Genomic DNA, 72,089 nt, shown 5'->3' on the forward strand with positions numbered 1-72,089 from the left:
CTAACACCAAAATGGGTTCCCGTTCAGAATGGGCTAAGGATACTATGAGCATCAAAGCAATATATATATATATATATATTTTAAATAGCCTACTAGCTCACAACGTGTTGCGGAGGCGACACGATGTGAGCTTGCAGATCAGCTATTTGTTTAACATACGACACGTCGTACGGCGAAGCATACGTCAGGCTTCCCTCTTGTTTTTAGCCGAGGCGATGTACACAGTCAACACCGAGTCAGACAGTCAGACACACATGGCTCCTCTGTGCAAAATAAACAGTGTACACTACCCGACTTTGCGATAATAATTCATGTTGTGCAGCAGCAGTCCCACTCCGCAATGCTTTGCTCCCAAAACCTGTACTCGTAAAAAGTCGGTGTGCAAAGCATCCAAAGCATGCCCTTTTACAACTTTAACTTTTTTGTTTGCTCCACATCCGTACGGAGAAGCCGAACCATTTGTGTCAGGTTTTCTCAGTAGTAAACTGACTCCTCTCCTCCTGTCAACCTCCCTCCCTCCCAGAAGCGAGCAGCATGGAATCCTCCCTCGTTTGAGTACTAAGGACGCGCTGTGATTAGCCACAATGGCCAGTGCACTTGTGCAAGACGTGCTGTGATTGGCCAGTATAGTAGCTACTTTGAGTGGCAGTCAGTGGGAAATGCTCTCGCCACAGAATGTACTAGTATTCTGCCATAATAATCATTCCGGGCGGCCCCAGCTGTTGGTACCTTAGAGTATAGGTTGGTACGCAAGAAGCGCTTCCCGGCGCTTGATTGACAGCGCATAATGCATTTCGATGACGCATGCGCACTGGCGCACCGCTTATGTGCAGCCCTGCATAATACTGGATCTCTTGTCCACGAGTCCCTTCCCTAACATTTTAGTCCAGTTTTCATTTGTTAACAAAATTGGCAATATGTTTAGTCTTAGTTTTAGTCACCGTGGCTTACCTTTCATTTAGTTTCCATGTACCTGTAGTTTTCGTCGGTGAAAAAGGCGAACATCTTTCGTCTTAGTTTTAGTAGTCGACGAAATCAACGCTGGTCTAACCCATTCTGAACGGGAACCCATTTTGGTGTCGGCATCATGTCGTGCTTTAGCTATTGAAAAACAGCAGATCTACAAGCTCGTAGCGCGCCACCGAGTGGCGCGCTACGAGCTTGTAGGTCTGCTATTTTTTGAAAAATCGAAGAACGACTGTGACATTTTTTAGAATCTGATCTCAGGTCAGAATGGGTTAATCTAGACCAGTGTGTGTCCCAGTGGAAACCTCGTATGAATCTGATCTCAGGTCAGAATGGTCTAAGGAACCTTTTTAATTCCCTTCATTCATCTCTTCCAGGTGTTTATGCCAAAAAGGAAAAGCAAGAGCAAACATAAAAACTCCTCCTCCTCCTCTTCCGCGTTGCTTCCGACGCCGCCGGAGGCGTCGGCGGCGGCAGTCGAGGAAGGCGCGCTGCTGAGCCACAAGATGGCCGCCGGCGGCGCCAACAACGGCCACGCCTACTACAACGCCCCCCCGCCCGGCCCGGAGGAGGAGGGGGGGGGAGGGGGAGGAGGAGGAGGAGGGGTGGGCGGGGGGGCAGGAGGCGGCGGAGTTGGAGCGCCGCGGCGTGGGCCTGGACTTCGCCATCCTGGACAGCACCTTCCTCCTCTCCCAGGTGTTCCCCACGCTCTTCATGGGCATGATCGTCCAGCTGGCCCAGTCCGTCACCGCCTACATCGCCTGCTCCGCCTTCTTCGGCGCCGTCGCCATCCTCCTGGCCAATCGGATCGTCTTCGACCAGAAGGACCTGCGGACCTGAAGAGAGAGAGAGAGAGGCTGCTGCTGGGCGAGTTTGGAAGTGGAGTGTATAGCCTCACAGACCCAGCCTTCATCTGCCTTTTGCAATGCAACATCGCCCCCTATGGGCAGATTGAGTCTGCCCCCCCCCCCTCTCAATTGTGGGAGGCCTTCACGGCCGATGTGGTGAGGTATAAGCCAACCAGATTCGTCTTGGAACCAGGCTGTAACCAACCAGGTCCCCAGTATGCAAATAGGGGGCGGGACATTTGCGGGGGGGGGGGGAGAAAATCTAATACTGAGAGGGACGAGACCATAGAAATATCTAAGAAAGCTAGATGGCTCACTCCGCGCTGCTGGCCAATGGAGAGCGACGTTGCTACGTGGCGGCCATCTTACCTCGGGGCAGCATAACATTGTGTCTATGGGGGCATGATGTACTTTTAAATAACCATAACTTACTCCATTTTCAACCGATTTTCGGTTTGGTTTGTTATAATCGTCAGAGACGTCCGCATACTTATATGCTTTTATACGACGTTAAGATGAACTAAATTAAGCCCCGTTGATGACGTTTGTAATACACCAACCCGTTTGTAAATCGGTCAAGCTTTGAGGGAGTTATGACTGTTTTTGTTTGAGCTGCCATAGAACATACTGTACTGTAGCCCCGAAGCAAGATGGCCGCCGGGTGAACTACGTCAGAGACTCCGCCTTGAGACACCTAGCCTTTATACTGTACATGTCTATGGACGAGACTAATATCCATGCTGTGATATTAGTATCGCTTTATATGCGAGTTCACGGACTCGCCAGTCGCGGAAATTATTGGATTTATTTTTTGGTGGTTTTCCGGTTCAGGTTGTCATTTGGACCGCGACTCAGCCCACAATGCAATGCACTACGATTCCCCACAATGCCTTCAATTGTTGTTGTTGTTGTTGTTACCGGTGCGCTGGTGTTGCTTTCTGTTGCTGTCGGGTAGAAAGTTGTCCTATCTGCCTATTTAAAACCTTTATTGTTTATTCGTATTTCGTAAATGAATGCTCTACTTTGTCATAAAATGTGCCAAAAAATAGCTGATCCACAATCTCAGAAAATGTGGCACGTGTTGAGCTTGTAGATCTACAAGCTCAACACAGTCTTGCTAATTTGGAATTTGAGCCGTGAAAAGTAACAGTTTTTTGGTCATAATTACTTTGGACGCTTTCGGGTTTCCCCCATGCTGCCTCTCTTTGTGTGTGTGTGTGTGTGTGTGTGTGTGTGTGTGTGTGTGTGTGTGTGTGTGTGTGTGTGTGTGTGTGTGTGTGTGTGTGTGTGTGTGTGTGTGTGTGTGTGTGTGTGTGTGTCTGTCTGTGTGTGTGTGTGTGTCTGTGTGACTGTCTGTGCACGTGCGTTCGTGTGACCACTTGAACCCCCATCATTCACATTCTGGGCAGAACATTAGCCAAAAATAGCAGATCTGCAATTTTGCCGAAAATATTTGTTCTATATCTAGACGTAAAGACGTGGCCCGCAGTTCCAGAGCCAACTCATGTACAGTCCAGTTTACAAACAAGACGTAGGCGTGCCTGCACTGCCCCCTAGTGCTCTAACTAGTGCACAGCATGGGAGGAACTGAATGGTGTAGAATTGAGTGCAAATCTACTCTAAAGCTTTCTACGGTGTCCGACCTCTTACACTCTCGGCTGTGCCCACCTTCCTCCTCCTCCTCATGCAAATTTTGGTTATGGGTGGTATGGCCGACTTGGTACCATAGCCTAGGGGATATTTCTCATGTTATTTTAACAGACATAATAATAGCATGTCTTGCAGGAAAGAGGCAAGAGAGCCAACTATTGGGGGACTAACTATTAAGGCATTTCAGCAGTGAGGCCTGCCAGTCACAATGTGGGACATGGTCTCAATTTGTGGGACGCCTGAACAGTCCTGGCAATGAGGGACTGTCCCACGCAAAGGGGGACATCATGGTCACCCCTGTGTACAACACAAAGAAATTAGAGAAAGGGCTGGATGACACTTAACCCATTTAGAACCGAGGACGACTCTACAAGTGTCGTCTAAATCGTGACAGTTTTCTGAAAAACTTTCTATGTTTCTATGTCAGTCGTTCTCAAACATTTTCATCTCAAGGACCCCCAAATATATTATATATGTAATTGGCCGCCGACCCCCATCTGAATATCTGTTGTTCCAGGCAACCCCACCAGAAGCAAAGATTTGATTTAAAAAACATTCGTTCGGAGAGAATATATATATTCAAAGATTATCGCCACATTTTCACGGTTTTTTCAAAAATAGCAGATCTACAAGCTTGTGGCGCGGTACTCAGTGCCGCGCTATGAGCTTGTAGATCTGCTATTTTTCAATGGCTAAAGTATAACGATGCTTAAAACACCAAAAAAAGGGGTTCCCGCCCCCAAAATGGGTTAAAGTACACCCGCCTTCTAATGAGAGCACAGAATCTCTCTTGGAAGAGCCACCCATCGACTCGAACACTGTTTGCCGGCCACTGCTTACAGAGCCGACAATGAGGTTATATCCTCCCTTCCTTCTCTGGAGTCCTGCCTCAGTCAAAACAGACCGGAGGTAGAAAACTGCCGTTTCCTGATGTCCTCGCTATAGGGACACACCATGCATCAGTAAAGCAGGAACTGGGGAATGGCAATGAAGGACCGGGAAGTCTGGCGTGGCGTTGTGAAATCCATGATCCATGATCGACCGGGGTTCGAAGAATGATGACGACAACGCGTTTACTGTACAACTGAACGGATTTACCGTACAATTCCATTCTCCAACTCCCTGACGTTAAGGTTATAGGTCTAAATTTGTAGTCGTGATCCCGTCGCTTGCGGAGGATCTGTTATTTCCGGCGCTGCATGGTCGCGCGACGGAATCGCTTCCAATGTTACTTTGTTGGTCCATCCTGTATGAGTTATGTCTCTCTCTCCTGATTGGATAGAATTGGTATCCCCACCTGAAAATGTATTTTAATGTTTACTAAAGAGCGGGAAAGACTCCCTGTTACTGAACAAACACACCACAGTCCATTAAGTCCAGTCCAGTATACAGTAGTTTATGTCCAGCTTTCCACTTTAGCCCATTTAGGCCTGACAAAAAAACAAAAAAATACATTTAGGTTCCATGTGTACACTCTCCGAGTTACCCACCCGTAAGGGTCCATTTGCTTCCATGTGTTACGCTCTCAGAGTTACAGACCCCTAAGGGTCCATTTGGTTCCATGTGTACACTCTCAGAGTTACAGACCCATAAGGGTCCATTTGGTTCCATGTGTACGCTCTCAGAGTTACAGACCCCTAAGGGTCCATTTGGTTCCATGTGTACGCTCTCAGAGTTACCCACCCGTAAGGGTCCATTTGGTTCCATGTGTTACGCTCTCCGAGTTACCCACCCGTAAGGGTCCATTTGGTTCCATGTGTTACGCTCTCAGAGTTACAGACCCGTAAGGGTCCATTTGGTTCCATGTGTACACTCTCAGAGTTACAGACCCCTAAGGGTCCATTTGGTTCCATGTGTACACTCTCAGAGTTACAGACCCCTAAGGGTCCATTTGGTTCCATGTGTTACGCTCTCAGAGTTACAGACCCGTAAGGGTCCATTTGGTTCCATGTGTTACACTCTCCGAGTTACAGACCCGTAAGGGTCCATTTGGTTCCATGTGTTACACTCTCCGAGTTACAGACCCGTAAGGGTCCATTTGGTTCCATGTGTTACGCTCTCCGAGTTACCCACCCGTAAGGGTCCATTTGGTTCCATGTGTACACTCTCAGAGTTACAGACCCGTAAGGGTCCATTTGGTTCCATGTGTACACTCTCCGAGTTACAGACCCCTAAGGGTCCATTTGGTTCCATGTGTACGCTCTCAGAGTTACAGACCCCTAAGGGTCCATTTGGTTCCATGTGTTACGCTCTCAGAGTTACAGACCCCTAAGGGTCCATTTGGTTCCATGTGTTACGCTCTCAGAGTTACAGACCCCTAAGGGTCCATTTGGTTCCATGTGTACGCTCTCAGAGTTACAGACCCGTAAGGGTCCATTTGGTTCCATGTGTACACTCTCAGAGTTACAGACCCGTAAGGGTCCATTTGGTTCCATGTGTACACTCTCCGAGTTACAGACCCATAAGGGTCCATTTGGTTTCATGTGTTACGCTCTCAGAGTTACAGACCCCTAAGGGTCCATTTGGTTCCATGTGTTACACTCTCAGAGTTACAGACCCCTAAGGGTCCATTTGGTTCCATGTGTACACTCTCCGAGTTACAGACCCCTAAGGGTCCATTTGGTTCCATGTGTACACTCTCAGAGTTACAGACCCCTAAGGGTCCATTTGGTTCCATGTGTTACGCTCTCAGAGTTACAGACCCCTAAGGGTCCATTTGGTTCCATGGTTGACGATACGATGGATGGACCATATTGGTTCATTATGGCGATATGATACGATCCAATGATTTGAAATCGATACAGTAACTATTTAAAATACATTTACATAATTTTAAACTAAGCAATTAAAACCCTCTTTCTTTTTTCTTCTAAAAATTGCTAAATAGCACGCACAAAAATGTAGTATTGATCGATTGATTGATTGATTGATTGATTGATGTTTGCCATTTAGGACATGTGGTTTTGAGTGGGGCTTGTTTTTGTATGTTTTGTATCTCGGCGTGCGTGCATTAGTAGTATTTTAGTGTTTGTTTGTTTTTGTCTTTTTTTCATCTGGCACAAATAAGCCACCTATAGTATAGGGACACGATTGATCGATCGTTTGATTATCGTTCAGATAAACGGCTCGCCCATCTGACCGCTTAACCCATACAGGCCTGATGTCGAAATTTAAAAAAAAATCAAAATCCTGACAGTTTTCTGAAAAAACCTTATGTTTCTGTATCAGTGGTGCTCAATATGTCATGTCAAGGACCCCAAAAATGATATGTTATATGCCTCCCCCCCCCCCCCCCCATCTGCAAGTATGTTGTTCCAGGGAAAGCAAAGATTTGAGTTCACTCTGTAATAATATATATTCAAAGATTTGAGGCACATTTTCACGATTAGCAGACCTACAAGTTCGAGTGCCGCGCGATGAGCGTGTAGATCTGCTATTTTTCAATAGCTAAAGTATAAAACACCAAAAGGGGTTCCCGCCAAAAATGGGCTCCGTCGACCAAAACTATGACGAAAAATATCTGTCGACTACCTTTTTTTTCCAGCCCTGATCGAGATCCAGTGGAGCTAAAAGACGACTCCTTTTATGCTTGGGTGGCACTCTGGAAATAGTGTAAAAATCTGCCATTAGGCCTACTACCAAGGACAGAATTAAAGAAATCGAAGGCAAAACTGCAGATTCAGTCGACTAAAATCTCATGATGTTTAGTCGACTGAGACTAGACTAAAACTAAAAACATTACAGATGACTAAATTAATATCTAAAAACCAAGCGACATTCATATTCATAAAGAATATGACTAAATCAAAAACACTTCACTTCAGGTTAAAGGTTTATAATATAACCCCTCGTCAAAGTGCCTCTACACACAATAAACACAACTTTGTACATAATATACATTTATTTATTCTGTTTATTTTGTTTTGTTTTTACTACGGATTATAAGCACATAAAACATTGGCCTTTTTTTGGCATGGGTCACGGGGGTGCGACGAGGACGAGGCTATGTCTGTGAAGAATATAAATTATTTGTACGAACGTGTCATATGACTGACTCGTTATTACTCAAGAAGGCTGTAATTTATTAATATTTTACACACCTGTTTACTGTATAGCTTTGATAACGTCCTGTTGGGGCTGTTGAAATGGACCTATGCTGCATGGCCTATTCCAAATACTTAATCATAATAATATTAAAAGAAAATAGCCCACTGAGCATTTTTGTAGTCTAATAGACGTCTAAATGGCAAAAGAAAATCTAAAAACTGGGGTGAATATAGTCTAAAAATGAAAGTTTTTTTAGACGTTGAAACGACGTCGTTTCAACGTCTATATATAGACTGTCTACATTTAGACCTTGATTAGCCAGGCTAGCTAGACTGATAAACAACTTAACATTTTAGACTATTTTTACCCCATTTTTTTAGACAGTCATTTAGAGTAGACGTCTAAAAGTCGACAATTGCTCAGTGGGAGGGTCTTAAAACTCTGTTAACAAAAAACGTATCCCTGTTGAGCTGTTCGAACAGGAGTTCGAAATCTAGCTGGTTTTATAAGCTCACGGCATGTCGCAGCCGCGCGACTAAAGCCTCAGTGGGGTTTTGACGATCTTTGTATTGTATGTGTTGGTTGAGATGCAGGCAACAAGCTGTAATTTTTGTCTCTTCTGCTTTTAACTGGATCATAACCACTTATTATTTCTTACTATTTTACAGTTGATGTTCAGTACATGCAGCACTAGAGCCTGTTAGGCCGCCTTAAGCCTTATAACCACACCAAAGGGTCACCATGCGACTTTCTGGCCTCTGATGCAAGAAAGCTGAGGGCAGCGCCGAAATATGGCTGCAGCTGTGTAGCTCTGATTGTTGTAACTGCAATGAGTGCCTACACAATGACAAATTCCTATCAACTTGTTGACATGGCAAATAAAATCTTGAATCTTGGTTCCAAACGGTTGCAAGGATCTAAAACCATCTTCTTGACCCTTTTGGTGTGGTTTGGGGCCATTGAATTCCATGCGTTGAATCACTAGGGGTCAACATGGGTCAACGTGCAAACCGTCTTGACCCTTTGGTGTGGTTAGGGCTTTACATTTAGTTTGACTCTACGTTCTACATGTAAACATTGTCAAAATGCCCGCCGAACTACAAGCTCAAACCGAACTTTTGAGCTTGTACTGTAGGTCGGCTATTTCCACAATGTGTGGCCTCTTCCTTAATACGTATAGGATACTTGGGTATTCGGTTAAATTGTAACTTTAAGAAATGTGCAAGATACACACTTCTACTGCATGTTGGTTTGTTAACTGTTGAGTGAGGAAAACAATGTTGCACATTAAGCTATTCATCTGGGGACACCCCCCAAAATAATTTGGGGACTGCAGTATATAGTTCAGTACATCCACCAGGCCTTTTGTTTTTGCCTAAATATTGCTGTCTAATTTACAGACGGTAAAAGTGCCTGTACACAACACACACACGCACACGTACACACGCACACACGCACACAAAGATGTTCAGGGATATTATTTTCACATAATTTGTACCATCTTCTCAGAGGACATAAATGTCACTTTTCTAACTATACCATACCAGTGCCATTATTATTATTATTATTGCATCATCCATCCCTTACAGAAAGATGTATTTTATTTTCCTTGTGTAAGATTGTCTATAATTGTGCAGTTACAAAATAGATTTTATACAAAATAAACTGCATTATGAATATGAATACATTATGGTTCTGTTGTCTAATTTCATAACATCAAATTCTGTCCCCAAAATGACTTTTGTGTTAGCATTTGTCTAGGAATATTGGGCCTTTGTATGCAACGCAAGCAATATGGTTGCGTTGGCTCGGGATCTCAACCCGACAGAACAAGACATATCACGTAACTGACGCAATACAAGGGAGAAATTTATCTCACCCTCCGTTGCGTATGTATTCTTGCGTCTGTTACGTTCGACTCTGCAAGGCACTTTAGATGTAATACAAACAATGTTTGTGTGTGTGTGTGTGTGTGTGCGGGGGTAGTTGAAAATGCTTCAATTTGGTGCGCTTTGAGATCAAAATGAAAAGGCTAGATCTATAAAGAACTACACACAACATATTTGATTATTATCATCTTTACTGTGCTAGCCTATTGCCAACAATTCAATCAACCAACTGCAATCAATGGCAAACCACTTCACCTGTGGACAGTGGGTCACAGGTGTATTGCATAATGCAATGTGCAACTTGCATTCAACTGCGTGTGGCATATTATCAAATTATTCTGTTGTGAGATCTAAATGTTTTTGCATATCATGTTTATGTTCATTCAACTTTCAGCATGATCACAGGTTTGAAAAGACAGGTGCCATTAAAAAACATCCAAAGACGTCCAGAGATCTTTCCTGAGAGGAGGTAGCCAGTTCCTGAAGTTAGATTTGAACAGCTTCCTGGCGAAGTCAAGGCATAGGTGGGCGCGCCTCTCTGCTATAGGGTGCACAATGTGAGGGTGCACAAGGAGAGCTCCTGTGAATCCCGAGTACCTCCGGCCGAGAATGATTCTGCAAGCCCGTTTTTTGGACTCTTTCCAGACTTTTAGTCTGGCTGGCAGTCAAGGAACTGTGCCAGACTGTAGATTGAAACCAATTCAGTGTTTTGGACCCCAAATTTCTTCAGGCATATTAAAATAATAAACTAGTTTTTGGATAGGGCAGGGGTGGGAAACTTTGATGATGGAGAGGGTCACTATATTTCTCACTCCAGAGGGCCACAATGCATAAATTATAGTAAAAAAATCACACCCGTGTGAACCGAGTGGTGCAACCCCCCCCCCCCCCCCCCCCTCCTCTCTCTCTCTCTCTCTCTCTCTCTCTCTCTCATATTAGCAGCCGCAGGCAACAGCGCCCCTACTGGTACTCATTATATGATACTCACACATACATAGGTGAACGTCACATACAGTCATGAACACGGACAAAGCTGTTCCTTGGAGTAGTTGCACCACTCAAAAATAGCTGATCTACAAGCTCAAACTTCGACACATTTTGAGCTCGTAGATCTGCTATTTTTGCTATTAAAAAAAAAATTGGAATCCTGATTTTTTTTTGTTTTGCTATTTCTGATTGGAATCCTGAATATTTACATTTTTATTTAATTTCAAATACATGTTCCTACATTACCTTTATGAACTTAACCCATTCTGTACGGGAACCCATTTTGGTGTCGGCATCATGCTATGCTTTAGCTATTGAAAAATAGCAGACCTACAAGCTCGTAGCGCGCCACTCGGTGGCGCGCTATGAGCTTGTTGATCTGCTATTTTTGAAAAAAATCGAAGAACGACTGACATTTTTAGAATCTGATCTCAGGTCAGAATGGGTTAAATGCAAATACATGTGGCCGCCAGTAGCCCATGTATGGGATAGATAGGGGCCTGTGATGTGGCCCCCTTAGTGGTTGTGGCCCTAAGCGACCGCTTATAATGCTTATGCCTAGAACCGGCCCTCACACCACTGACGTATGCATGCGACGCATGAGCCAATGCTGCTGCCTGCTGCTAGAGGCATTATCTGTTACATGGAAAAGATGAGAGAGCTTATCATGTCGCTGCTGGGAATGGCATGCTAGCAATGCAGTGCCACAGGCCTATCCTGTTTGCTTCCCACCACAAGTCTCCTAGGAGGAAGGAATACACACCGTATAATATGCAAGGCTATGGGCCATAGGCTATATATTCCCCCAGGCATGGTGTTAATTGTAACAAGAATGAAATATGATTTAGACTAGAGTCCAGGCTAACCAAAGGAGACATTTTCCGGGAGGGTGTGGGGGAGAAATAAAGAAAGTTTGTAATAGCAGCAGTATGGCTGAAGTGTCACTCGCCGCAAAGGAAAAGCCACCACCACCACTCTCCGGTGATAAGCAACGTGTTTTTACACGGTCCCACCTTCTAAATAAGGAAAGACATATGAACACCGACCCAATTCAGGAGCCCCACTGCCAAAGGGTTCCATCATCACGAGCCAGAGACGCACACCATGCTGAAAGTGCACTGTCAAATCCAGCTGCCAAACACTCGAGCTAAATTCCAATACCCAAAATCTCAGCCACTCGCTCACTCGCACTCGGTCACTCCACATTGGCAATAGTGAAATTGGTGACCTGCCGAAATATGTGACCAGCTTGTGGACTTCACACAACGTGTCCGAATGTAAATTGTTGCAGTTGTTTGTTTAAAGAGCGTAGCAATCGCGCCCGCTACGGCGACCCAGGAAATAATTCCCTGTTAATTTCCCCCATAGACATTTCAAAACCAAAAAAAGTTATTTATTTAAAGACCCTTTAAGCCTCGTACAAAGCCAACTGGAGTTGTGACAAATCATGACAACAAATTTGACACCATTTTTTTTGGGCAGAACAATTTGAAAGAAGAAGAAAACGGCAGGTTACAACACTTTGGTTGTTTATCTTTGTAATTATTTGTTCGGCGCAAAATATTGTAAGTTGTGTGAAGTCCACAAGATGGTCACACATTTCGTCAGGTCACCAATGTCACCGTAACACCACCATGCTGGAGTGATCGAGTGTGGGTGAGCGAGTGGCTGAGATTTGGGGTGTTGGATTTTGACTTCAGGGTTATTGTGTCTCCACACACTTGGCATTGCAGAACTAGCCTGGAAACCAGACGAATTAGTCTGAAGTTCCAGACTAATATCTATGCAGTGACGTTAGTCTGAAGTACCAGACTAATATCTGTGATACTAGTCTGAAGTTCCAGACTAATATATGCAGTGATGTTAGTCTGAAGTTCCATACTAATACATACACAGTGATGTTGGTCTGAAGTTCCAGACTAATATATACACAGTGATGTTGGTCTGGCGTTCCAGACTAATATCTATGCAGTGATATACGGTAGTTTGAAGTTCCAATATATATGCAGTGATTTTAGTCTTAAATTCCAAACTAATATGATATCTACTGCTACACGCGCAAGGCGCAACACGCCACACACGCACGCACGCATACCGCGGGCCGCGGGCGCGCGCGCGCACACACACACACACACACACACACACACACACACACACACACACACACGAGCTCTCTTTCTCTCTCTCTCTCTCTCTCTCTCTCTCTCTCTCTTCGGCTCTTTGCATCGCTTCATGGCCCAAAGCCCCCCTTAATTCGCTCCTCCGACTCCACGCTGCTCCCGAAATACCCCCCCCCCCCGCCATGCATTGCAGCGGCATGCTGAAACCAGCAAAACAAGACGTCGACTCCTGCTGGCTGCGACGGGGTCGGTACGGTGCATGGGCGCTGCTGCTGCGCTGGGTATTTTTAGGGGTCATTAATCCCCCCCCCCACACACACACACACCTCGCACGCCACGCACCGCGGCGCGGCGTGGGGTGGGGGTATATGATATGGCCACATTGCGCACATAAGGCTCCTCGATTCCTCATCAGTAGTATATAGGACTATGTCCTGCGAGGCAGGGGGCACCGGCACCACGCACTGGACCCGCACGCCGAGGACTCTGACCCCGCTGCTGCTGCTGGCCCTCCTCCTGGCGGCGGGCGGCGCCACGGTGTCCTGCTACCCCGCCGCGGCCACGGTGCAGCGCCACCACCCGGCCGTGTCCGTGTCCTCCTCCTCCCCTAACCCCAGCACGGTTCTCCTACACCACCACCACCACCACCACCACCCGGCGAGGATCCCAGCAGCCTCCGCCTGGGACTGGGAGTCGCTTCTGGGGCTCTCCTCGTCCTTCTCCGCCGCCGGGGGGTCGCAGCTGCAGGGGCGCTACCTGCTGGGGGGCACCAAGAGGCTGCGGAGGCTCTACTGCAACGCGGGCATCGGCTTCCACCTGGAGGTGCTGCCCGACGGGAGGATCAGCGGCGCGCACCAAGAGAACCAATACAGTGAGTTGTTTAACCCATTCTGACCTGAGATCAGATTCATACGAGGTTTCCACTGGACACACACACTGGTCTGATTAACCCATTCTGACCTGAGATCAGATTCTAAAAATGTCAGTCATTCTTCGATTAAAAAAAAAATAGCAGACCTACAAGCTCATAGCGCGCCACTCGGTGGCGCTATGAGCTTGTAGATCTGCTATTTTTCAATAGCTAAAGCATAGCATGATGCTAACACCAAAATGGGTTCCCGTTCAGAATGGGTTGTTATGATGAATGATTGATCGATCAATACTATAGTGGATATTGATCTGCGATAGGCTAGCCTACTGTCTACCCCCGCCTATTCTGTTAACATCATGAATTCATGATCATATTATGTCACACATGTCACACACACGTAAGGCTATATATTATGGCCGCAGCTTTGGGTTTCTTAAAAAGCAGCAGACCATAACATAGCTCTGTTCCATAGCTCTAATGCCTTCGGCAGCAAAGGGCATTAGGGCTATGTATCAGAGCCTATACATACCATAGTAACCAGCCTGCCCTTGTACTCTTTGAAGGGGTGGGGGTACCAAATGGACCCTGCCCCCCATCTCAGAGTTGGCAAAATGGATACATAAATCAAGCACTATAAAGAATGGACATTGTGACAGTTATTTAAATTAATCTAATCCATTGTGCTAGATTTAATAGAGGTGGACATAGACCACTGAAGTCCTGAAGTCACTGCAGATAGGTGGCGCTATTCCCCCGGTTCGTGTTTTATTTTTGAGGGGCGCGAGCCCCTCCTATATGCACAGCTTTGGGTGTCTGTGAGAACATGAGCAAAGTACATATTAATAATATTGAAGATATTGTGTGTGAGGGCAGACAAGTGAAGACGCCTATAAGTGATTGGCCGGAATGACATTTGTGATGATTTGATTGGCTGAGCACGGAATGTGATGATGTATCATGATAAGAGCGCCCCTCACTTCACATGAGTGTGATTTAAAAATACATAAAACAACTATACATTACTGTACTGTACTGTGCTCTGTACTGTATTGAAGTATGGATTGATGGATTGAATAATTTATTAACAGTTTTGCAGAATTACAGTACATTTCAAGCACAACTCAATACAACAACTGTTAACTGTGAGTGGATGACACCATGAAGCATTAGACTTGTTTACAAGAGGGTCCACCATGTTCAATTCATCATAACATTTAGAGACGTACAAATATACACTACTATGTAGCCAAAAACAGGAATTCATCATAAAAAAAGGAAAAAAACAAACATATACAGTGAGGGGTGGGAGGGGGATTCAGATTTTACGGGGGCCAGTTTCGAATTGCAGCGACATTAAGGAAGTATTTAGACAGGTATACATGGGTATCTTAGTGCATGTAGCGAATCTTGTGGACCAGACCCATTGCAAGATGCTGTACTCTGTCCTCGACCCTAAGCCATTCCAGCCTGTCAAAGTGGGCAGGGGTGAGGTGGGTTCGGGGAGTGAGGCTGTGCTCTGTACTGTACTTGTATGTATGTATGTATGATGATGATGTACGATGGATCATGGATGATAAGAGAGCCTCTCACTTCACACGGGTGTGATTTTTTTATCCTCAATTCCATGCTCTGCAGCCAATCACAATTGCCGTCCTCGCTTGTCTGTCCTCACCTTTTTCGTTTTTATCCTCAAGCTCAGCCAATCGAATCATCGCTATGGGGTATACGCACAAAGCTGGGCTATAGCGCCCCTCAAAAACACGAACCGAGGTGAACAGCGCCCTCTAGCGCAGTGCTTCCCAAACGTTGTCATGCCTAGGACCCCCAGATTGACACTGATGAGCCCGCAGACCCCCATTTGAAGAGATATGCCAGGGACCCCCCCCCCCCCCCCATAAGAGAATACTTTGACTTGTAACAAAGTAGGCTACTTCTAAATTGCAGTATTGGTACTTTTACTTAAGTAAAACAATTGAGTACTTTTCTTTCCACCACTGAGCCTAATAATCTAACGGCACTTTGTCTGCTATAGGTCTAATAGAGATCTCTTTGTCTGCTATAGGTCTAATAGAGATCACTTTGTCTGCTATAGGTCTAATAGAGATCACTTTGTCTGCTATAGGTCTAATAGAGATCACTTTGTCTGCTATAGGTCTAATAGAGATCTCTTTGTCTGCTATAGGTCTAATAGAGATCACTTTGTCTGCTATAGGTCTAATAGAGATCACTTTGTCTGCTATAGGTCTAATAGAGATCACTTTGTCTGCTATAGGTCTAATAGAGATCACTTTGTCTGCTATAGATCTAATAGAGATCACTTTGTCTGCTATAGGTCTAATAGAGATCACTTTGTCTGCTATAGGTCTAATAGAGATCACTTTGTCTGCTATAGGTCTAATAGAGATCTCTTTGTCTGCGATAGGTCTAATAGAGATCACTTTGTCTGCTATAGGTCTAATAGAGATCACTTTGTCTGCTATAGGTCTAATAGAGATCTCTTTGTCTGCTATAGGTCTAATAGAGATCTCGGCGGTGGAGCGAGGGGTCGTCAGCCTCTACGGCGTGCAGAGTGGGCGCTTTGTCGCGATGAGCGGCCGTGGACGGTTGTACGCAACGGTAGGTACGCTACGAAGCTATTCCATTTCATATTTGACTTATTAACGGCCTCCCTGAAATAGTTACTGCATGCTGCCTTTGCTCGCTGCTATAATTATAGTGTTATTGGCAGCCCGATCCGGTTTTATTAGGATGCCATTATTGTGGATTGGCGCGCTGTGCTGTGCATGGCTTCTTTGGCCCTGATGATCATAGACGATCTATGCTGTGACCCTTACAGCTTAGAGGGTCTGTGTGCCAAATAGTCGCACAATGTTGTCATCCTTCTTAGCCGTTGTAGTACTATGGCGTGGCCGGGCTATATAAATGATACAAATCCGTTAACATACCGTATCGTATAGGACTTTAATATGTTGGCTACTGTACATACTTACTGTAACTGCTTTACAGAGCTGTATGTGAAAGGGGGTCAAGTCAAAGCCCGAAGCCCATAGGAGGATGTGCATCTCTCAAAAGTATAGTAGTACAAACCAGTCTATTATAGCTGTAGCCTAACATTAGGCTTAATCCATTCTGGTCGGGAACCCCTTTTGGTGTTTTAAGCATTATGTTATATACGTTAGCTATTGAAAAATAGCAGATCTACAAGCTTGTAGCACGGCACCATGAAGTGCCGCGCTACGAGCTTGTAGGTCTGCTATTTTTGAAGAAAAGAAACGTGAAAATGTATACAGTGAAAATCTTTGAATATATATTCTTTCAGTCCGGTTAAAACTGTGGCTCCCGACATGCGTGGCCAGTTAAGACCGGTTAAGACTTACCCGTGGCTTTCACGTTAGGGGATGGACGATAAGGCTACCTCACCATAGATACGACATCTGTGGCGATATTAACCCCCTTATGGCTATTGATGTAATTGTTGTAAACTCTAAGGGCCGATTCATACTCCTATTTTAGAGCCGAATAAAAGTCAGTTCGGCTCTGTAGAGCCTACAATGTGACGTCATTTGAGGTTCGGGGGGGCGGGGGGGGGGGGGGGTGCGGGTACCGTCCTAAAGTCGGCTCTTCGGTGCTACTGAAGATTTCTGACGAGCCGAAATCATTTCGGCTCTACAGCGCCGAAACAGCGGTAAAATAGGAGTATGAATCGGCCCTAAGTACTGAACCCTCATCTGGTTTTACAGACGGGTAGTGTGTGTTCCGGCTGGGTGTTGTGTGATGACAATCCGGTTGAAGTATACCTTTGGTACGGCGGCGGCGGTCGGCGGGCCCGGGAGAACAATAACGTGACACGAGACAGTGTCACGCTAAAAGTTCACAAAGTCTATTACACACATACAGGAAATATATAGAGCTGGATCCTAATGACGTGACAACACTTGAGACATAACAACCGCTAACTGCAGCAAGCTGTCATGACCTTGCTGTCTGAGATGTCTCCAGTAGCTAAATATAAAGTATGCTACAGTTCAGTCAGTACACAATACATTATCAAGTACACTGTGCTCTTACGTACAAGTACACAGCCATGGGCAATCAGATTACAACAGTAATGAATAAAAAAGCCATCATATCCGTTGACGTAAATGACGTAAACGTTTTATTCCCTATAATCGGGGGCTTAATGTAGCAAAATGGAGCAACCTTTAGCTTGTTTGGCTAACGGCCGAAATCCTCACGTGCACGCTCTCACACGCATGCGCAGTCTTTATGTGCATCGCTGCGTAATATGCGATATTTGGGGCTTGATTACAGCTTAATTTGACTTGGTTATTAAAATAAACGATGATAGCTTAGCATCCCGGACGTCTGACTGTGTAACACATAAGTGAAGAAAACTAGTGGATGTTGTGATCCGTGGAACCGGAAATGACATCGCCAGATTCGCTCTATTTGGTCAAAATCGGCATAATGGTGAAGTTACCGCCACCATCAGGACTGGGTATAATACTATAGGATTACTAGAATGAGATATAGTGGGTATGTCACGGAATTTTTCTATTGGAATTAAAATGACGAATTAAACATATGAATAGTGCAGGTAGAAGGCACAATCCACTGTTAATTAGGGTGTCCATAAGAGGGTTAATTCCACTATACAAAGCTCCATCTGACTGGAACAATCTTCCTCTTTCTCTCAGATCTGTTATACCTCCCGTGGCTGCTTCAGGACTCCCTTGTACCTCGAAACAACCTGTTCATGCAGCCGTTTCGACCGCAAATCAACCGATAGTTCCCAGTAGGTTACTTATTACGCCGATCGTATCCAGCCGATCGGCTCGCCTGGAGCCTATACTGGCTGCGATTGGCTTTGATGACACGTTAACCGATCTTATCGGTCTAGTCAGGTCTACTGAGCCTACTGAAAATGACAAGCCTCCTCATACCCTCCCCTAAACATAACCGCAAGCATGTCGCAGCGCGGTCCTAATATTAACGCATGTTCGCCAACCTTAATCCTGTCGTTTTGTTTTTTCAGTCGGCAGAGCATGCCCATATTCGTCGAAAACAATCGTACTGATCCTAAGTGATCACTGTGGTCTTGTCGATTGATATCAGTCGAAACGGGTGGTTCATGCTACTGGCACTACTTGTACTATTGCTTATTTCTGACCTTTACACAAGTTAATACAGTATATTTTCCATTTGTCTAAAGTGAGTTGAGGGCTGTGGATGTGGGTGGGGAGAGGATGAGCAAGCTATGTGTGTATTCTGTGTTCTGTGTAACTGCACCGTGATGTATGTAATGTTTTGCCATATGGAACCCCCTCTAAAATGAGACTCTGCATCCCAATCAATTCTGACCAAAATATGTGACCAGATTTGACTGAGAGCCTGCCATCGAGCAAATCACAGCTTTTCACCAGAGGAGAAAAACTTTGTTTAATTTGTTTCCCAAAATGACTAAAGCAGTTTAAGTGCCAGGGACGTTAAGACGAGCTTGTCCTCACTTTGTCCCCGGTGCCAGAGCCGTAAAGACAGATTTTGTTTAATCTGCGTTAATTGCCGTTTGATTAGCATCACGTTAGCATTTTATTATTATTTTTTGCTAGCGCCGAACGATTCTCTTGTAAAAACGCCCAAAAATGTCCACGCCCGTGCACGCGCACAAGCCGTGTCTATATGCATTATGGCTCATAATATGCAAGAAATGCGATATTTGGCGTTTGATTACACCTTAGATTGACTTAGTTATGATAATAATACGGATCGCTAGTATAAACAGACGCAGATAGACCCCTGTGAAATGGCTGACTTTCACTTCCAGTTCAAGCCTTGTTTACGGGGGCAGCGGTGGCCGAACGGTTTGCGGAGCGGTCTTGATATCGGAAGGTCGCTAGTTCGTATCCCCGGACCGGCACGTTAAAATTACCACCGCTGAAGTGCCCTTGAACAAGGCATTTAACCCCTACCATGAAATGTTCTATGAGTAGGGCCTGGCTGTAAACAAGTTCTTGAGCTTAGTCCAGTTACCCTGGGTAAACATAGTAACTTTCTTACTTTCTACATCCACTAGCTATTTGGCGACCTTTTTCCAAATGCGGCTGGCACTGGTCAACGACCCCCTCTACTGGCCAAATAGTAGTATGGCACTTAACCAGTTTTTTTATAGCACAGGCAGACTCTTCACATACTAGAGCATGTGTGAAATAAATGCTTAAACATGTAGCTAGGTGTAATGTTAGAGACCACAGAAGTGAACCTTTCAAGCCTGTTTTCTCAACTTGCAAGACATTACTCTATAAGCCATATTTCCAAAACTGGTGGGTCAAACTGAACAACCAATATATTCAAAAAAATCCAATGGCAGTCCCTCAGTCAAATTTGGTCACTTGGCAGGTGAGCCATTATAGGGTACAACAGCAGCAGTGACTGGAATCACACAGAAATATGTTGTGGCAAGGAGTCACTAAGTTGGCACTATGACAAAAACTGTGAAAAAAAAGAGGCTGCATTCAGTGTAGATTGTCGACTAAAACTATGACGAAAAAATATTATTATTATTTACTTTTTACACTGACAAACTGAATGAAAACTGAGCTATGATGACTAAAACTATTGATAATTTTGTCAACAAATAAAAACTAGACTAAAATGTCAGGAAAAAACTGCCTCCCCCTGGCCAGCCGGGGCGCCTGATGGAGGCGAAAGGAACTGGTTGGAATAACGTGTTCCTTCCACGCGCTACGTCCAACCAGGGAAACTCCCCCCTGTCAGGTGTAAAGGAGCAACTTGGACACTCAGGCATGAAGGAAGCATGAGTTCAAGTCCGTTGCTCTCCCCTTGTCCCCCATATATGGGGACTAGGTTGGTGGAGGGTGTGTAGAGCCCAGGATCACATTAGATGATTGACACAGGGGTGAAAAATGGGTTACAAAATTGTGGGATAAAAAATATATTTTAGAAAATGTCAGGAAGGGACTATAGTGGAGACGAGATCCATGAAGTCATTTTACACTTAGTTGCATTGTCACGGGGCAATTACCCGTGCCCTATATACAAAGACACTTGAAACTGCTTTCTATAACATGTAAGGACTATTGTTTTAAACTTGTGTATTGAAAACTGTGTGTTCACTGATTGTTTGCTAATTGTCTTTCCTGCACTGCTGGTGGCATTTCCCTTGATTTAGGAAGGGGCCAAGTGCTGTGCAGGGGAGGGGTGTTACTTCTTATGCTTTGAGTATTTGTCATTGAGTTTTCATGCTTATTTATATTGGTTTAATGGTAACACATCTTTAGTATGTTTAGGTTACTTTTATACAATGGATTATTTATGGCAGTATTTATTTATAAGTATTTATTCATTTTATTGAGAAGAATAGTTGCTAATTGCTCTGTGTCCTGTGGTAGGATCCACCCCTATTTAAAGGGATTGTGACATTAAAAAAAAGGTTTTGGAATTGTTCTTGTTTTTTTTAGGTTTTCTAATCTCAATTGCACCCAAAAAACATGAACTTTTAACATTCAGTAGATGTTCTGTGATCTGGGGTTTTCTGGCTCAAACAGGTGCTCTTATTTGCCGGCAGTAAGTGACATCACTTACTGCAAATCCCATATATGTCAATGGGATTTGCCAGCAGATGTCACTGTTTCACTGTGTTGCCTGTTTTCATTGTAGCTCAAAAGGCCCAAAAAAACCCAAAGAAAACTTCAGACCACAGAAAATCCACTGAATGTTCAAAGTTCAGGTTTTTTGGGTGTAATTGAGGTCATAAAACCTAAAAGAAAAAAGAAAAAGAAAAATAAATGAAAATGAATGTCATAAAACCTTTAAGGGAGGCTGCAGGGACAGACTAGTCAGTTGGTTGTGGGCTTTAACACGGGTAACAGTGCTGAGGGAGAGCTACAGGGCCTTGTGTGACCAAGGTTTAACCTGAAGAGAGTTCTCATCCTGTTTGGTTTTGTTCAATTGTGTTTGCCTAAGTATTTGTTTTGTTGGTCTATTGTTGGCCAGTATTTAGTTTATGTATGTGAATTGCACTGAAGAAAACTGTCTGGAGTTTGGTGGAGGAGTTTGGGGAAAATAAAAGCCCTTAACGAACATTTCTGACTGTTCTTGGAGCCTTGGCCGTTCGGGCAACTTCACATGCATTAAGTGTAAAATGCATTCAGAACGCGTCACAGTTGTAGATCGGCTATTTTCAGCAAGTGTAAAATGAGCCATTGCAACGGCATCAAGGCCCGCCCCAAAACACAATTTAGTCGACTAAAATTAGACTAAACACTAAAACATTCCAAGTGACTAAAATGTGACTAAAACTAAGCGAAACCTATTCGAAAGACTATGACTAAAACTGCACTGGGCTGCATCGTTTAAATCTTTTTTCCCCAGGTCCGTATATATACTGTACGTACCCCAACGTAGACTCCGTCTATATAATGGTTGAGTCCTACGGAAGCTTTTAACATTGGTCCGGTTAGCAACGGCCTATAGCAACGCCCCACCGTTCCAACTATGGGACTGCAAATATAATCTCAGTGCAAACCAGTGGAAAGGAGGATTTTCAAACCTCTATAAGTCGGAATCCAGGAGAGCTGTCCTTGGCGCATTTTCTGCCATCCATTTAATTTGTGCCTTTTGTACTGCGACGCTGCCGCCATGCAAAAGCTTCTGACGAAAGGTAAAATAGTGTGTGCTTGTTCCAATGCTGCTAGAGTGTGTGTAGCGAGTGTGTGGGGGGCTGGCAAATTCCGTCTTTTAAAGTGAACGCGTATGCTGGCACGGTGGCACCTGGGAACTGGGGTTTATGCTAACAGCTAGCGGTATAGAGATAGAGTTAACACTCCCTGTTCCTTTTCAACCCCCTTCCCCAGACGGTCTTCCACGATGAGTGTAAGTTCAGGGAGAGCTTGCTGCCCAACCACTACAACGCCTACGAGTCCTGGGCGCACCGCGGCTCCTACATCGCCCTCAGCAAGCGCGGCCGTGCCAAGCGAGGCGACAAGGCCACCACCGCCACGACCGCCACACACTTCCTACCGCGGATAATATAGACGACGAGCGGATCGGGAAAAAAAAAGACTGGCAGTAAACCAACCCCCGATTTGCACATGTGGATTATTTCCCGCCAGGTAACACACAAATGTGACCAAATTTGACTGAGGGACTGCCATTGGATATTTTAGAATTTCCGTTTTTTCATGTCTCATGAAAGCAGGTAATATCTTCAAATTGACATATTGGTTGTTCAGTTTGACCCACCAGTTTTGGAGACATGGCTTATCGAGTAATGTCTTGCAGAGAAACAGGCTTGAAAGGTTCACTTCTGTGGTCTCTAACATTACACTATAGCTACATGTTTAAGCATTTATTACATATTTACATGCAGATTTCAGCTCTGACACTTATTTCAGACATGCTCTAGTATATATGTGAAGAGTCTGCCTGTGCTATTAACAAAAAAAAAAAAATCTCCTCTGGTGAAAAGCTGGAGTTTGCGCGATGGCAGGCTCTGGCAGTAACCAACCCCCATTTGCACATGTGGATTATGTTCCAACAGGTAACACACACATATGATGAAGTATACATGCATATACTTACAAGAAAACGGACTGCAAGAAAAAATAAATGCCACTATTATATATTTTAGATGATGATATTTATTCAAAAAAACGTTATATGTAAATGTGGGTGACTTTTGTATTAGAACTTTATGGACATGGCCATTCTTTTGCTGCTTTATTTATTTATTTATTATTTATTTATTCCCCCTCCTTTTCTGGTCTGAACCGGGGAGGTTCCACCTGTCCCTCATTCACTTTATAATTATTAAGACGATGATGGAAATGATGAAATGTCTTTTATTACCTCAACGCGTCATGTCCCGACAACATGAAGAAGGATAGTCGTAGTGGAAGAAGAAGTAGTGTGTGTATATATGGCATTTCTACAGAGGAGAAGAAGAATGCTTGTTTGCTGGCAAAAAAACCCCAAAACAAACATTGTCATGTTATACGCCATCGCTCCCCACGGACTGGGACGTTGTCCGTCCTTCGCCCCCCTTATTTCGTTGTTATCGATGCCCGCTGTGAGGGTGGGTACAGTTTGATGCCCCGCTGTGAGGGCGGGTACAGTTCGATGCCCCGCTGTGAGGGTGGGTACAGTTCGATGTGAGGGTGGTGGCAGCTTCGCTTGCATTGGCATGAGTTGGCGAGCGAGTGCGGGGGGTGGGGGGGGTGCCTTGGATTCCAGCTGACGCCCCCCCCCCCCCCCACACACACACACACACACACACACACCCTCGCGTGCCAGAAATGCACCCCTACTCGAGTCAGAAATAGGAATGAAACGCAAGTCACTCTCACAGACACTCTGCAGAGTCTTCGACCCAATTCCTAGAGGGCCAGAAGTAACTCTGTGCTTGATTCTCCTTCCATAATTAGATCAATTAAGTCACTGAGACTCGGTCGATATGGAGAGCCTGAACTGGAGATGTCGTTCAACCCCCCCCCCCACCCACCCACAGCTATGTCCAAGGGAACTTTTTGACAATCCTGCCGTCTGTGTGTGTGTGTGTGTGTGTGTGTGTGTGTGTGTGTCCGCCCGCCCGCCCGCCCTCCTGCGAGATGACCTTCAGGTCAGGAAAAGAACAGCAACACAACATGTGTGAAGCCAAATATCCATCGGGACAATAAAGATTATGTGTTGGTGGGCTGAAGACTGCTCAGATGTGCCACACATGTCGGGTAGCCACGGGTTAGCTTTAACCCGGGCACGCGTTAGTTGTAACCGGCCGCGCATGTTGGGAGCGACGGGTGTTGTCGGACTAATGCCTGTCATACTCTTAGTATACGTCTAACAAACGTATATGCTCCCCGCGGACATGCTAGCTCGCGAGGCGCCACAGACGCAATGCGCCGTGCGCTTGTAGGTCTGCAATCATTGGCTATATATATTTGCATTGTTGTGACCCATTACCTTGTGTAGCTGTTAGCTTGTGGAGCCAATAGCTTGAGTCGTGAGTTAATGTGTTACGTGAATCTTTTGCAAATATACTTGCGCTAATAGCTTGTGAGGTAATAATGGCTTATATACCGGTATGAGCTAATAGCTGGAGTTGTGCACTGTAATAGCTTGAGCTATTTGCACATGCGTGAACTTGTAGGTCTGCTATTTCCGGCATGCAACGCCGCCGTACGCCGCAGCTGATAATAATAATAATAATCAAGCTCAAGTGTCTCCCAGTTTCTCTATTCCTGCACTGAGGAGAGAGTGCTTCCTCCTCTTGTTTGAACATATACCTCACCTTTCTGCCTTAGTTCTGACTTAATGAAAATGATTTGTAAATTAGTTTGAAACGGACATGACTCCAATCATTTGTTTCTGAAGAAAGAAAATATGACAAATGAAACATAATAATACTATATATTACAAATGGTGTTCGTTTTATTTTTGTACGTATATGTGCTGTGCACAGCAGTCGACTGTATTCCTGAAATGAAAATAAAAAAGATGTTTTGTAAAATAATCTCGTGGATTTAATGAATGTTTACACGTGTATAATGAGAAAGGCCCTTGCCTTATGCCAACCCCACCAATTGACGATAGGCACACGGCTGACATCTTGCCACCAAGGTGCTAACTATAGGCGCAACTTCCCATAGACATCTAATTGTATTAAATAACGTCAAACTCACCAACATTGCAGCTGTACGAAAAGCTTGAGTTATCGTCTTACTAGTATCTGCAATGTGTTTGTTTCATAAAAATCACACCCGTGTGAACCGAGTGGTGCAACTCCCCTCTCTCCTCTCTGTGCAGCTGCAATGTTGGTTATTTAATACAATTAGATAGGACTGTTCTGTTTGAATGATGAATGGACTGTCTATGGAAAGTTGCACCTATAGTTAGCACCCTGCTGGCAGGATGGCAGCCGTGTGCATATCGTCAATTGGGTATGGGCGCTGATGACGCGGAGGAGAGAACGTGCCTTTATAGTGCACGGTTTCTCAACTAGTGACCAGTATTGTTTTCGTCAACTAAAACTATGACTAAAAGAACTAAATGTTAGGGAGGGACTAGTGGAGAAGAGATCCAGTAGAACTAAATGTTAGGGAGGCACTAGTGGACAAGTTAGAACTAAATGTTAGGGAGGGACTAGTGGAGAAGAGATCCAGTATAACTAAATGTTAGGGAGGGACTAGTGGAGAAGAGATCCAGTATAACTAAATGTTAGGGAGGGATTAGTGGAGAAGAGATCCAGTAGAACTAAATGTTAGGGAGGGATTAGTGGAGAAGAGATCCAGTAGAACTAAATGTTAGGGAGGGACTAGTGGACAAGAGATCCAGTATAACTAAATGTTAGGAAGGGACTAGTGGAGAAGAGATCCAGTATAACTAAATGTTAGGGAGGGACTAGTGGAGAAGAGATCCAGTAGAACTAAATTTAAGGGAGGGACTAGTGGACAAGAGATCCAGTATAACTAAATGTTAGGGAGGGACTAGTGGACAAGAGATGTGAGCTTGTTGATTGGCTATCATCGGCACACAGCTGAGTATAAACCAGGCATTTCAGCACCACCATGGCCGCACAAAATACATTTTAGTCAGCTAAATTAACAGTAGATTTAGTCGACCAAAATCTCATAATATTTAATAGTTCTAGATGACTAAAATATGACTAAAACTAAATTGAATTTTATTCAAAAAGGCTATGACTAAAACTACATCTACATTGTTGCTGTCAAAATCTACACTGCTGTTGTCCAGGTGGTCCATGTCTGTCTCTTCTTGGCTGTATAGAAACATGGGAATGTAAAGGCCAATATTCATCCAGTTTTATGTGATAATTAAGGTGACAACTGAAACGGTGGTTAGTAAAAAACAGAGAGATGTGTTTGGGCGAGCGGTGTGCGCTTATCGACGCGGTGTGACTGACATCGCATCATGTTGAAGTTTTCGGCGGTCACCTTATCACCAAACAGTGGTGCAACTCCGGGTGTGGGGGGGGGGGGGGGGGGGGGGCGTGGGCGAAGTTCCAGACCCACAGGAACGCACCCAGGGCCCTGGCCCGATTTCGGCGAGCCACCCCGCGTCCGAAACGGTTGAGAAATGACAGAGTTACCGTGGGGGGGGTCCCTCTACTGTACCCTCTACTGTACTGTCACTGTACTGTACTGGCACACCCGAAATCACCAGTTAATATGGGTGTTTGTGCGTGTGTTAGGTTGCGCACAGGTGGTGAAAAACAACCATGCTGTTTTCGTCCTCAGACGCACGCACCCAGCCACCCACCCACCCACGAATAGGCCGGAGGCAAGTAACTATAGTAACTAAAGTTGTCAAATAACTGAACAAAAGTACAAGTGTGAGTAGAAGTATAAAGCATTGAATACTCAACTGACGTAAAAAAAAACAACTATACGTTACTCTACTGTACTGTGCTCTGCATTTTATTGTAGTGTACTGTGCTCTTTACTGTAGTGTACCGCGCGGGGGTCCCCGGGGGGTCTCCAGAACATCCAGAGACCCAGGAACACGCGCAAGGGGTGCTGCCCCTGTTCCGGCGAGCCAGCTTCCCGCGTCCGAAACAGTCGAGAAATGACAGAGTTATTAGGCACCGCTCAATAAATAAATACTTCCGTAAATGTAGGGTACTTAGTTACTTTCCTGACAACTGTTCTTCAACCCATTCTGACCTGAGATCAGATTCATACGAGGTTTCCACTGGACACACACTGGTCTGATTAACCCATTCTGACCTGAGATCAGATTCTAAAAATGTCAGTCGTTCTTCGATTTTTCAAAAAATAGCAGACCTACAAGCTCGTATCGCGCCACTCGGTGGCCCGATATGAGCTTGTAGATCTGCTATTTTTCAATAGGTAAAGCACGACATGATGCTAACACCAAAACGGGTTCCCGTTCAGAATGGGTTAAGTACTTTTACTTTGCTTTACTGTATTTCCAATTTTCAATACTTACTCCACCTCCACTACATCTCGGAGGAAACTATTGTATACTTTTACTACGGTACAATTATTTGAGAACTTTAGTTACTTGTAGATTCTAATGAGTATTTCAAAAACATATCCATTAACCCATTCTGGGCGGGGTTCCCTATTTGTACCTTACCCCCTCAGGCCGGGAACCCATATTTGGGTTCTGTACAGTATGTACAGTATTCAAAAATGTAAAAATTTTGATTCTGCTATATCAATATTTGAAGTTTTTCAGAAACCTTAGGTCAGGATTTAGAGGCGTTTTTAGAATCGGCCTTAGGCCTGAATGGGTTAACCACTACAGCCCTATTTAAACTTTGGCCATTTAAAAATAGCTCCTACAAGCTCGTATTTTCAATACTTGAAAAGCGAGACATTCTGCAAAACGAATCCTTTTTTCCCCACATTTGGTACTTTAAGCTTATTTTGATGCCAAAACCTTTTCACTTTTACTCAAGTGAATTTTGAATTACAGACTTTTTACTTTATTTCTTTTTTCTTTATTTCGCTGGGGTGGATACCTTTACTCGAGTAAAACATGTGAGTACTTTGTCCCACCACTGTACTGTATTCTCTCTAGCGTGCAGCGGGTAAATGAGTTAGCCAGCTTATCGGACGGCCCTCTGTTTAAATAGAGCCAGTTGGACTTTCTCCTGGTCCACTCACAGACAGTCCACACTAGAGAGACAGTCCACTCAGCCTACGGGACACTACAGAGAGAGAGAGAGAGAGAGAGAGAGACAGTCCACTCAGCCTGCTGGACACTACAGAGAGAGAGAGAGAGAGAGACAGTCCACTCAGCCTGCTGGACACTACTATAGTCTACTACAGAGCTCAGAGAGAGAGAGAGAGACAGTCCACTTAGCCTACGGGACACTACAGAGCTCTCTCTGAGAGAGAGAGTCCACACTACAGAGCTCTCTGAGAGAGACGGTGTGATGATGAGAGCTCTCCTCCTTCTCACCTTCGCGCTGGTTGTCCTGCCCGGAGTGCTTAGGTGTCTTCCTCAGAACAGCTTCGGCACGGCAGGCGGCTCCTCCTCCTCCTCCGGGCTCACGATGAGGAGACCTGGTGGACCTGTTGAGGTCCGCCTGGGATCCGACGACCCGGCGAGGACGCTACACGTCCAGCCGGACTTTCTGGGTATGTGTAAATGTTTCTTCTTTCTATATCTCAACCTCTTCTTAAAGGAGAATTCCATACTAGAAGGCTTTCTTACCTTTATTTGTATAGTTGTTACGTCCCCACCAAAGAGGTGCAGGTGTTATTTTGTGCATATTATAGGCTGCTAATTTGCTTATTTCCATCGCTCAAACATGATAACGTGACGTCACGCGTCGTTGAGCACTGAGCACCGCTCACACAACACATCTCTCTGTTTTTACTAACCACCAAACGGTGGTCACCTCTTCACCGAGAACTGGACTATGAATAGGCCTTTTAGTCCCCAAGGGGTCTATCCTAGGGGATGCCAGTATTCACCAAATAATTGCCAATCTATATAAACTCCCAATGTGCCGCTTAAAGGCCTATTGGTACTCCAGTTCTAGGTGATAAGGTGATCACCGGAAACTACAACATGACGTCACTGAGCCGCGGTGGTAAGCAAATCACTGCTCGCTCGACCCAAACACATTTTTCTGTTTTTGGGGGGTGCTAAATATATACAAGTTTAATGTTTGTTTTTAGTTCAATGTTTGTTTTAAAAACGCCATTGACAATGAAGTAAAAATTGACGTTATATACAAATGTGAGTTGTATGCATGCCTGCCTCTCCTGGCTTACAGTGGGGAATAGGTTATCGTTTAATACTCTTGTGTTGTTCAAAACAGTCATGAGTAGTAAAACTCCTGTTTTCGTAAATTCACAGATTGTTTTTAGTAATACTGTGCATGATCACATGACACTAGAGGTTCCAGTAATGGACAGCTTGTGTTACCTCGCCCCAAAATATAATTTAATCATTTATTTATAGATCATTGTCACTTTGGAATAACCTGCCTCGAAATCTCTGTTGCATTTACAGTAAATTAACGTTAAAAAAGCGTCTAAAATTCCATTTGATACAGTGAAGTGTTGTGTGTTGTTTTTGTCTTTTTTTGTTTTCCCCCTCTCACTTGTAATCTTAGCAATTACATTTTTTCTTTTATCCGAACTAATGTAAGTTGAATACTGACTTTTTAACAAATGTGTATTTGTAATTGAATGTGTACTGGAATGTTTATTCTTATGTGGAACCCAGGAAGACTAGCTGGTTGCTATGGCACCAGCTAATGGGGATCCTTAATACAGATCAAAATCAAAACAATGACATCACCTAATCATCATGAGTTAGACTTTAATATATTAGTGCCCCTCACTTCACAGTACACGGGTATGATTTTTTTTGCTAACTGATAAGATTATCACCTAATACTGGAGTATGAATAGACCTTGACAAGATGCTGTGCGCTTGGGGATAATATTTTGGCCAAAAATGTTCACTATCGGGTTCACACGGTCAATGGCACGCGGGCATTCAATCGTAGCATAGAATGTTTTCTGTACGAGAGCACGCCTGTCTTGAAGTTGCATCATTCTTAATGACCTTGTTTCCTTGACAGTAATGCTGCCGTTAGGAACCGGGGCGAGCAACTTTATGTCAATATTTGATCGGAGGCTACAGCAGTTCCTGTGCATGGACCTGAGTGGAGAGGTGTACCGCTCTGTGAGTGATCCTTTATGTGTTGTTGTTTGAATGGACCTGAGTGGAGAGGTGTACCGCTCTGTGAGTGATCCTTTATGTGTTGTTGTTTGAATGGACCTGAGTGGAGAGGTGTACCGCTCTGTGAGTGATCCTTTATGTGTTGTTGTTTGAATGGACCTGAGTGGAGAGGTGTACCGCTCTGTGAGTGATCCTTTATGTGTTGTTGTTTGAATGGACCTGAGTGGAGAGGTGTACCGCTCTGTGAGTGATCCTTTATGTTGTTGTTGTTTGAATGGACCTGAGTGGAGAGGTGTACCGCTCTGTGAGTGATCCTTTATGTGTTGTTGTTTGAATGGCTTGTGCAGTGTCAAAATATAATATATATATATATACAGTAGAGGGTATGCGCATGCTTAAAGTGGCACATCGAGTGGCAAATCGAGTGGCAAAGCAACATGCAAAGTGAGTTCAACATTGTTTAACGTTGTTTAATTTAATGCAATCAAATAATTATGACTTTTCTGTTTGGATGTATATGGGCTGTCAAGGCCAGACAGTCGTTTTTTTTGCATAACTTTGATGGTTTGATGATGATGTCACTCGCACACCCTCTGTATAATATATATCGTTGCTGTCGGCCAACATGGCCCACAAAATTTTGTGTTTTTCTTTTCTTGAATTTATTTATGACCTATACTTGATCACACTACACTACAGTATGGTAGATGGTGCATTTATATGGCCCTTTAATATCCAAAGCACTTTATATAGATGTGTGCATTACACCTGCACATCTGGAGCAATTAGGGGTTCAGCGTCAATTAGGGGTTCAATTAGGGGTTCAGCGTCAATTAGGGGTTCAGCGTCAATTAGGGGTTCAGCGTCACTAACTCTGGGAGAACCCGGGATCGTACTGGGAACCTCACGTTCCCATCGGGCCTCTCTACCGGCCACTCTGTCCTCTGAGCCACACAAAAGCATCAAAAGTGGCTGATCTGCAAGCTCGACAAACGTGATGCTTTGCGCCACGTTTGTCGATCTGCTATACTTTTGCTATTCATTTGAATCTTGAAAAGTAACTGTTATGGACATGTGAGGTTTCCACCCCAAAAGACAGGGCCAAATTAGCCATTGGGACAGTGAGGCCGTGGCCCAGGGGCCCTTGGATCTCAGGGGGCCTTTGGGGGAAACTGGACCGTGCGGTACTGGGTTTGAGCTGACAAGGCCTCCTGGGGCCCTTCATTGGCCGTTGATGTGTTAAATTTAGGTCAAAAAGATAATAGAAAACTCCAGTGACGTCACTTCAGTGACACTGATTGCGTCACTGGCGTGCCAATAATCACGATAAAGCACACCCTCTCGTGTAATATTGCTTAATTGACTTGAAACGAACAGACCGAGATGGATCGGCAGTGGAGTGACAAATGCATTATTCTGTGAGTTAGTAAAGGCATTTTACTTGCCTATACAAGAGTGGCTTGGGCTCATCTTTTTTTTTGCGTGCATTACTATTATTTGGAATATTTCAAAAGTAATTTTGAGTTCTCCTTAAAACCATTAAGAGACCCTTAGGCATCTCAATATGGCCCTTGGAATCCTCAAAGTAAAAAAAGAAAGAAATCTATTAAATTCTGTTCTCAATCTCGGCCCTTAGTCCAGAAAGATAATGTGTTGCATACAAGCTGAACGCTGTTTAGTTCTCAACATTTCGTTGTGATTCTGGGCGACAGAGAGACCAGACCTGTCCCAAATGAGACAGGGTATAAAGTGGCAAAGTTCCCAGTTCGATCCCTGCGGGCTCCCCCAGAGTTAGTGTCGAAGTGTCCTTGTGCAAGACACTGAACCCCTAATTGCTCCTGATGTGCAGGTTGGTATATACCTTGCATGGTTTCCTCCGCCATCGTTGTGTGAATGTGTGTGTGTGTGTGTGAATGCACAATCTATATTTAAAGCGCCTTGGATAAATGCGCTATATATAAATTCACCATTTATACCATTTATAAAGTAGTAGATTGTCATGGTATCAGAATGTGCTGACCTGATCAGAGCATGCGTGTATATACAGTATGTACTGGTCGTGGTGGCCGTCGGGTCAATGAGATAACGGTCAGTTTAATCTCGACGCCGTTTCCTTCTCTCCGCACAGAGCGAGCAGAGCTCGGAGGGCTGCCTCTTCCAACGCGTCTGGTCGGACTCGGAGAACCGCCGCCATGTCCTCCACTCCTCCTCCTCCGGCAGTGGTCTGCTGCTCAGACTGCAGACCCCCGAGGCTCACGAGGAGACCCCCGAGGGTCCCCATAGGCCCCGGGGCCAGGAGGGTCACCATCTACAGACCCCAGAGGGTTACCGTCCACTGACCCGGGGCGGGTCCCACCGTGGGGGGACCAGGGGCCAGTCGTCCCCCCATGGGGGGACCCGACCACACGACCACGTGGCCCTGCTCTCCTCCCTGCTGGCCAGACTCGTGCGTCGGAGACATAGGAGGAGCGACCTCATCAGCCCGGTGAACCCGTCGGACCCGCTGCGCTCCGAGCCCCATCACCCCCAGGCCCAGGACCACCACCACCACCACCACCTTCTGCTCACCCCCCAAGAGGGGGGAGCCGGGACGGGTGCCGGCGGCGGGGCAGGGCTTCACCCCGGTCGGCCGCCGCCGCCGCCCCCCGAACAGGAGCAGCCCGGCGCCGTCTCCAAGGAGACCATCACGTCGTTCGACGACCCGCTGCACGTGCTGCAGCAGCCCAACCCCCCCGTCAGCCCCGTGAAGACCAACCTCAACATGGCCGACGAGGCCAGGAGCTGATGCTGTCCAGGTTTGACCTCGCCGCGTTGGTCCTCGTGACGGATAATTTCACTGGTTTGCCTCTTTTGGTTGCTTTTTTGTTTTGTTTGTTGCTGTTTTACCCCCTTTTCTTTTACCAATAAGGGCCTTCCTCGGCCCCACACCTCTCCCACTGTTTATATTGTGTTTAGTTTCCAAGATGGCCGCAGCACCAGGAGGGGGTGGGTGCGGAGGTGAGTGGGCGGGGTCGACAGCATATGCCCTTACTGAGCTGCATTCAAGACACTTGCCTTGTGTCTGACACCTGACTTGTGTCTGACACCTGACTTGTGTCTGAAAACAGCTTTGATGGATGTGTTCTGCCCCCCCCCCCCCATCAAACAAAATGTTTGGTCAAACCATATATGGGCTTCCATTGGAAATGCATTGGAGCGGCCATTAAACACAGACACAAGACAGACACAAGACAGGTGTCTTGCATGTCTTGAACGCAGCCAGCCAGTAAGGGCATATGTCAACCCCACCCCCTCCTGGTGCTGCGGCCATCTTGGAGACTAAACACAATATAAACAATGGGAGAGGTGTGGGGCCGAGAAAGGCCCTCATTGGTTCCTCCCCACACATGGCTCAGGAGGCAGAGCGGCCGCTTAGCAACCGGAAGGTTCCCATTTGATGAAATTGGTATCCCGACCTGGAAATGTATTTCCTGTCCATAGTAGAGTGATGGAGAGACATGTGACACATCATATTGAACAAGCAATGGTTACAGAATATAGAACTATTTAACACTTATTTTAACAAAACGTTAAAAAAAGGCAATTGATGCACCTTTTAATACTATACATATGTTTTTTTTTTGTTAAAAAAAGGAAAAAATAGAAAAAAGAAGAAAATATGTAAAAATATATGTAAATTATATTTCATCAAATTTAGGAAAACTAAAATGTTTAGCTTGAAATTAAGAATTCAAAACACTTGCCGCGTGAAGCGGGGTGTGGCATATACTGGAAGTAGCAAATCTACAAGCTACATCTACATCTACAACGCATCAAAGCACGAAGCATTGTGAGCTTGTAGATCAGCTATTTTCTGTGCACAGCACTGACATGGAACAAAGTATGAATCCCACTTTCATCATTATAACATTAAATATATGATATAGAAAGGACTGTGATATGCCTTCAATATATTGGTATAGATGTAGTGTGGTGTAGTTGTGGACTGCACTGTTGTTTTGTTTCTCTTTTTTAACTTGCTTACTTACTTTTACTGTATAAGTAGCAATAACACAATGCAGAAATTACTTCTAATTAAAGTAAACTAACTGTAAAATTACAGTATACAAATGTACAGTATAGAGCGTTGCAGTCCCGCCCCCTTTAACGACGCCAGGCCCAGGAAATAGTTTCCAATGCATTTTTCCCATAGACATTTTCATAACGTATTTATTTAAAGTCCTTATAAGTCCTTATATTTTGGAACAAACAAATAATTACAAAGAAGAAAAACAACAAAAAAGTGTTAACCTGCCGGTTTCTTCTTCTTTCTAATTATCAGTTCAGCCCGACAAATTGTGTTTGTTGTCATGATTTGTCACGACAAGAGTTGGCTTTGTCCACGGCGTAAACGTCTTTAAATAAATACTTTCTGAAAAGTCTATGAGGAAAATGAACAGGGATTTATTTCCCGGGTCTCTCGAGGGGGCGGGACTGCGACGCTCTATTGGCATCAAAATAATACAAATGCAAAAAGTTATCAGTATACAGTATGTCACATTTCTCAAATGTCATAGTGCTTTCTTTTCTTTTTAAGATGTACAACACATTGGTTTTTCTTTGTTTCTGAATAGTCAAACTACAGCATAAAATAGGGCTTAAGAGGTTTTGTGATAATAATTTAGCTAAGGTTTTCAAATAATCGTATCATGGAGTAGCCTAAAAAGCACAATATTTGCCACTGAGATGTACTGTACTTCAGTTACAGTACTTACAGTATACTTTCCACTGCTGCTGTATAATGTACACGCATGAGGTATGCAAACACACCTCCGCTTTTCTTTCCCCACAACTTTTGGAGTCATTTCCAGATGATTCTGGTCTGCCAGCATTTTACTGTACATTTACAGGATGTGTACAGTATTCTGCTCTGTGCACATAGATTTAAATATATTATATAATCCATATATGTCCCGAATGCAAGGTGAAAGTATAACCAAATTAACCAAACCATAATCTCTGATAGTTTGAAACGTGTGTTAACGTTTAAGAGGAAAACGGACACTCTGCTATACGTGTAGAATTATTATCGATTCAAAGCTTAGTAACATATCTTTATTTAAAATAAAGCGTTTTTTTTATTTCAAACTTGCAAAAGGGACAACTCATTTGTTTCTTATGTTAGAAAACACTTGTTTGAACTGCTAATTCTGAAGTTATAGGCAATGAAATAACCTTTTTTAATTTAAAGGTCTGACATGCATTAAAGGTTTGACATGCATTATAGACATGCATTTAATGTACCAAACACCATTTGTTTGGTACATTAAATCATCAGTGTTCATTTGCAGACCCGTAAGTAGGGTGACCAGATCTTTTGCTTGGAACAGTCCCTCACTTCAAAAAACTTTTCAGGCGTCCCACAAAGTGAGACCATGATGCTGTCCCACATTGTGAATGGCAGGCATCAGTGTTCAAATGCTATAATTAGTTATAGTCATCCTAATTAATAGTTGGCTTTCCGTTGAAAATCTCTCATTGTCTCTCTTCCTGCAAGATGTTTTAAAGAAAAATCACACCTGTGTGAACTGAGTGATGCAACTCCCCCCCCCACCCCCCCTCTATCTCTCTCTCTCTCTCTCTCTCTCATTAGCAGGCAACAGTGCAGCACTATCCCTCTCTCTGTTTCTGGCACAACAGGCTAACGTTACTACATCACCCCTACTGGCCCCTACTGGTACATACTGGTGCTCATTAACGTCACATAGGTGAACAACACTATAGGTGAACACGGACTCACAGACATTGCTGTTCCTTGGAGTGGTTGCACCACTCAAAAATGCACATGAAGTGCACAAAGACCCACACACCGACCGTATGCACTTGAAATGTATCGGCAATGTTTGGGTCAAAGACCTTCAGGCATCTGCTGATAATAGGTAGCCACATAGCTACAGTATATACACACACATAGATCCACAATGACCAATCACAGTCGCCCTCATTAATAGGGATGAGACCCATAGCAGGTGGTGAGCTCATTTGATCGAGTGATCACATGTCTATAAGCTTATAACAATGAATACACATTCTTAATAATAATTAACTATACAACAAATACAGTGGATCATCATAATGTGCATAAGACTTTGTTGCCTAAAGCCTGTTAAATTACCATGATAAATATTCCCTTATAGGCTACAGCGTATCGACCATACCATCCATGACCAAAGTTTGCATTTTAAAACCTTTCTTTTTATTTTTTAGATACCGGAGGGTTTTAATAACAACATGATAGGCACTAGGCCTATGGTCGAACATGACATAATACGGAATTTAATAGCAACTCTTTATTATGTAAAGCTTAATATGTTGCTGTCCCCGTCCCCTCCCAATTTTACCACACAAGCGATACAAGTACAAAGTACGGAATTGAAAATGTACTTGAGTGAAAGTACAAAAGTGTCGGCATCAAAATGTACTTAAAGTACTAAAAGTAAAAGAACTCATTGTGCAGAATGTGCCATTTCACAAGTTCAAAATCTATGGAAAATAGCTATTTTCAAATGGCCGAAATGTACAGGGTTGAAGTGGTTAGTGCATGTTCTCTAATCAAAATTAAAACTCCAAAGTAACTAGTAACAAAAAAATTCAAATAATTGTAGTGGAGTAAAAGTATACAAATTGTGGCTCTGAGATGAGTACTGGAGTAGATGTAAAAGTATTGGAAATTGGAAACACTCAAGTAAAGTATACAAATACCTCAAAATTGTACTTAAGTACAGCACTTGAGTAAAAGTACTTAGTTACTTTCCACCACGGGCAATACTGTCCCTCACATAGATCTGGTCAGTGGTCACCCCTATACCCGTAAGCGTTCATTTGGTTGCTAACTATCAATCATTTAGCTGCATATGGCACCCCCTGGATCCCCTCCATGTTGAGGGAACAGCTGTGTGTGTGTGTGTGTGTGTGTGTGTGTTTTAGGTGAGGCGAGGTTGGACCGCTGTCCTGGTGTCCTTTCACCTCTTTTAGAGACTGTTAAAATGTAAACTGTCCCGTCACGGCGCTGCATGCCTGGATGTGGCAATGTTTGTTTTGCACGTGTAAAAAAATAATTGCAGCCTCATGTTTGACTCAGTAATTATGAATATGTATGGAGTTATGTAATATGGGCCATAACACCACGTTTGCATATAATGGCTCCAAATAACTGAACATAAGATTCTGTTTTATTGTTTTAAACAGTGGTTCTTCTTTCAGTGTACACATAGAAGCATGCAGTTCTATTTGTAGGCTACACTCTCAGAGTTACAGACCCATGAGGGTCCATTTGGTTCTATTTGTACACTCTCTGAGTTACAGACCTGTAAAGGGTCCATTTGGTTCCATTTGTACACTCTCAGAGTTACAGACCCATAAGGGTCCAATTGGTTCCATGTGTACACTCTCAGAGTTACAGACCCTTAAGGGTCCAATTGGTTTCATGTGTACACTCTCAGAGTTACAGACCCATAAGGGTCCAATTGGTTTCATGTGTACACTCTCAGAGTTACAGACCCATAAGGGTCCAATTGGTTTTATGTGTACACTCTCAGAGTTACAGACCCGTAAAGGGTCCAATTGGTTTCATGTGTACACTCTCAGAGTTACAGACCCATAAGGGTCCAATTGGTTTCATGTGTACACTCTCAGAGTTACAGACCCGTAAGGGTCCAATTCGTTTGGAACCATGCATTACGGTTCCTATTTATTTTCTTTGGAGAAAGAAGGATCTATTGTATTCAGCCGCAGTTAAAGGGTTAATTGATTTGTTTAAAATAATAGCTTTTAATTTTTAATGTATATCAATTAATCAGGTGTATATGAACCAATAACTGTTTGAGTGTGAATGTAGGGTAAGTGATATTTCTTTGTTGAAATAAATGATAAAACAGTTCTATAGTCCGATATTAGCAGGAGTCTCCCCATGTCTCTATAGCCATAGCAAACAGAAAGCCCATTTTCAGTTGTGGTTTGGGATATCAATCGTATCCAATCTTGAGAGAGAACTTGCACAACATGGATACAGACAAAGTGACATTGGAACTGGAACACTGGAACATTGAATCTGATAAATTGGGTATACAGTGTTGTTTTTGGCAGCAATTTTCTATTTTAGTTTAGTCATAGTCTTTGGAATGAAACTTTTAGTCGCCTGGAATGTTTTGGTGTCAAGTTTTAGTCTACTAAATGTCATGCGATTTTAGTCGACTAAATCTACAGTTGATTTAGTCGACAAAAAATGTGTTTTGGCGGGCCTTGATGCCGTCGTAATGGCAGTTTTTACACTTGCTGAAAATGGCAGATCTACAAGCTCACAACGCGTCGTGCTGCAACGCGTTGTGAGCTTGTAGATCTGCTATTGTCAGCATGCAACCAAGTGTAAAATGACTCATACTGGATATCTTGTCCACTAGTCCCTTCCTAACATTTTAGTCTAGTTTTTATTTGTTGATGAAATTGTCAGTATATTTAGTCACAGTTTTAGTCATCATGGCTTAGTTTTTATGTGGTTTTCGTCAATAAAAAAAGGTGGTCGACGAAAAACATTTGTCTTAGTGTTAGGGCCGATTCATACTCCTATTTTACCGCTGTTTCGGCGCTGTAGTGCCGAAATGATTTCGGCTCGTCAGAAATTTTCAGTAGCACCGAAGAGCCGACTTTAGGACGGTACCCGCCCCCCCCGAACCTCAAATGACGTCAAATTGTAGGCTCTACAGTGCCGAACCGACTTTTATTCGGCTCTAAAATAGGAGTATGAATCGGCCCTTAGTCGACGAAAACAACACTGTTGGTATACCGTCTCCTGTTTTGGGGGAACTGGCAACCTGCCTGAAAATGCCCTTTCTGTTTACTAAAGAGCTAGAGTGTCACTCCAGCTCTTTAGTGTGATTGTAGTAGAGTAGACTAGCACATTATAGAGCTTTAAAACAAAACAAATATCAACCAAACAAATATCACTTACCAATTGTGTTAAAGGGGAATTCCAGATTAATCGCCCTCTCATCGGATGTTCTTATATTGAATAATGGGTGGTAGAGGCAGATAATAATAATAATAAAATAAAAACATTCACAGGGGAGCGCAGCTCGCTGGATCTTAGGCTCTCTCGCCTTGATACGGAAGCCCCGTTGGGACTAAACACGTATGCACATCTTTAGTCATTATGAAAAACTAGAAATGCACTCTGTCGAGGTGCCCCTTTCCCGTGCGCAAGCAGAGCGTGCAAGTACACTGCTACTAAATGATGTCTATTACAACTGCTGTTCTAAATCCTTTAGACCCGTTATTGACCTTATATACCAACCTTGAAATGTACCTTAGTTACGGCACCATCAACAGCCAATAAGGGACCACCATTCTTACCACAACATACATACCACAACATACATACCCATACATACATACATACATACATACATACATACATACATATATACATACATACAGAGTATGGTTTAGGTATGCGGTCTAGCTTAAACTTGGACTCAGGGGGGTGGACGCCTCTGCCTTGCATAGTCCCCAGTGAATAGGCAGTTGGCCCTTCACTGGTAACCCTATTTTGGACTTATTTTAAATATATGAAGGTATTGCGGGCAGGAATTTTACCAAAAAGCCCCCCCTTTTAAAATACATACACACATACATACCTACATACATACATTTCAGAAGTTTTAGCAGTTTTTAAGGACCCACTTTTAGGCCAGTGCACCAGAGCAAACTCTTGCCTTTTTTTAAACCCTACCCATTTTAACCAAATACATATATACATACATACATACAGTACATACCCAGTAACCAAACCTTAGTTACGTCATCAATAATGGTGGTCCCTTATTGGCTCCGGTGAACAGCACCGATCCAGCCAATCGCAGTACTTGCATGCTCTGCTTGCGGAAAAAAAGAAGAAAACATTGAGCGATCTAAAGAAGTGGTTTTGCCTGAGACCCAGCCAGTGTTGTTTATGGCAGCAAATTTCTATTTTAGTTTTAGTCACGCAGTCTCTTGAATAGTTTTCATTTAGTTTTAGTCACATTTTATTCACCCGGAAAGTTTTATTGTTAGTTTAGTTTTAGTCGACTAAATCTACAGGCGATTTAGTCGACTAAAATGTATTCTGACGGGCCTTGATGCCGCCGTGATGACAGATTTTACACTTGCTGAAAATAGCCGATCTACAAGCTCGTTGTGAGCTTGTAGATCGGCTATTTTCAGCATGCAAGTGTAAAATGACTTATTCTGCAGGATCTCTTGTCCACTAGTCTCTTCCTAACATGTTTGTCTAGTTTGTATCTGTTGACAAAATTGACAGTATATTTAGCCATAGTTTTCGTCACCATAGCTTAGTTTTTCATTTAGTTTCCATTTAGTTTTCGTCAGTGAAAAAAGGTAGTCGACGAACATTTTTCGTCATAGTTTTAGTCGACGAAAACAACACCGGACCCAGCAGTGCGCCCGGTCGGAGCTGCTGCTCTGGTTGTTGTTATGTAATAAATTCCATGTGAGCCACTTGGATAATTGGATCATTATAATGGCATGAGATTAAGATAAGAAAACGGTTGATCCGGAATTTCTCCTTTAAGTTTCATCCCAAAACATGGATGTTGTTGTTTTCCAATCATTCTAATCGGGGCACGGCGATGTGTCCAGGAACTGTTTTGTTGTCGGGTGCGGGACGCCGTGTGAGTCACAGCAAAGATGAGCAGGTTTAAAAAAATATATATATTTATTGAAATGTAAAAACATGTATTCAACGTTGATGCTGCATTGTTTATTTATGTTTCAAATTTCACTGCTATTTCTTCCTTTTGCAACATAAATGGTGACAATTATTTTTTTGAGTGTTGGTTTGGTTTTTCATACGGTATCTCCTCCGCATGTATGTGTAAGCGCACGCACGCACGCACGCATGCATGCACGCATGCACGCACGCACGCACGCACGCACGCACAGTACTTGAGTACCTGAGTACCACAGATCTTGTGAAACAAATGTTCAGAATGAAAGACAGAATGACCTGCAGTGACCCCTTGTACCCTTTACTTTTCCTGGTAAAATAACCAAAGGGACATAGAACACACACACACACACACACCACACACACACACACACACACACACACACACACGCTATCATTTGATTAAGATCCAAATAACATGGAACACACACACACACGCGCTAGCATTCACTGATAACTGCTAATAACCATGAACAGACCATGATACTGACCATGATACTGTCATGATACTGTCATAATACTGACCATGATTCCTGGACTACACCATGCAGAAGCGATTATACTGCGCGATAGTGAAATTTCAAATCGTGCTACAGTGGTGGAAAGTAACTAAGTACTTTTACTTAAGTACTGCACTTTTGATCTACAATTTTGAGGTATTTGTACTTGATTAGAAAACATACATTAACCACTTCACCCTATATACATTTTGGCCATATGAAAATAGCCGATCTATAAGCTCACAACGCGACGCATTGTGAGCTTGTGTATCTGCTATTTTCAATAGCCTTTGTACACATTTTGAAGCGGTGAAAATGTCCCTTTCACTCACTAACTCACAGCATTTAGACCTGAGGACGATTCACAAATCTCTTCTAAATCCTAGCAGTTTTCAAAAAAGAAAAAAAAAACATGTTTCTAGTGGTTCTCAAACATTTTCATGTCAAGGACCCACAGAATTATATGTATATGTGTATATAGGGCGACCCCCATCTGAAGATATCTTGTTCTAGGGACACCCCAGAAGCAAACATATGCGTTAAAAACGTTTAAAAACACTTTTTCACGATTTTTCAAAAAAATAGCAGACCTACAAGCTCTGAGCTATATGAGCTTGTAGAGCTGCTATTTTTCAATAGCTAAAGTTTTTAATAATGGTTAAAACACCAAAAAGGGGTTCCACTTCCCACCCGGAATGGCTTAACCCATTCTGACCTGAGATCAGATTCACACGAGGTTTCCGCCGGACACACACTGGTCCGATGAACCCATTCTGACCTGAGATCAGATTCTAAAAATGTCAGTCGTTCTTCGATTTTTCAAAAAAATAGCAGACCTACAAGCTCGTATCGCGCCACTCGGTGGCGCGATATGAGCTTGTAGATCTGCTATTTTTTCAATAGCTAAAGCATAACATGATGCTGACACCAAAATGGGTGCCCGGTCAGAATGGCTTAAATCACTAACTCACAGCGACAGCAACATAAGTCACTCATTTCCAACAAAGCGTCGACGACGGCGTCACACAGCAGTTACACAACAGGCCATTTATAAACTCCCACAGGACTAAATATAGAAACACAAACTCATTGTGGGATGAAGAATAAATAAACAGGGAAATGAACAGCCAGCGAGAGAGAGAGAGAGAGAGAGAGAGAGAGAGAGAGAGAGAGAGAGAGAGAGAGAGAGAGAGAGAGAGAGAGAGAGAGAGAGAGAGAGAGAGAGAGAGAGGATACCGGGATTATGACATCATCACACTGTAACATCAAAGTCATGCTGCAGCAGTGAAAAAAAGATTATACAATTATTAATAGAGTATATAAGCATTGCGACGTCACTGCCATATCTGTAGTCTCCACGCCCTCTGAAAGCTTGATACAGAGATGGATTTTTCTTGACCACAATGTTAACCCATTCTCGGCGGGGCACCCATTTTGGTGTCAGCATCATGTTATGCTTTAGCTATTTAAAATAGCAGATCTACAAGCTCGTATCGCGCCACCGAGTGGCGCGATACGAGCTTGTAGGTCTGCTATTTTTGAAAAATCGAAGAGCGACTGACATTTTTAGAATCTGATCTCAGGTCAGAATGGGTTCATCAGACCAGTGTGTGTCCGGCGGAAACCTCGTATGAATCTGATCTCAGGTCAGAATGGGTTAACACATTCTCGGCGGGAACCCCTTTTGGTGTTTCGAGCATTATGTTACACTTTAGCTATTGAAAAATAGCAGATCTACAAGCTGCTCGGTGCCGCGCTACGAGCTATAGTTTTGAAGAATGATGACAAATGTGGCGCAAACTTGCGCCACATTTGACTGAGACGGTCTATATTCCTCCCAGTCACTTTTAGGCCACCGATCAGTGATCGTTTCGGTTCTCACTCCAAATGACTCGATCGGTGATCGGGCAATTTATACCCGATCTGGGGAAACCGATCTTTTATACCATTTAAGTGGTATAAAAGTCAATCAGGTATTTAGTATAATATCGTTTTGCGTCTTTGTGACAAAGTATAGCATATTGTCTCTGATGGGTGAAAAACCCATTGCAATTATTTGGTCACAAGCTCTTGATAATACTTATAATACTGATAATACGATAATTCATTGGTCAAGTATTTATAAAACCCACAGGCACAACATTACACAGTGTTTCCAAAATTGCAAATAAAAAATCTACAATCCACAGCGTGTCGCATTCTGACATGTCTTGAGCTTGTAGATCGGTGGCTTTCTTTTGCTACTTTTGCGTTCAACGGAGTATAAAATAGGCCAATAACTTGTGAAAAAAGGATGCAAGCAATATGGAGATATAGGTTTCTGTACAGTGACGATGTAAAAACAATGCAGGAACATAAAAAGTGACACCCAAAGTGACTGCAAAGAATCGCTGATATTTGTTTCAAAAAAGCTTCATACCCTGTTATAACATGTATATAACGATGCAATGTGGCATACGGTAGCTCTGTTTGCAAAATGCTGTACCCCCTCCAACTGTACTTTCCCCATTTTCAACTGTCTTTATTGTATTGTATTTGTGAGACTTGCTTTGGCAATGTAAACGTTTGTTTTCTCATGCCAATAAAGCTCTTTTGAATTTAATTGAATTCTGGTATCCTTTAGTTTCACTGTACTGTACAATTATTAGTAATGATAGTGTACTGTTTGACTGATTCTTGGTTTACCTGTGATCCTAATTTACAGAGGCACTACACTGTCTATCTGCATTTGATCCTTTCTGTGAAATGCCTAAATTGTAGACAGACCGACCGACCTCATTTCTTCTTAAAGCTGCTATAAGCAATAATACAGCCAGCAATGGCTGTATTATTATTATTATTGTATTATCATAAAAAGTAGTCTCTGTGACACATCTATAGGGGCCGCAATCTCAAACCATTAGAAATAACTTTGAGGGACATAGGCAATATGATATGAGATATTAAAAGCAGTTTTTAAATGCATGTTATTTGCGCTTTAATGGGCTACTGAGAATTGTCCAGTGGAAACTGTTCAGACCTTTGTACCCCAATGTAAATGAATGGGATCAACTAATAATAGGCAATAATATGGCACTAAATCTGACAACGTGGGATGTGCAGAAATCAGGAACGGCGATGATGGTGACATTAATTACGTAATAAAAACGTATTAAAATACGTATTTATTACTTAATTATTAACTTCTATGTGTGGAACAGGAACAACAGCGCTGGGACATTACTTAATTGGGCTATCCGTGCGCTGAGTCAGCGTGCAGTGGCCAGAAGCTCATCGTGACTCAAAGGTGAACATGCACGGCCCAGGCCGTAGCGTAACGGTCTGGGCACCGGACTGGTAATCCAGTCGCAGTGTGCCGCGGGTTCGACTCCCGGACCCGACACGGCCTTTACTGCATGTCATCCCCCCATCTCTCTCCCGTTTCCTGTCAGCCTACTGTCTGTCCCTTCAAAAATCAATAAAAGGCGTAAGCCGCAAAAAAAATATCTTAAAAAAAAAAAAAAAAGGTGAACATGCACTCAGGATACTGTATGTACTGTAGTCAGAGGAAGGACTAGAACCAAGCACATTGGAAGTGAATAACCCATTCCGGGGCTGGAACCCCTTTTGGTGTTCTATATTAACCTTCTGGACGAGAACCCCTCTTGGGGTTCCCATCCAGAATGTACAGTATGTACAGTATTCAAAAAAGAAAAAGTTAATGCTGCCATGTAAATATTTGAAGATTTTCAGAAAACTTAGGTCAGGATTTAGAAGTGTTTTTAGAATCGGCCTCGGTCCAAAATGGGTTAAGGCAGGGCTACTCAACTTAACCCATTTAGACCTGAGGCCGATTCTAAAAAAAGGGCTTCTAAATCCTAACCGTTTTCTGAAAAACCTATGTTTCTATGTCAGTGGTGCTCAACCTTTTCCATGTCAAGGACTCCCAGAATTATCTGTATTTGGCTGTGGACCCCCATCTGAAAATATGTTGTTAAAGCATAACATAATACTTAAAACACCAAAAGGGGTTCCCGTCCAGAAGTTGGCTCAGGGGCCACTTCCAAAAGTTTTTTTAAAACGTTTAGTAACAGACTACACGACTGGTCTAAAAAAAATGAAGGAAACACACAGTAAAAAGCCACATTTCCATCTATAAAGCCAAACCTTAACGAACAAAATACATTAATGATGAAGTTACAAAATGAGTCGTCATTCACAACATGTGAAGAGAACATTACAATGAACAGATTATCGCAGGTTAATAAATACGTGTTTAATACTCAGCTGACATCATCAGGCCACATCACTTTCTCTCGGAAACAAACAATACAATACCTACAATACATTACGATACATTAACCCTTGGACTACCAGTCCCAATTCTTTTGTTTGGGTAACAAATTGGCATATTTTTAATTCATCTTTTTAACATACAAGAAAGATCTGGTGGATTGAAGAGATGTTTTTTTCTTTTTCATTCATTGCAAATGTATTCTCTCGATTCGCCACCAGATGGCGGGAAAGCATCATTATGCTGATTTTGGCTAAAATAGACGGATCTTCCTAAGTCACTTCCGGTTCAACGATCAACAACAACCTGTAGTATTTTGACCCTAGTCAATAGCTTGGCTGGTCCGGATTGCTAAGCTAATGCTATATTTTTCATAACTAAGTCAAATTAACCTCAAATCAACCCCAAAAGATCGCAAAATATCACATTTTTTACAGCGATGCACATAGAGACGGCGCGCGTGCACGATAGCGCACGATCACGCGGATTTCGGCAGTTTTTTGGTAAATTACATCCAACATTAGTGATATTAGCGAAAAAATATAAATTTTTGATCTTTTGACCCCGCGATAACTGATATTGATTGTCATTCCGTTTTTTCCGTTAACGGGAGGTTTAGATTTTTCGATTAATTCCGTTTTTTCCGTGAATTGTAGGCCAAGGGTTAAAGGACCACCTTTCAACCTCTCTTCATATAAAATTGGCCCTCACTAATGTTCATGATAAAACACCACCATTCTTTTCTACTCGGTCTGTGTCTCATAGGAGGGCTGTGGGCAGTTCAGACACCCAGTTCACACTGTTTTGAAATATATTTAGATTTGTATTATCGTGAGAACGATGGCTTCCATTTTTCGCATTGCAACTTTTCAGGAAAAGAAAGCCTGCAGTTTCTATTAGGTTGGATTCCCCATCGGTGATGTCACTGGTGGACGGGTTTCTGAACCGCCACAGCCCTCCTATGAGACACAGACCGAGTAGAAAAATAATTGTGGTATTTTATCATGGTTTGAGGCTTCAACAGGGGGTCCGGGGACCCCTAGGGGGGGGGTTCATCTCCTGCTTTTTCCTCTGCTATAGGGATATCATCTCATATCATTCCTGCTGGCTGCATCTTCCCTTCAGATATAGGGTTGTAAAATGTGAATACAATCAGATGTTCCGCATATTTTTACAGAGACCCCCTCCCCCTAACATCATACAACTTAGGGCTTAAATAATTAAGACATATATGTCACATCACAATATTACGATATCCGACATCCTCTGAGACGATATCTATAGGTTCATATAACGATATCGATATAATATCCATATCGTTTGTTGTCGGGCGGAAACCTCATGTGAAAAAGAGAAAAAGGAAATCAAAAAATGTGAGGGTATTTTTTATATTGTATATTGTATTGCTGTTGTGTTGATCAATAAAAGCTATCGATCAATAATTAATTACTATATGTGGCAATCAATGGGTTTTAAGAGCTGGACGATATCGGAAAATCGACCAAAATAATAAATTAAAATAAAGGCAATATGGTATACTGTACATCCCTATTACGGAGATAAGTGGCTTCTGCCCGACAGCAACGATAGCAAACTACCCTGCAGCAACCCTGCTCCCGGGTCGCTATACTTGTGACTATAGGGATGGAGCTCATTATTTTGTATTGATAACGACCACCTTAATCCAGCCGGGTTCTTATCGAGCCCACTAGCATTTTCTATTATTTTGTGGAAAGACGGGAGACAATAATTTCTTAACCGTGCCAGTATCTTTTACAGCAGTCTAAGGTCTTCAAATACAGTACTTTTCTTACAGGCGGAAGGCTTTTTTCTTTTACCAATACAATAATATTAAAGAAACTGTTAACTGGCCAATATGTGTACAGTCACTTTAAAAGCGTAATTGTGTTTACCCAGACAGCGCTGGTTGGCAGATATCAATACACTTTTAGACCGACCATGTTTGTGCCAGCATAACATGCTCGATAACAGGCTCGATAAGCCCAAAGCTTATTGATAACGGGTACTCAATAAGCCCAAAGCTTATTGATAACGGGTACTCAATAAGCTTGTTGTCGGATTTTTATGGATATCGGTTATCGAGCTCCATCCCTACTTGTGTGACCTCTACTCATTCTTCAGGTGGTCTGCTCTGTGGACGAACACGCAGCGGACGGCCGACACCTGGACCCCCGCCTCAGCAGCTGGACCCCCGCTGTCTCCCCCCCCCCGCCGTCTGGTCAGGGACAGGACGAAGCGGCAGACCCCCGTGTTGGGGCACAGCGAGAACATGTGCGCGCGGTCCGACTCTGAGACCCCGCCGGGCGGGGAGCAGCGCAGCTCCTCCACCAGGTGGCGCAGCATCACGCGCACGTAGGCTCCGTGGCTGACCACCAGGGCGTGGGCGGGGAGGGTCCGCACGCCGTCGCACGCCTTCCCCTCCGCTGCAAACGGTCACAACCAAGAGGTCATCGCCATGTTGGCTTGTGGCGGACATTTTTGGCAACATTCTCTTTTTTTTAATGACCAGTGTTTCTGGTAATAATATTACCTGAAACACATTAATAGATAGCCCTGATTAACAGGTCTGTAACTCTGAGAGTGTTCAAATGGAACCAAACGGGTTCCATTTGAACATTCTTTCCACCGGTTGGTTCGGGTTTCCAATGGTGACCGGTTCAGTTCTTTTTGGTTCTTATTCCATGAGCCAGAGCTCCAATATTGCTGGGAAAACTAGACCTATATGAAACTGTTTATAGGATCAATACAAGTAAATTAATACATGATAACCCTTCCACAGTAGCTTTTTCATATTTTCTATTTTGCATATTTTCCTACATAATGCCTCATTTGCATATTTAAAAATGTAAAATGTGTAATACAACAAATCATTGTCTTCGTGTAAGTACTCAATTGGGGAAGTGTCATGGTGATAACAATCTAATATAGGAATGGTTTTGCCCACTCAATTCATAATATTAACGTTCCAATTTTTGGAGCTCTGGCTCATGGACTAAGAACCAAAAATAACTGAACCGGTTCCTATTGGGAACCAACCGGTGGAAAAGGGGCCTCAGAGTTACATAGTACTAGTTGGACTCCTCATGTGCCCATAATAAACAATTGCCATAGTTATTCTTATGATCAAAATTAGAACATCATAATGGTGTGTAAAACTGAAAGTCTAAAGATCTGCAGATGCTGTTAGTTTTTCTTTTCATACTTTGGGTTATTTGTCAGGTGCAGGATTAAAAAAGGTCAGAGTAAGTAAGTATAGGTCAGTTGTGTAATAAAAACTCATCAAAATATACCATTTACGTATACGTATAACAATTCAGTTCACAATGTGTTCGTTTTGTAAACACACAATACAGTTAGTCATAATTTTAGTTTTTTTTTTTAATTAAATGTTTTATTTGGTTCATAATATAACTAAAGGCTTTCCCCCCCTTGTTTAAATTTTAGTTTTCATTATTCCGTTAGTTTCCGTTAACTAATTTATAATAATAACCTTGCTCCGCTACTTCAGTCTGCTGCTCATCGACCCCCTCAGAGGAGGAGGGGGAGGGGTCGTCGTCGGGCCAACGGTGGTCCGCACACATGCACTGAAGCAGGTGGTCCAGGAACAGTATGACTCGCTCCTTCACCTAGAGAAACAGAGGACGGAATTTGGACGAATGCTGTGCGAAATGCAGAGATGTGGCAGAGATGTTTCAATGTTCTCCCCGTGTAGGGTAGGCCATGTCGCGACTCGCGAGCCCCCGGAAACAGAGAGAGATCGATTTTGTTTTAATTACGTACCCTCGCATGTTCTCCCCGTGTCCCCTAGGGTAGGTACCCTCGCATGTTCTCCCCGTGTCCCCTAGGGTAGGTACCCTCACATGTTCTCCCCGTGTCCCCTAGGGTAGGTGCCCTCACATGTTCTCCCCGTGTCCCCTAGGGTAAGTAGGTACCCTCACATGTTCTCCCCGTGTCCCCTAGGGTAGGTACCCTCACATGTTCTCCCTGTGTCCCCTAGGGTAGGTACCCTCACATGTTCTCCCCGTGTCCTCTAGGGTAGGTACCGTCACATGTTCTCCCCCTGTCCCCTAGGGTAGGTACCCTCACATGTTCTCCCCGTGTGCCCTAGGGTAGGTACCCTCACACGTTCTCCCCGTGTCCCCTAGGGTAGGTACCCTCACATGTTCTCCCCATGTCCCCTAGGGTAGGTACCCTCACACGTTCTCCCCTCGCCTATGGTATAGGTACCCTCACATGTTATCCCCGTATCCCCTAGGGTAGGTACCCTCACATGTTATCCCCGTATCCCCTAGGGTAGGTACCCTCACATGTTCTCCCCGTGTCCCCTAGGGTAGGTACCCTCACATGTTCTCCCCGTGTCCCCTAGGGTAGGTATCCTCACATCTTCTCCCCGTGTCCCCGGGCCTAGGGTAGGTACCCTCACATGTTCTCCCAGTGTCCCTATAGGGTAGGTACCCTCACATGTTCTCCCTGTGTCCCCGAGGGTAGGTACCGTCACATGTTCTCCCCTCGCCTATGGTAGGTACCCTCACATGTTCTCCCTGTGTCCCCGAGGGTAGGTACCCCCACATGTTCTCCCCGTGTCCCCTAGGGTAGGTACCCCCACATATTCTCCCTGTGGGGTTTCTTATTCCCTTATTTGGTACTGGTATAGATGAGATGATGCAAGAAAAATATAGTCCTAAGGATTTTTTTGTCCTCTGTCTACAAGAGATTAATGAGCCTTATAGAGAATAAGGATGACCCTGCAAGAGCAAGTGGGAAGCTGACACACACACACACACACACACACACACACACACACACACACACACACACACACACACACACACACACACACACACACACACACACACACACACACACACACACACACACACACACACACACACACACACACACACACACACACACACACACCTGATTGTGAAGCAGTCGAAAAAGAGCATGTTTTTGGTGCACAGCGAACCTCCCCTGGATAAATAAATAGAGGGAGGCAGCGGCCCACGACTTTACATTTGTCTTCGCCGTGTGCTTACGCACTCTGTGATGCTGTGATGATGTGCACCATCCTCTGGGCCCGCGGTCGGTCACGTAGAAAAGCAACCAGGCTGGATCATTCTGCACTGGGACTGGTTATATTGTAGCGGCCCCGAGCCAGATCAGGTATCTCTCAAATGGAACATCTTCCCTCCCACGCATGCATCGTTGCATACACAATGCTCTCGGATTAATTAAGCTGAAATAGTGACTTTTTAACCCTAGAAGAGAACACTAAACCCGGATGATTTTCACCCCGGACAAGTATTTATATGTTTATGTGATTTTTCATAATGTTGTTGATCTCTGAGGTGGGGGCGGGTCTTTCAGTATACCGTCATGATGCTCAGTGACATCATAGTTCACATGTTCTTTCTTTTATTTTTTCTACAGGCAGGTGTTCGGGAGAATTTCACCTGGGTTTAGTGATGGAGGGTCAAAATAAATAAAGAATAAATAAATCCCATACTTCCACAATGGCCAGTTGATGCAATTATGCAATTCTCACTGTAGCATTATTTGCACAAATAAGGAGTTCCCAGATCCCAGATCCGTTATTTCTTTAACCCTGTAACACCCGCATTAATTTCTACTTGCAAAAAATAGATTTCAACCTTACTACTACTTTGTATTACTGGGACTAAGACTAAAAAATGTTAAAAAAAATAACAAAATAAAGTTTGATGAAAAAATTATAATAATTATATAATAATATAATAAATTAATAATTTACATTTTGGGGATATCTTTCACAATAATGAATAAAACATGTTCTAGACATTCTAATGATCACAAAAAAAACATATATCACAATTATTTTACCTACTTTTATTAGGGTAAAGGTCAAAAGTCTTAGGTTAAAAATCCAGACATTTTTTATTTGTGTGAATTTCAGCCTCTGTGGGGGGTATTTATATGCAAATATCATGACCAATGGCATTGAAATGGCATTGCAATGAACATCACTGATGACGTTTAGGTGGGAAAAAAAGAAAAAAAAAATAGTAATAAAATAAAATAAAATAGTTGCTAAAAAGCAACGCTGGGTCTTAGAGGGTTAAGGGTTTAAATAATAGCTATCCACATTTTCACAGATTTTGCCCAAGGAGCCATGATCATAATTTTTATTTTATTTTATTTTTTCGTGTTGAAATATTAACGAATAGTACCTCAAATTGTTTGTTGATGGTGTAACACAGTTGTTCCCAAACTGTGGTGCGTGCACCCCTTGTGGTGCGCGAGAGCCTTCTAGGGGGTGCGCAACATGAAAAGTCTAATGGTGGCGCTATGGTTTTATTTTAAATATATTAACATATTATGCCAATATATGGCAAGTAATGCAGAATATAGCCCATGCTGCATATATTATGCCATAGTCAGGTTCATATATGTGCAAAAGGAAATATGTGTCTCTATATAGCTTATGCAATTTATATTTCCATGTGCGTCGTCAGTGCTGGGAAGGTAACATAAGTAAAGTACATTTACCTATACTTAAAATATATATTTTTTAGGTATTTCTTAATTAACTGTCAACTGTCAATGTTTCAATATTTATACTTCTACTTCACCAGTTCTCAGTATTGTACTTTTTCAGTTTTCATATAATGGACATAACCAATGATGAAGCCCTATTTTATTTTATACTTTGCTAGCATGAAATAGCCATCAAGCTCACAATGCGTGCACATGATGCAGATCTGCTATTTGTGAAAGATTTGATGAGTGACTGCTGCCATCTAGTGGTACTTGGTGCACATTGCATCCTTTAAGAGTCAGACTCTCGCCCACCACTGGAAGAGGGTCTCAACCCTCCCTGTGTGTTTTCTAATAATTGTTTGTTTGATTGATTGATTGATTGATCTGACTGATTGAAAATTGTACTTAAAGTTTGTACAGTTTGGGTACAGATCAATACAAAAGCTGCTAAGGGGATGAAACCAGAAAAATCACTATATAAAACTTGCTTATACATCAGGGTCTTCTGGTAAATAAAGGTTTACATGAAATCAATTGAAACAATTAACACAAACAGCAATGGTGTGGGCTTGAGATTTTCCCGAGCGGGCCCTCGCTGAGAGCATCGGGGGTTGAAAATGAAGCCCAGTTCGCTCCATCCATGTTTCAATGAACGAGGCGACGGCGTTGGCTGACATTTACGGGGCATGCCGAGCCCACCCCCCCCCCCCCACATTCTGCAACTGCGCCCTAGTGGTGAGCGCCCATCCCCCCCTCCCTCCCCTCCCCTCACTCCCCCCCTCACATTCTGTAACTGGGCCCTAGTGATGGTGGTAAAACGCGGTTCATTCTAAATGTTACATGACTGAAGAGACTTTCTATGTTAAGACAAGTCATGGCCTTATGTCACTCCTTGCATGAGGAGAGAGAGAGAGCCTTTCTATGTTAAGACAAGTCATAGTAGGAACATTATTATGTCACTGGATGAGGGGAGAGAGAGAGAGAGAGAGAGGGCATTTAAAAATAAGAATAAACATCTTGAAAGATTGCGGAGAAATTCAAAATAGTTTAGAAAAATGCATATTTATTTGGGGTCCTTAGCGTATAAATGTTTGAGAACCACATCGGTAATCAGAGAATGATCATGATCCGCATCATGCGGTGTGTGTGTGTGTGTGTGTGTGTGTGTCTGTGTGTGACCTCTGACCTGCTGTGGGGTCTCTCCCTGCGGTGGGGTGAAGTCCGGACAGGTCTGTCCCGCAGCCTGGGCCATGTCCCTGATGTCCTGGACGGGTCTGCCCTCTGCCACACCGAAGCTCTATGCACGCACGCACGCACACAAATTATCATATTTAGATCAGCACATGAGGCGAACTCTTTAAGAAAAGAACCGCCAAAAAAGTGAATCATCCATGGTAGGACTCTCCAAAACCATGGGTGCCATGGGCCGGGTCTCGAAGGGAGAGCTGGTGCATCCATTTTGAATGCCATCAATGCATGGAAAAGGGACAAAATGACATCTAATCAGAGCATTCAATGCTCCACTAGACGCGTTTACTGGGCTACCAAAATGGGCTGCATTATGTGTGTTTGATAACGGCTACCAGCGACCACATGCGTTGTCAACTGACTTACGTGGCCGGTTAAAACTGATATGAGGTTAGGGGACTTACGTGGCCGGTTAAAACTGATATGAGGTTAGGTGTCTTACGTGGCCGGTTAAAACTGATATGAGGCTATGGGACTTACGTGGCCGGTTAAAACTGATATGAGGCTATGGGACTTACGTGGCCGGTTAAAACTGATATGAGGCTAGGGGACTTACGTGGCCGGTTAAAACTGATATGAGGCTAGGGGACTTACGTGGCGGGTTGTAACTGATATAACGTTACCCGCTCAAGACGTTTGCGGCAGTAAATACGCCTATACTTGAGCATTGAATGCTCTGATCAAACGCGATGTCGTCCCTTTCAATGCATCGATGGCATTCTAATCCGCTATAAGAAGAAGTCACGACACTCACCCTCTCCTTGAGTGCAGGATCCGTCACCATCTGCAGGCCAGTGCAACTGGCATTGTGTCTCACTATGGCCTCGGCCGTCTGAGAAAACAACAGCACACAATGTATACGTCACAAGGGGTGATCACACTTAAAGCTGCGCGCATTCATACTCCTCCTTTGGGTGATGACATAATCTCTGCGGTGGTTGGGAAAACTACAGCATGACGTCAACGAGCCGCGGTGATAAGAGACTCACTGCTCACCCCAACACATCTCTCTGTTTTTGAGTGGTGCAACCACTCCAAGGAACAGCAATGTCCGTGTTCACCTATGTGTTGTTCACCTATGTGACATTAATGAAGAGGAGAGAGGAGAGGGGGGGGGGGGGGGGGGAGAGAGTGGCGTTGCACCACTCAGTTCACACAGGTGTGATTTCTTTTTACTAACCACCGAAAAGATGACTATAGCTCATCACCTAAAACTGGAGTATATGCGTGGACACCAACACACGTACATGCTTCACGAAAGAAGAAGCAACGCTGTAAGCACGTTGAGAGTCCATTAAACAAAACATCATGGCTGATCCCGATGATTGTCTGACCTGTCGAGCTCGCTGCATGTCACTGACAAACACGTTGGAGAAGTGGACATCTTTGAGGTACCTTCCCACAGAGTCTGCCTGCTGTAGGCCCGTCTCCGACAGCGGAGAGTCTATGGCCTGGCCTGAAACGCGACACGGCACAACACGAGTCAGCTTGTTGTATAGGCCTGTGACAGAGGAGTGTTGATGCGAAAAGCCTGCATCCTGCATCCTTAGGTCGCACACCTAAAGGCTCATACATAGTCTGGATTTTCGGTGGTTAGGTGACCACCGAACTACAACATGACGTCACGAGCCGCGGTGAAGAGCAAACCTGCACCGCCACCGCTCCAGCCCTTCTCTCTGTTTTTACTCACCACCGCTCAACGTTATTTCAGCTCCGGTGGTCAGCTCACCACCGGAGCGGTGGTCACCTCACCACCGAAAATCCAGACTATGAATAGGCCTTAAGACACACTTAATTGTGTCACATGGTTTCATGACACAACCTTGTTGCATTGGCTGTCTTCTAATAGAAACAGCAGTCTTTTTTTTTCATGAAAAGTTGCAATGCGAAAATGGAAGCCATCGTTCTCACGATAATACAAATCTAAAATCTAAATATATATATTTTTGAGACACAGACCGAGTAGAATACATACAATTGTGGTGTTTTATCGTGTACATTATAGTGAGGACCAGTTATATGAAGAGATGTTGAAAAGTGGTCCATTAAGGCCATTTCTGACTGAATGTTCCCGATCATCTTTTCAACCATACCTTGTAAAATGCCATCTTTGTTGAATTGTGTTTCCCCACTGGAAAACAACAAAACAAAACAAAATCAATAACAGAACAAAAAATAAATCAATCAAATGACAGATAGCCTACTGATAACCAGTGGTGTAAAGTAATTACGTACATTTACTTGTACTGTACTTAAGTACAATTTTTAGGTATTTATACTTCACTTGAGTATTTCCAATTTTCAGTACATTTACTTCTACTTTCGGGGCCAAATATTGTACTTTTAATCCACTACAATTATTTCAAAACTTTAGTTACTTTGGATATTTTAATTTTGATTAAAAAAATACATTAACCACTTCAACCCCGGCCATATACATTTTGGCCATTTGAAAATAGCAGATCTACAAGCTCATGCGTCGCTTGTAGAACGATTTTGTGCAGATTTTGAACTAGAGAAATGGGACATTCTGCAATATGGAATGCCCTGCCTGCTGACCTAAGATGTGCAAAATCACTATCCACGTTTAGATCTCTCTATATTTTGATGCAAATACTTGTGTACTTTTACTCAAGTACATTTTGAATGGACTCGTAATTGGGATAATATTTCGTCTGCAATTAATACTTTTACTTAAGTAAAACTAAAACATATTGGAGTAGGATACTTGATCGTTCCATACCATGCACTGCAACACTGCCACTGACCACGCCCCCTATGAGAGCTTCGAGTTTAAATCATTCATAAGTTCATAGAACTCTGTTCACTAGGGGAATAAATCGATGTGCACACAAAGCAACGCACTCTATGTAATATGAATAATGTGAATAATATGAATTAATAGTCTACAGTCCCTCAAAATGATGCAGCGTATCATAATTTGTTATAGTATAGGACTGGAGGATATAAGAGCACGTGTTTATAATAATAATAATAATAATAATAACAACAAACAACATGAGTGAGAAACAACCCATAATAATTATGAAGAATCTATACTTACTGTCGTACAACAGTCAGGCCGAATGTAAACACTGTCATACTGTCTATCTGCCTGCCTGCCTGCCTGCCTGCCTGTCTGTCTGTCTGACAGGTCGCTGAAATGTACCGTCATAATTCCGGCTATAATTATCCTTAAAGGCACAGTTACCTCTCAGCAGCACCCCAGACAAAGTTTGTAAGTTGCTTGCTTGATTCCTGTTTGTTTTGCATAGGTAGGGCCTATATTTAATAGGCTATAACTGTTATGTTACAAAACAATGGGGCTCAATGGCAGATATTGGTACATCAAAAAAGCACTTTCACCTAGAAACTCCATTCACACTTTTTATCATTCAGTTTAGGCTACTGTGGAGACACCTGCTGGAACTTTTTACTTTGAACTTTTTAACTTTTTTTTACATTCTTTATAATGAGAGTCGATGGAAGAAAGGTCCCATTTTTCACAGTTAACTTTTTTGAGCTCTTATTACTCCGTCATACTTTCACTTTGAAACTTCATTCAAACTTTATAATGTTCATCTATCTTTGAACTTTGAACTTGAAAGTTGTTTTGAAAAAGTTTATACTTTTTAAAATATTTAACTTTATTTATAGTTTTTTCCTCCCATCGACAATGTATGGGATTTATCGCCTAATTAGTGCCAACTTAGAGTGCGGGGCTTCTTTGACTAGAGTGTGGAAACTGAAAATCTTTCCTTGAAAATTTACCAAACGTCCCGGCCAAAATATTCATTTTACACGCATGTTCTTTGGTCATTTTGTAGCCACACATGTCCTCTTTCACACAATGTGACCACCAAAGCACAGAGACATACAGAATGTGAATTACGGCCTTTTAAGTGACACAAATTCAGTCAAGCTGCTCATTGACCTCCATTGTATAATTCTTACGAGGAAATTATTGCGATGACAATTCTTAACTCGCTCTTATAACCACATTTCCGATCGTACCAACACCACAATCGCACATGGTGTACCTCAATATCTCAGGCCACTCACAGCGAAAAAAATATTTGCATTCGACTTTTACTTTTTGCGATATATAGAGCAATTTGTTCGGGACCATTGAAATCTCCCAGGCAGTCATAGTGCTGGCAAGTAGTATTACTAGTAGAACTCTTTTTACTTCCACAGCTGAGAGCGTAACATGGTTTCAGTGTACGCTCTCAAGAGTTAAAAATCTATAAGGCTCCATTTGGTTACCAACTCTCCATCATGTAGCTGCATGGGGACCACCTGGAACCCCCTCAAGGACCCCTGGGGGTCCCCGGACCACATGGGGACCACCTGGAACCCCCTCAAGGACCCCTGGGGGTCCCCGGACCACATGGGGACCACCTGGAACCTCCTCAAGGACCCCTGGGGGTCCCCGGACCACCTGGGGACCACCTGGAACCCCCTCAAGGACCCCTGGGGGTCCCCGGACCACATGGGGACCACCTGGAACCCCCTCAAGGACCACTGGGGGTCCCCGGACCACCTGGGGACCACCTGGAACCCCCGTAAGGACCCCTAGCTGGTTGAAATCCACTGCTCTATGACAATAAGCAATATATAGAGCTATTTATGTAACGTGAAATCACTTCAAGTAGTTAATGCTACCAGTGGCCAGCAGAGGGCAGTGCAGTCCTGTTGTGAGAGTATAGAGGCAGAGAAGTTCAATACGACAGTCATTCCCAAACTTTTTCATGTCAAGGACCCCCAGATTGACACTGATTAGCCCCGCGGACCCCCATTTGACAGAATATATGACAGAGACCCCCATAAGAGAAGATTTTGATGGCTCTAGCAGTGATTCTCAACCCGTTTAAACCCGTTTAATTTCCAGTTTGACATGCATTAGTCCCCCCCCCATTTAATGTAATTTCTATCTCTGAGACCCCCGATTTATATTGCAAAAAAAAACATATCTATGTTAATTTAACTCTGAGAGTGTACAAATGGAACCTAATGGACCCATTCGTGTGTGTGTGTGTGTGTGTGTGTGTGTGTGTGTGTGTGTGTGTGTGTGTGTGTGTGTGTGTGTGTGTGTGTGTGTGTGTGTGTGTGTGTGCGTGCGTGTGTGTATGTGTGTATGTGTGTGTGGGTGTGTGTGCGCGCGCGTGCGTGCGTGCATGTGCATTGTGCATGCGTGTAACTCCACCCAGGTGCAGCGTGTGTCCGTGATGATCCAATAAACTCTGACCAATGACGGACGGACTTTCATGTGACGTAGAGGGTTTAAATAGGGACACGGAAATGCACTCAGAGCATGTTTGGGCTGAGCTGCAGCAAGGTATGTTTGTTTGTTTGATATAACACACGGTTTTATCCACCTTTACACACTGCTATCGTTTAAACATTAGTGTTTTTATAGTACTGTTTATTGTTTATTGCGGCAGAGAATGGACAACAATGTGTTGAATGTTTGTTCTTGAGAAGGAAGGAAACAAACAAAGTGTTCTAAACAGACAGCGGTGGAAAGTAAATGATTACATTTTAATACTGACGTATAGTGTGGAAAATATACTCCATAATTTGGAAACTTTGAACTACTAGCTGTATACTTTTTTTAGATTTGCATTATTATTTCAAAACCTATTAGCCTACATTTTATTTTACCACTACAGCCATACATTTGAACATGGCTGATCTACAAGCACATAATCGTGCACAGTACAATGCTACACATTGTGACCTTGTAGATCTATTTTCAAATTATTTTGTGAAACATTTCAAATGGGACACTGCATATTCATTTTGATGCCAATACCTCTTTACTTTTAGGCTACTCTTAAGTTGTATAATTAATATAATATAATTTTGAAGCTCTTCTCCCTTTTATTTTAACGGCTTTATTTCACTTTAAAAAAAAACACTCATTATCTACTCTGGCTTATGTGAACACCCCAGACAGTTTTTTTTAAGTTGCTTGATTCAGTAATTGGCTAATTGATATAAAGTGTAGCTGCCCCGCCCCCTTCCTATACAAACTCATTGTAACTTCAAAATCCTTTTTTTACCATGATAGATTCATCAAACAAATACCCAACCTTTTCTCTGACTGTTATGTTTTGCCTCAGACCTTGACTGTGACAATCTTATATGGGCTAGGACTAGGAGGCATTAGTTTTGGAGCTAAATAAATTACCAAAAAAAGATATCTACATTCTTGGACTGTCGCTTCTTGGAGCCTGGACCATTCGGCCAACTCTACAGGCCTACTTAACCCATTCTGACCTGAGATCAGATTGAAAAAAAAATGTCTCCTACATCCTGACAGTTTTCATTCTGACCTGAGATCAGATTCTAAAAATGTCTTCTATCAGTCAGTCGCTCTTCGATTTTTCAAAAATAGCAGACCTACAAGCTCTCGGCGCCACTCGGTGGCGCGCTATGAGCTTGTAGATCTGCTATTTTTCAATAGCTAAAGCATAACATAATGCTAACACCAAAATGGGTTAAAAACTGTCTGCTGTGTTCACATAAGCCTGAGTAGACAATAAAATGACAAAGTGTTTTTGAAAGTGAAATATCCCTTTTCAATATTGTATGAATTAGACACTGTATAAAATCTGGATAAAGAGTAATGTTGGATTTATGTCTGTCTTGCAGGTTAATCATGTGACCTTGGATGCAGTCATCAGGAGATGGCTGGTATTGGTAATGGAGTGTCTACTCGGCTGGGCTGAAACGAATAACGGTGTCAACGAACGCTCCCTGAGATTACGAGGCGTACGGTGCTCGGGACGTATTGTGCCATACAACCTACGCGGCTCTATTAATACCGGCTATCTTCAACCGAGCGACGGAAGGCCCCCCACGGTACGTACCTGGATTACATGTGGCTGTAGTAGAAAGTAGGGCTGTGTCACCATTACAACATGATTGTGTTTGACGTTGAACATATGAATACATGCATGGCTTTTAGGCCTCATAATTTCTTTTTGCATGAGGCAGATATGACTAATTATATACACTGTTAAATTGGAAAGGGCTTCGTTAAGACCTCCATATTATTATGGTCAATGCCTGTGTGAAAAGTGGGAGTGATTGGTGAGGAGATACGGCAGTGTTTCTGACTGACAGACGCATTCAGACATTGACTGAATTATAGTATGATTTTCCAAAAATAAATTAAAGGGACACTTCACCCCTTTTGCAACCAGATTTGAATGATGTTTCCTGGGGGTTTTATGTGGGTAATGTGTCCATGATGTCTTGGACACTGGCCTCACTTCCTTCCCAGACTACAATTCCCATAGTGTGTGTGTGTGAGACACTTGGCTATACTAAAATATCTAAAGACATATTACCCACATAAACCCCAGTAAAGTGCTTCTTGTCTCCCCAACAGCATCAAAATAAGAGCTGGTTGCAAAAGGGGTGAAGTGTCTCAATTGACCTTGTTCAGACCGCGGCCATCTTCCCAGCAAGGTGCTACCTAGGTGAAACTTCCCATAGACAGACGGCCCATTCATCCAAACAGAAAAGTCCTCTCTGATCGTATTAAACAACATCAAACTCGCCAGCATTGCAGCTGTACGGAAAGCTTGAATTATCCTTTCTCTCTGCAAAGTGTTTGTTTCATAAAAATCCACCGTAGACATGTTATGAACTACTTACTGTCAAGAAATGTGATTGAATGTGTTTTTTTAGTGTTAGAGTTTGGAAGCGCTTGTTGAATATCACTCAACGTCCCAGGCGTACCACCTGTTTTGACTGTGCACATCATGCAGGAGGCAGCTGGAGGTTGCTTTACTGATAACGAGCGCTTCCAAACTTCTGATACTTAGAAAATAATCATATGGAAGTAGCTCATAACATGTCTACGGTGGCTTTGTATGAAACAAACACTTTGCAGATGGAGGATCATTCAAGCTTTTTGTACAGCTGCAATGCTGGTGAGTTTGACATTGTTTAATGCAATTGGATAGGACTTTTTCTGTTTGGATGACTGGGCTGTCAATGGGAAGTTGCACCTACTTGGCACCTTGCTGGAAAGATGGCCGAGGTCTGAATATAGTCAAATTAGCCGATGTACAAGCTAAACACTTGAGCAGGTAGATCTGCTATTTCCATCTATGTTTTTAATGTTTGAGAATACCTTGCCTTTAAAGGCTTATAATTCAGAGTATACAAATTGAACCACAGATCTGTAACTCTGTGTACAATTGGAACAAAGTTACAGGTCCATTTGGTGTCGCAATTAAATGAAAATTGTCCCTTTTTTTTAAAGGGACATTGACTGCAATTTCTTCCAGCAGTGAATAGTATTTTTAGTAGATAACCATAGCACAAATTTGTGCGCTATGGCCAGAGTGTGTTTGACTGGATTGCTGAATTCCCATAATGCTTTAGTGCACTTTCCCTCTTTGTGGAGGCTGCATGGAGGTGTGAATTTGTAGTCCAGGAAGGAAGTGAGACCACATTTTCATGGCATGTTCTTGGTCATGAACATGGCATGACAAAGAAACTTAATGCACATGTATACAAACCCCAGGAAAGTGTCTTGTATCCTAAACATTAAAATAAGCTCTCGTTGCCAAAGAGGTGTAGTGGCCCTTCGTTAATCACAATTTGACACTTTTAATACAGTAAAATAATGGTGACACAGCCCTGTCAGTGACTGTTATTAATACAGTAAAATAATGGTGACACAGCCCTGTCAGTGACTGTTATGACTTCCAAAATGTCATCCTGTAGGCCGACAACTAAATTTGTTTATTTCTTCCCCTGTCATTTCAGAACGTGAAGCTGACAGTCTGTACCCCAATACCGATGTCTTCCTCTGCTGCTGCTGCTGCTGCTTGCTGTTAACAGTGAAGGTTAGTATTTAACCATTTTATTCCTGCTTCTTGTGCAAGTGGGCTACATGCTACCATACCATATGTTGTCATTCGCTCCATGTATCGTTTCACACCATTTGTGTGTGTGTATAATGCCTATGTCCCTAGGCATTATACATACACTTCACTTTCATCTTTTCTTTGCTTATAATAAAGTTGTCTATTTTAGTTGTCTGCGTTTTTAATCGCATTTTGCTTTATTCTTTTTATAAGTAATTTCTTTCTTCTTGCCTATCTATTGCCCTAGTTCTTCACTAGTGGACTTTGTGTGATGTGGAGGTATGTGATTTAGGTCTGTATCATTATGGTAGCATGTAGCCTGCTCAACACTGTTTACTAGGGGTGTAACGATATAGTAACTGAATCGACAAATTTAATTTCAAGAATCTAAGCATATCTAAATGAAAACGGCAAAACATTGACTATATATTGTTTTGCAATGTAAATAATCGGTATCGAATCGTTTGTTTCTATTGTATCAATACTACATTTTTGTGTGGTATTACTTGATTTAAAAAAAATATCTATATATTTTAAATGGTTACTGTATCGTGATTTGTATCGCTGTTAAAATGTATCGTTACACCCCTACTGTTTACAGCCTTCTATGCTGTAGATCTGTGCAAACTAACAGGAACAAAATGATGGCCGATGTGTCATTTTGTTCCTTGGTTAGTGTGTGTTTTGTTTAGTGCTGATATTGAAGGTAAGTGATCGTAGTTTATTATCTTTGGCTGTCGGGCAGAAACCTTGTATCTCCATATAGTTCACCCTTTTGTAAATTAACTTCCTTACTTGGTCATGCTACAGTGTCAAACACTAAAGTAGCAAAAATGGCCGATCTACAAGCTCACGATGTAAAGATAATCCATTATTGAATATTTTGTTTAATATATATATATAATATAAATAATGTTGTATTTTTTAATATATTGAAAGTATCAACAAGAGCTTGTAACTAAATGGTAACATTGAAACGCAACAGATTATTATATTAATAATAAATATCATTGGATCACAGGTCCTTTTTAAACTATTTTGGTCGTACAAGGTTTCTACCCGACCTTCATCTTTTCTCTTTATTCTTTGCTTTAATAAAGTTATTTGTTTTTGTCTGAGTTTTTAATCTCATTTTATTTTTTAATAAGTCATTTCTTTCTTCTTGCCTTTCTATCACTAGTTCTTCACTAGTGTATGTGGTGCGTGATTCGGGTCGCGTCTCTCGTACAGTTTCTTAATTGATTGGAACTGTATCGTTTTACATTTCGTCATCCCATCGGTTCACATCACATATGAACACAGGCCGGTATGTGATGTGCATTTATGTGATTTTATTTTGGTGATTATTTCACAGCAATTGCGGATGGCTCGCCATTCACCTCGGTCTGCCTCATTTTATTTAGGTGAGGTACAGAATGGGAAATGATGTAGGCGCATGTTTGATGTCATCCATAGTGTTGTATGTTGTGTACGAATGTTCATAGTGGTGCTGTATTGTATACCTGTGCCCCTGTATACAAATACAGGGGCACAAAGAACATTAAGCAAATAAGAATGCTGCTGCCATTGCATAATTTGCACCTTGTATAATTCATGTCAATCGTCCACAAATGGCATGAATTCTTTCTCTTTCTCATTCACTTATTTCTGTGAATGTTATTTTAAAATTGATATGTAGGAAACATGGGACAACTGGCTGGAAAAAACTCGTGCCACGAAAACCTAATGACGACTACTTGGGCAGGGACCAAGAAAATCTATTAATTTTATTGTTCATGTTCATAAAGCGCTCTAAGTGCTCAAAGTCAACAGTGCAGCAGCAAACATCTAGGTCATAAGACCATTGTCTGCTATATCATCAGATCTAATTTGTGAGTAAAGCTTCATCATGTCATCCCCACATCACATAATGCACGCAGGGTTAGGTTAGGGTTAGGTATGTGATGTGGATTGATGTGACGTATGTCTTTTTATAATGTGCGAGTGAAGCTTCATTGCGTCTGTACACATACCATATGAACACAGGCCCGGTATGTGATGTGTATTGATGCGATTTATGCTTCTATTTGCAGTTAAAACTTAATAATTCACGCTGGTCAGTAGGCGAGGCACTGACGATGGGCCTATGACCCAAACGTTTTCTGCTGCACTTTTCACTTTTAGCACTTTGCAGCACTTTATGAGCATGAACAAATGCAATTAATATATTTTCTTAGTTTACGTCTAGGAGTTTTCCTTAAGGTATTTGTGGAGTGAGTCTTCCAGTTTTCAACAACAGTCTCATGGTAATGAATTAAAAAAAAAAAACACAAAACGAGGCACAGGCATGGCGCTTCTGGTTTACTGGAATGGGGTTCGATTCCCTGCTGCGCTCTAATCATTGTGTTTTGGCATTTACAAACTTTTTCGAATTGTAGGTGCCCTTTGAGAGCGGTTTTGAAGGAGTCAAGGGATTCACATGTCTTAATGACTGTTGGTAGGGCGTTCCACATTTTGGTGGCATGGGAGCGAAAATAATTTAGTCCCTTGTTTGTGCCGAATCTGGGTTGTACATGGTTTGTTGCACTCCCTCTGGTGTTGTGGTTGTGGACTTTGTTTACATTAAGGTAGTATCTAGACAGGTACATGGGTATCTTAGTGAAGTATTTAGACAGGTACATGGGTATCTCGGTGAAGTATTTAGACGGGTACATGGGTATCTTAGTGAAGTATTTAGACAGGTACATGGGTATCTTAGTGAAGTATCTAGACAGGTACATGGGTATCTTAGTGAAGTATCTAGACAGGTACATGGGTATCTTAGTGAAGTATCTAGACAGGTACATGGGTATCTTAGTGAAGTATCTAGACAGGTACATGGGTATCTTAGTGAAGTATCTAGACAGGTACATGGGTATCTTAGTGAAGTATTTAGACAGGTACATGGGTATCTTAGTGAAGTATCTAGACAGGTACATGGGTATCTCGGTGAAGTATCTAGACGGGTACATGGGTATCTTGTGGACCAGACCCATTGCAAGATGCTGTACTGTCGTCGACCCTAAGCCATTCCAGCCTGCCAAAGTGGGCAGGGGTGAGGTGGGGGTCATAACTTAACCTATGAAGAATCTGTTGTTCACACTTTTAGAACATGCATGTGGTCATTATGAGGATTATATCAATCATTGGATGCCCCAAAAATTACCTTTTGTAGATCTATTTTATTTACTAGTAGTATGCTGGTGAATGATACAATTCATGCATTTAGCAGACTCTCTTAATCCAGAGCATGCTTGCATTAAGCAATATCAAAGCATGGCAATACATCACAAAGTAGTTGTCATGAAACATGCATAAGCTAAGAACGTAACGGTGGAATATTTATATAATGAAAGTATACATATAAACTATGCTATACTATAAAGTGCTAGGACTACATAAAATGCAATTCTAGTGCCGTCTACGTAACATGCTCTAAGTCGACAAAGTGCTCTAAGGGGCTATGATTGTATTTTAGTGTTGTGCCACCTCGCTGTGGTAGTGTGGGGTCACAACCCTACAGTCACTGGCAACTCGGACACTGATGGGACTGCGTCTTTCAAAAAGGTTTTGTATTCACGGAAAAGCGAAAGGCTATAGTCCATGGTCTCGGACGCGCTGCCGTCCACCTCCCATTATACAGGCTGACTAAAAAGCTGAATAACTCGATCTATATACGGAGGTGGTTTGGATAAAATGCGCAATGTTCGGAGGTCTTTGCTGATTTATCCGGTGGTTTAGATGGAAACATTGGCGCTTTCTTTTTTAAATATTTTTTATCCCACGATTTTGTAACTCATTTTTCACCCCTGTATCAATCATCTAATGTGATCCTGGGCTCTACACATCCTCCAACCTAGTCCCCATATATGGGGGACAAGGGGAGACCAACCTAGTCCCCATATATGGGGGACAAGGGGAGAGCAACGGACTTGAACTCATGCTTCCTCATTGGCGCTTTCTAGAGCAAGGATGGCTTCATTTTAGCTTGCTAGCAAACACTATTTATGTAGCATTAAAGCTGGACGGCCAAAACAGGATGTGGGTCCAGCATGTGCAGCATTGAAATGGCCTCGGCAGTCTGAGGTTGGCTGTGTGTCCAGCAGGTGGCAGTGTATGGGTTAATTACAGCCTTACTGGGGCCTCTACAGTGTTAATTACAAGCACTACTGGGAGACAAACACAACAAAGGTGAGGGGTTGGGTGGAGGGGTCCTCTTACTCACTTTTTCCTTTGTCGGGTGAGTACTGATGACTAGCTATAGCCTTTGTCGTACAATTTTACAATTTAGGCATTTAGCAGACTCTCTTAATCCAGAGCGACTTACATTAAGCAAGAACAAAAAAGCATGGGAATACATCACATAAAAACATTTATCAAGAAACATGCGTAAGCTAAGAAAGTAACAGTGGAATATCTATATAATGAAACTATACATCTATACTACTATGCTATACATATGTATAGAGGTTTGCATCGTAGAGAGGTTTTTAATGGTCCTAAATGTGCAGAGCGTGTCAGCCCCACGGACCGAAGCCAGGAGAAGGTTCCACAGCGGAGGTGCCTGGGACTTAAACGCCCTGCCTCCTATTGTAACCTTTGATATTTCTGGGACAGTAAGCATTGTTGCATTCTGTGAACGCACTCGTGTTCTGTTCAGGATTGTAGGGATCGATGCGTTCTTTGAGATTGTGGTGCCTGGCCGTTGAGAGCTTTGCAGGTGAGGAGGAGGATTTAGAACTGTATTTAACCAGGAGCCAGTGATGGTTCTGATCACATGGTTCTGTATTTAACCAGGAGCCAGTGATGGTTCTGATCACATGGTTCTGTATTTAACCAGGAGCCAGTGATGGTTCTGATCACATGGTTCTCTGACCCCTAGTGTGGGGTTTCCTCAGCGTTACTACAGAGGAGTTCCAAATCTTTTTTTCATTTAGTATCCATTCATTCGTTCATATCGTTAATGTAATAAATAAATCCATCCATCCATTTCCATTTATTTATTTATTACATTAACGACATCAACCCCAGAATCACTATTCTGAGGGTTAGCAAAACAAATCAGATCTACAAGCTCACAAGCTAATGATTTTGGAGGTTTTGAAAATAGATGAAATCATGAAAAAAACAACATACTATACGTAGATAGCCCATGTTTTCAGACCGCATGCTGTTTTTCATGATTTTGCAGGATTTGAGGAAAAAGTTGAAAATAATTGACCTGTAAAATTAGAACAAAACAAACTAAGGCACTGGTGTGGTACTCCTGGTTTACCAGTACGGGGTTCAAATCCCTGCAGTGCTCTGCTCAATATGTTGTATTTACAAGGTTTATTTAAATGTTCTGCTCATTGTGTTGCCTTTTCATAGATGATAACCCCAAGGTTCTCTACTGTGTTTGTACTCCCTACAGTTTGGTTACCAAGACTATTTATTACTCATGATTTATGTTCACTCCGAGACCATGGACTATATATAGCCTTTCGCTTTTCCCCGCTTTTCCCCATTTTTTCAAATCCTCAGAAATCGTGAAAAACGACATTCTATAGTAAGTATAAATGACCTTTACCAGTATAAATGACCTTCACCAGTATAAATAACGTTGACCAGTATAAACTACCTTGACCAGTATGCGGTCTGTGACCATGGACTATAGCCTTTTGCTTTTCCTTGATTTTCACCTTTTTTCAAATCCTCAACAATGATGAAATAGCGCGCACTATAGCGCGCCACTCAATGACCTTGACCAATATCAATGACCTTGACCAGTAAAAATGACCTTGACATTTTTGAGGATTTGAAAAAAATGAAAAAAACGATGGGCTTTGTGTGTGCTGAGGGAAGCTTTGTGTGTGCTGAGGGAAGTTGTGTGCTGAGGGAAGCATTGTGTGTGCTGAGGGAAGTTTTGTGTGCTGAGGGAAGCTTTGTGTGTGCTGAGGGAACTTTGCATCAGAAAAGGTAACACTGTATGGTACAGTATGTATGACTGACTTTTAGACAGTGCCACGTGAAGTATGGGTATGGGTATCTCCACAGTAAGCTGAATAATAAAAAAGTGTGAATGGAGTTTCTAGGTGAAAGTAATTTTTGACGTGCAGCGGTGTATGATAATGTGTGTTTTGCGGAGGATGAGAAACATTGACACATGAACCTACCTACATACTTACACCTAGAAACCCCATTCTAGCCTACTTAGGTTCATCTTACGGTGGACATGTTTGCCTGAAAAGGAATATTTGAAATGTTTCATAGTTTTAGAAATATAGTGCTTTCAAATTTACAATGGGGCTCAATGGCAGACATTGGCACGTCAAAAATCACTTTCACCTAGAAACTCCATTCACACTTTTTATCAAATTACTGTGGAGACACATGCTGGAACTTTTTACTTTGAAATGTTTTATAGTTTGAGTTATTTAACTAAAATGCCCAATGCATTCTCTATGGCAATAGCACAAACTTTGGCATGCTACTAGTCCTACATACAAAATGATGAAAAACTAGGATTAAAAAAAAATCCAAAATTCTATGGCTAATGGCTAATTCTATTTTTTTCAAATCCTCAAAAATGATGAAAAACGGCGTGCTATAGTATGCCGTACGGTATGGGCTATAGCCCATGTTCAAAAATAATGAAAAACTAGGTTATTTTTTTTCAAAATTTCAAAAAACGATGGGCTATAACCCATGTTTTTTGAAATTTTGAATTTTTTCAAATCCTCAAAAATGATGAAAAACGGCGTGCTATAGTATGCCGTACGGTAGGGGCTATAGCCTATGTTAAAAAATGATGAAAAACAAGGTTAAAAAAAAAATCAAAAATTCAAAAAACGATGGGCTATATCCCATGTTTATTGAAATTTTGAATTTTTTACAAATCCTCAAAAATGATGAAAAACGGCGTGCTATAGTATGCCGTATGGTAGGGGCTATTGCCCATGTTCAAAAATGATGAAAAACGAGGTTAATTTTTTTTTAATTAAAAAAATGATGGGCTATAACCCATGTTTTTTTTAATTTAGATTTTTTTTTCAAATCCTCAAAAATGATGAAAAACGGCGTGCTATAGTATGCCGTACGGTAGGGGCTATAGCCCATGTTCAAAAATGATGAAAAACGAGGTTAATGTTTTTTTCAAAAATTCAAAAAACTATGGGCTATAACCATAGAGTTATATATCTATAGAGAAGACACCCGAGTTCTCCTCCCATCCACTTGCATTAAGTTGCTCAAAAGCGCATGAGGCGGATTCACTCCTCCTGCCTGGTAGGAACAGAGTGCATTCTGGGACGGTTTGGTTACAAACACATGAACGCGCTGCCGTTGACTATCATTGTGCCGTTTGTGCGCGTTCACGTATGAAACATTCGTTCATGTGTCATGGCCCCAATCACATGAACGTGCGCAATGATAGTCAACGGAGCAGCGCTGGCTCGAGCTGCACTACCAAATCCGGCCACTATGTCCATTTCGCCTCAGGGTTTCCTCTGGGTGCCTTCTCTAGAAATATATACTCTAAGGCTATAACCCATGTTTTTTTTAATTTAGATTTTTTTTTCAAATCCTCAAAAATGTAGAAAAACGGCGTGCTACATAGTATGCCGTACGGTAGGGGCTATAGCCCATGTTCAAAAATGATGAAAAACGAGGTTAAAAAAAAATCTAAAATTCAAAAAACGATGGGCTATAACCCATGTTTTTTGAAATTTTGACATTTTTTCAAATCCTCAAAAATGATGAAAAACGGCGTGCTATAGTATGCCGTACGGTAGGGGCTATAGCCCATGTTCAAAAATGATGAAAAACTAGGATTAAAAAAAAATCCAAAATTCTATGGCTAATGGCTAATTCTATTTTTTTCAAATCCTCAAAAATGATGAAAAACGGCGTGCTATAGTATGCCGTACGGTATGGGCTATAGCCCATGTTAAAAAATAATGGAAAACTAGGTTATTTTTTTTCAAATTTTCAAAAAACGATGGGCTATAACCCATGTTTTTTGAAATTTTGAATTTTTTCAAATCCTCAAAAATGATGAAAAACGGCGTGCTATAGTATGCCGTACGGTAGGGGCTATAGCCTATGTTAAAAAATGATGAAAAACAAGGTTAAAAAAAGAATTCAAAAATTCAAAAAACGATGGGCTATAGCCCATGTTTTTTGAAATTTTGAATTTTTTACAAATCCTCAAAAATGATGAAAAACGGCGTGCTATAGTATGCCGTATGGTAGGGGCTATTGCCCATGTTCAAAAATGATGAAAAACGAGGTTAATTTTTTTTTAATTAAAAAAACGATGGGCTATAACCCATGTTTTTTTTTATTTCGATTTTTTTTTCAAATCCTCAAAAATGATGAAAAACGGCGTGCTATAGTATGCCGTACGGTAGGGGCTATAGGCCATGTTCAAAAATGATGAAAAACGAGGTTAAAATAAAACGATGGTCTATAACCCAAAGAAATAATAATCTAAAATTCAAAAAACTATGGGCTATAACCCATGTTTTTTGAAATTTTGAATTTTTTTCAAATCCTCAAAAATGATGAAAAACGGCGTGCTATAGTATGCCGTACGGTAGGGGCTATAGCCTATGTTCAAAAATGATGAAAAACGAGGTTAAATGCCGTACGGTAGGGGCTATAGCCTATGTTCAAAAATGATGAAAAACGAGGATAAAAAAATAATTCAAAAATTCAAAAAACGATGGGCTATAGCCCATGTTTTTTGAAATTTTGAAATTTTTACAAATCCTCAAAAATGATGAAAAACGGCGTGCTATAGTATGCCGTATGGTAGGGGCTATTGCCCATGTTCAAAAATGATGAAAAACGAGGTTAATTTTTTTTTAATTAAAAAAACGATGGGCTATAACCCATGTTTTTTTTTATTTAGATTTTTTTTTCAAATCCTCAAAAATGATGAAAAACGGCGTGCTATAGTATGCCGTACGGTAGGGGCTATAGCCCATGTTCAAAAATGATGAAAAACGAGGTTAATGTTTTTTTCAAAAATTAAAAAAACGATGGGCTATAACCCATGTTTTTTTAATTTTTTAATTTTTTTCAAATCCTCAAAAATGATGAAAAATGGCGTGCTAAAGTATGCCGTACGGTAGGGGCTATAGGCCATGTTCAAAAATGATGAAAAACGAGGTTAAAATAAAACGATGGTCTATAACCCAAAGAAATAATAATCTAAAATTCAAAAAACTATGGGCTATAACCCATGTTTTTTGAAATTTTGAATTTTTTTCAAATCCTCAAAAATGATGAAAAACGGCGTGCTATAGTATGCCGTACGGTAGGGGCTATAGCCTATGTTCAAAAATGATGAAAAACGAGGTTAAATGCCGTACGGTAGGGGCTATAGCCTATGTTCAAAAATGATGAAAAACGAGGTTAAAAAAATAATTCAAAAATTCAAAAAACGATGGGCTATAACCCATGTTTTTTACATTTTGATTTTTTTCAAATCCTCAAAAATGATGAAAAACAGCGTGCTATAGTATGCCGTACGGTAGTGGCCATAGCCCATGTTCAAAAATGATGAAAAATGAGGTTAAAAAAAAAATCTAAAATTCAAAAAACGATGGGCTATAACCCATGTTTTTGATTTTTTTTTTTTTTTCAAATCCTCAAAAATGATGAAAAACGGCATGCTATAGTATGCCGTACGGTAGGGGCTATTGCCCATCGTCAAAAATGATGAAAAACGAGGATAAAAAAAAAAAAAGGAAAAAAAAAAACGATGGGCTATAACCCATGTTTTTTGAAATTT

The 72,089-nt window shown here is 42.4% G+C and overlaps 3 protein-coding genes across 7 annotated transcripts in view; 2 read left to right on the top strand and 1 right to left on the bottom strand.

Moving 5' to 3' along the window:
• The window catches only part of LOC310857227 (solute carrier family 45 member 3), a 58,491-nt gene extending 56,564 nt beyond the window's left edge, over positions 1–1,927 (top strand). Inside the window, 2 exon segments of the mRNA XM_083762839.1 lie at positions 1,344–1,562; positions 1,564–1,927. Coding sequence (XP_083618965.1) covers positions 1,344–1,562; positions 1,564–1,806 — 462 coding nt within the window. The 3' untranslated portion in view covers positions 1,807–1,927.
• A 10,915-nt stretch (positions 1,928–12,842) lies between these two features.
• Positions 12,843–47,874, top strand: LOC310857938 (fibroblast growth factor 4A-like). 5 transcript variants are annotated; one of them, XR_014569189.1, is made up of 4 exons: positions 12,843–13,378; positions 15,891–15,994; positions 22,252–22,509; positions 47,757–47,874. XR_014569189.1 is itself a non-coding variant. In XM_083763966.1 (3 exons), the coding sequence occupies exons 1-3, from the start codon at positions 12,937–12,939 to the stop codon at positions 22,429–22,431; spliced, it is 726 nt and encodes a 241-aa protein (XP_083620092.1). In that variant the 5' UTR covers positions 12,843–12,936; the 3' UTR covers positions 22,432–24,894. The 5 variants fall into 5 exon arrangements, 2 of the variants coding, with proteins under 2 accessions (XP_083620092.1, XP_083620093.1); XR_014569190.1 differs by lacking the exon at positions 47,757–47,874 and adding an exon at positions 24,050–24,894 and having other exon boundaries at positions 22,252–23,974; XR_014569191.1 differs by lacking the exon at positions 47,757–47,874 and adding an exon at positions 24,050–24,894 and having other exon boundaries at positions 22,252–23,966.
• On the bottom strand, positions 47,742–56,538 carry tigara (TP53 induced glycolysis regulatory phosphatase a; the record flags this gene model as incomplete). The annotated part of the gene is made up of 7 exons (XM_083762840.1): positions 56,467–56,538; positions 55,496–55,533; positions 54,737–54,858; positions 54,157–54,234; positions 53,341–53,451; positions 49,126–49,261; positions 47,742–48,058 (listed from the first exon to the last, which is right to left on the bottom strand). The coding sequence occupies exons 1-7, from the start codon at positions 56,502–56,504 to the stop codon at positions 47,742–47,744; spliced, it is 840 nt and encodes a 279-aa protein (XP_083618966.1). The 5' UTR covers positions 56,505–56,538.
• Positions 56,539–72,089: the final 15,551 nt, after the last annotated feature.

The sequence above is a fragment of the Protomyctophum parallelum genome (assembly GCF_964188405.1).
Source record: "Protomyctophum parallelum genome assembly, chromosome: 4".
NCBI lineage: Eukaryota > Metazoa > Chordata > Actinopteri > Myctophiformes > Myctophidae > Protomyctophum > Protomyctophum parallelum.

What these genes read in the sequence shown, in the direction of transcription:
- LOC310857938 (XM_083763966.1), top strand. Translation starts at nt 12,937, where the DNA reads ATGTCCTGCGAGGCAGGGGGCACCGGCACCACGCACTGGACCCGCACG. An exon ending in GCACCAAGAGAACCAATACA is followed by an intron (nt 13,379 to 15,890) that starts GTGAGTTGTTTA and finishes TGTCTGCTATAG; the next exon opens with GTCTAATAGAGATCTCGGCG. An exon ending in GTGGACGGTTGTACGCAACG is followed by an intron (nt 15,995 to 22,251) that starts GTAGGTACGCTA and finishes CCCCTTCCCCAG; the next exon opens with ACGGTCTTCCACGATGAGTG.